General features: G+C 34.3%; 1 protein-coding gene and 2 long non-coding RNA genes across 4 annotated transcripts; 1 reads left to right on the top strand and 2 right to left on the bottom strand.

The window, feature by feature from the left end:
* Positions 1-26,889: 26,889 nt before the first annotated feature.
* On the bottom strand, positions 26,890-30,612 carry LOC127848039 (uncharacterized). Its single transcript, XM_052380324.1, has 5 exons — positions 30,384-30,612; positions 29,995-30,087; positions 29,302-29,382; positions 28,610-28,672; positions 26,890-26,969 (listed from the first exon to the last, which is right to left on the bottom strand). Exons 1-5 carry the CDS (start codon positions 30,541-30,543, stop codon positions 26,890-26,892), a joined length of 477 nt encoding a protein of 158 aa, XP_052236284.1. The 5' UTR covers positions 30,544-30,612.
* A 3,298-nt stretch (positions 30,613-33,910) lies between these two features.
* Positions 33,911-41,410, top strand: LOC127848142 (uncharacterized). Of its 2 annotated transcripts, none has more exons than XR_008034380.1 (4): positions 33,911-34,286; positions 38,162-38,249; positions 38,668-38,801; positions 39,367-41,410. It is a non-coding gene; the product is annotated as an uncharacterized LOC127848142 (long non-coding RNA). The 2 variants fall into 2 exon arrangements; XR_008034379.1 differs by lacking the exon at positions 33,911-34,286 and adding an exon at positions 34,434-34,503.
* Positions 41,409-42,581, bottom strand: LOC127848144 (uncharacterized). The gene is made up of 2 exons (XR_008034381.1): positions 42,483-42,581; positions 41,409-41,727 (listed from the first exon to the last, which is right to left on the bottom strand). It is a non-coding gene; the product is annotated as an uncharacterized LOC127848144 (long non-coding RNA).
* Between the last annotated feature and the right edge of the window lie 18,584 nt (positions 42,582-61,165).

Raw genomic sequence — 61,165 nt, 5'->3', positions numbered from 1 at the left:
CCTTAAGTAATCTCGTTACTAAATGGATGTATTAATAGTTTTGCCAAAGCGTCCGTGCCATCAATCTTTGCCCACTTTCTTTGTTTTTTTCGCTATGTCCTTCCCAATATGTAACGTATAATAAGGACAAAATGACCTAATATTTAACGAATAAGAGCATTATGATTAATGGACATTACATGTATGTATGTATTTCTTTTGGCATTGAAGTCAAGGATAACCCATGAAAGTGAAAGCACTTATTTCAATGGTGTTCTTTGTTTTTTTGCTGAAGAGACAGCAAGAAGAAGAGACAGTTTTAGGATACAAGGAATCCGGGTGCGATACCCTTACTCTTTAATAATAGATCCCTTGGTTCTTTTACGTGCTCAGTGTATAGCACCGATACACGCGATAATTACCTGGGTTTCATACCAGTACATCTCTAGCTTGTAATTTATAATAAGGAAAAAATTATATTATTGAATCGAGGCTTTTCATAGTTTATGTGAAAGGTCACTGATCAATATTCACTCTTTTTTTCAGACATTTGCACTCCTTAAGTACTGGTGATAGTGCCATTGACAATATTAAGTGCACAATTTCTAAAGATATGAATTATTATTGTAAATAATGTAAGTATTTTGGGTGAACTAAAGACCTATATACGTTACAGGCGCTTGATCCGAAACAAGTTCATGAAATTATAAGCGGTTATTTAATGAAGACTACATTTCAGTTATTAAAATTAGCCAACAAAAAACAACGTTTTCAAAAACGCAATTTGACTTTTTGTTACGACGCCATTAATTTTAGTTATTTGCTAACATTACCAGACGTGCAGACAGGGAGCTTTGGAATACCGTGATAGTAACACTTTGATTGTAACATCGTAGTAGTTACACCATGATAGAGACACCATGATGGTAACACCGTGATAGTAACACCGTGATAATAACACCGTGATAGTAACACAGTGACAATAACACCGTGATAGTAACACCGTGATAGTAACACCGTGATAGTAACACCACGGTAATCGATCCTGATGAAAATCTACAAATGTGGTTCAAAGGATCCTTTTTTGTGAAGAACTCCGGTAACCATGGTATCGGAACATGTTTTCTTCTCTGTATATATAGACAATGAAAATGGTACAAAATCAAACAAGGCTTATAAAAAATATAACAAGAATAACAGGCTCAAGTGCTATCAGGCAAAAGCGTTCACTTCCTGTTTATGAAATAGCATGCAGTACGAAAGCAACAAGTGTAAATGTACAAATAAACAGAAAGTCTTCCGAGTTATACAGAGTATTGTCAGTGCAATGAGGTGTCAATGAAGATAACAACGCGTCGTGTTCCATGATTGAACTTTCCCTCCGAAGTTCATTATGAGGAATATGATTGGGAACGCGGAAGTTGAGAGGAGTTGATGTAAGTGATTGTCTGTATGTCCGATATATGGAAGGGAAAGAGCGACAATATTATGTATCACCAAAAATGCTGCACGTGTTGAATATTCAGCTGATATCTTCCATGTTGCAATTATAGATTTTACATACATGTCAAATAATATCCGTTTAAATAAACAAGGTTTGATATTTTATGTTGCAAATTTCAACAATGTTAATTTTTAAGGAGGCGACATCTACAATTTTCATTTTGTGCATTGTCCAATTAAAACTGTTCAATGAATATAAAAATAACAGTTCAAAATATCAAATATACATTTACTTGAATTTTTAAATCGCATACACCACACACAAAACTTTGTCAGAACTCTCATGCGTCTTTACAAAGGTGAATGCTAAAGTATAAAAATTGCAACAGTAACTTTAACGAACTGCCAATTTTCACTGTGAGCATGTAAACACGTCTAGATTGGTCAACGCGTATCTTTACATCTTGCAATGTTACAAGTTTACATTTAAACATTTGTAAAGTCTGTAATCTATACGCGGTGGAAGCGACACAGTTATTATTTGTTTTAGCCAGAAACACTTTAGCTACACTTATATGCCGGAAACCATTGTGACATTATGACGTTACGCGAAATTTTAATCCCGGTTAAAATTTAGTAACAAAATGATGACTACCGGTTAAATGTTAACATTGGTTCTTCTGGTGCAATCACGAAAATAGTCATTTTCGATGAATAAATTATGTATCAAAAATGTTTTTTGTATCGAACACTGTGGGAAATTTTACCGAAATTATATTAAATTCGGTGTGTATGCACTCAAGAAATTGTCTTTCTATGTTTTTTTTTAACTGATTTTGACTTAATTGGTGGGTGGGGTGTAAAAACACATTTCCATGTAGCAGATTTCCTTTTTTTTTTCTTCAGGACAACACGTGACACATAAATGTTATGTTTCAGATTCCATGATGGTATCCTTCAAATATGCCTAACTGTCGTGGCAGATTAGCATGATGATGATGGTCCTGTTCGTCAAGACTTTGTGTGTATGAAAGTGATAAATGTCCAAGGCAAGTGTATACTAAAATAACATCCAGCAATTAACCTGAACAAATTATTATTAGTTTCTAGAACATAATTATATTTTAGTCTGGACTGATAATATATAAAATGAACCAATTTTTATGCCCCCGGATCGAAAGATCGGGGGTATATTGTTTTTGGCCTGTCTGTCTGTCTGTCTGTCTGTCTATCATTGTGTCAGTCATTGTATGTGTGTGTCACAAAACTTTAACCTTGGTTAAACTTTTATAACTTGTGTTGCAATATTGAAGATAGCAACTTGATATTTGGCATGCATGTGCATCTCATAGAGCTGCACCTTTTGAGTGGCTGAAGGACAAGGTCAAGGTCGTTGTTCAAGGTCAAAGGTCAAATGTATGGCTTCAAAGCGGCGCAATAGGGGACATTGTGTTTCTGACAAACACATCTCCTTGTTACATGATGGAATACTGAATTAATTGTGTATTGTTTAAACTGATTTATTTTACACTGAACATATTAAACACACCACACGGTTGAAGTTTTATCTATTATCTTCTTTATCAAACATGTTTTGTTAAAATATAAGATTTTCTTTCTATTTTTTTTTTACTTTTTTTCTTAAAATCCTTAAATCATGATTCATATGTTTGCTTAATTATTTGTTCACACATTTTGTATAACTAAAAGACAAAGAAAGTAAACGCACTTTAGTTAAAATGCGTTATTCTTCTGTTCTTTTTCAAACTTGAAAAGGATTCGTCGAAAGATTTGTACAAGTTTTAAAGTGCGAAGCTGTGTAAGACGTACAGGAACAACATCGAACTACACAGAAGGTGTTGTTATGCAGCAAGTTCAATATTTCAACTGCAGTGATAAACAGGGACTATGGAAAGCTGTTATTTTTAAAAAAATATATAAACACACCATTTTATATTATATAATCAATATAAAGTGTATGTATTAATAGAGGTACATATTTATGTTATTTGTTTCTTTGTTATTATTGATAAATATATATTGTGTTTTCTTCTATTATTTACACTATATACAAGCGTCCATAATGAAATCTTCTTTGAAAGTAAGCACGTGTCATACACTATTGTGCAAAGATGCATTAGGACCACTCTGGTTTTCAAGTGATAATATGTAGAATACTTGTTTGTGAGGCTAATCAGGGACGACACTTTTATGTTATTTTTAGTTTCAAGGAAGTCCCTCCTTACCGAAAATCAAGTTAAGGCGGAAAGTGTCGTTTTTCTCAGAACAAGGCTCAAATGTGATTCCAAAAGCTCGCAACGTATGAAGTATGCACTATTGAGATAAAATGCACAAATTAAACAAAATATCAATTAATAAATATGTTTTACGACGGAAACTAGATACACGTATATGTAAACAATGTGCTATGAAGTTTGTCGGACATTATTTAAGAAATAGCAAACCTCACTGAAGGCCCTATGGCAGAATAGTGACCAGCCAGGCAGCCCCAAACCGAAGCCGAAGGCTGGTCACTATTCTGCAATTGGGCCTGAAGTGAGGTTTTCTATTTCTAATATTATACCGAACATGTTTGTGCAGATATATGACGCAATATACATTCCATAAATATTTATCAGTTACTATTAATAATATGTACCGTATTATTGCTGTGAGCGATTTGTCTCCCTGCGAAAGTTTAACACGGAAAAATGCGCTTCTTCATACAAAATTCATTTATATTGTTAAGCATTTCACATATTGAAATACATTTTATAAAGATATAACTGCGTATATAACAGACAATAAGCTGCAAAACATTGATCCCAAATAAAGCATTTAATTTTTGTATTTTTTTAAGTTGTAATTTATTATAAAAAACACACACTCGTGACCTGCCAAACGAATCGAATACGATTAATAATTATTGCATAAACTCTATCTATAATGCCATCTGGCGGGGTGCAGAAACTTGGCAAAAACAGGAGAAATCGTGTATTGACAAGGCGATTCACGCGCCGTTCAAGCCCTGTTATGTGTTTGTCATATCCATAATCTGGTCCACGCGCAGTTACTTCCCTTCTACAGCCTTCGACGACTTTCCAAGCTTAAACAGGGAACTGAATAAGCACCAGTTTCCTCATGCATGCAGGGATAATGGCAATGACTATTTCAATCCACTTTTCAAATTATACCATCTGCACTCTCTTGACAACAGCTTTATTTTATTGGCAACGTCAATGAAGGTAAGGTTATTTCCCTTAACAACTACGCTCCCGATAGGGAAGAACAACAAAAATACAACATATTTTTTGGTAAGTCATTGGTATGACCGACTGACTGATACCGTGTATTACTATTTCATAGTCCTCAAACATACATCAAACATGAATACACACAAAAGCTTTGTTACAACAGACAACATAGTTTACAACAACGCCAGGCATACTGTACGCCGGCACGAGTCCCTCCTCGTAAGCAACTTATAAGGCAGCCACGCCTATCAACATACTACTACGACACTAGGCATACTGTATGCCTACTCGAGTCCCTCCTCGTAAGCAACTATAAAAGCAGCCACGCCTATCAACGTAGACTGCTACTTCACCAGGAATAATGTATGCCTACACGAGTCCCTCCTCGTAAGCAACTATAAAGGCAGCCACGCCTATCGTCTCTTCCGGAGACCGAATCCCCTAGTGGGATAAATAATAATTATTATTATTATACTGGTATACATGTATAAAATGAATAAATTAAATGCGTACGCAATGTGGATAAACGCATGACCTGTTGTAAAAAACACAATCCTAGATTTAAAAAATTAGCTCGTACCAGGGTAAAAAACATGTAGATTACACATTTAAACAATAACGTTTGTAATGTTACTCTTACTGTTATTCAAAACAAATTAAAAAATTTACACATGTATCGATCACAGGGATCTTTAAAAAAAATAAAATAATTATATACCATATATATATATATATATATATATATATATATATATATATATATATATATATATATATATATATATATATATATATATATATATATATATATATATATATATATATATATATATATATATACAAGGGATGCAACTGTCAAAAATCTCATTTATCACCCTTGTCTGAATAAAGGTCCATTTCTCTCAAACGAATGCAATCAACGACATATGCACACAGAATATCGATAGTCAACACATTTATTCTCTTAAAAAACATCACAATCAATGGATTTGACATGATTTAGGTATAAGACCATATAAAAGTTTAAAGTAAATCAACGTAAAAAGGCAAGTTGGACACAGGTCTGCACATAAGATTATCCATAAATTTGTATTTTTTACCCTTTTAATTTCGTTTAATCACAGAGTTACCTGTTTTTTCACGTAAATAAAGTTCAAAGCATTATATCATACGCCGATCGTCTTATATTTGTAGCCTTTTTTGTTTAAAAAAACAATAATAACAACTTACTTCACGTTTGTGAAGTTTTGCCGGCAGCCATATGCAGAGAACAGAAAATTGTTACGCGAAATTTGATTGGCTGTGCGATCTTGTGCCCGATTATATTATATAGTACGGTAAGTGTCGCAATTTGCGTGGAACCAGTCACATAATGTAAACAAAAACAGCTGTTCGTGTCTCATTCGCTGTCAATCTATCTGTCGCTGTACATCTATTAACAGACGTTAAATATATCAAGCGTTTTCATAAGCTGTCATAAACAACTTATAATGCTTGTTAATTGGTAAATAATCTTGTGTATTATTATAACTCCAACTAATAACACCAAACTCATTATTTAATTAAAGATAATACTATTCAATGAAAGCAAATGTGAGTTCTTAATAAAATTTCCATCGGGTCCTGTAAGAAGAATACCCTATATTTACACAATAAACATATACATTTTTGCCAAAGGACCCTGTATTTTATTTGTATTGCATAACTAATGCTAACTATTTGTGCTTCTTTGAGTTATGTTATTGTTATTTCGTTTATATACTGTTCTTTAATAATTGCATGTGTATATATATTTACACAACAAATAATTTATTGCAATATAATATATATGGTTTGCATGAATTTATGTTCCTATGCTTCATTTTATATAACTGCTGACATATATGAAGGTCGCACATACTCCCTTCATTACAATTGCTTTCATTATATTATGAATATTAATTAAATACTTATATATTATAATGTATAATTACTGGTATATATATTATTTTGATACAATGCAATTCATTTGACTTCAGATTGCAATTGTAAGATAAACACATTGGATGCACTTTATCAAATGTATTAAATGACTAGCATTTTTTTTATTGTAATCATGCACAAGCACATGTTATTGTTTAATTTATAACCAAACTCATATGTTATATAGTACTCTATATGTATTTGTATGTGTGATAGGTATAAATAAAGTTGCAAACAAAATTCCAATTAAATTATTTATTGCACTTCAACAAGCTTGCATGTACAAATACTTATATACAATGTAGCAATAAATATCGAGCTTTCAATTACACATAAACATGAAAATCTTTATCAATATATGATAAGTATTACATGTATAACATTTCAATGTACGTTGAAATTACATAAATACATTATCACATTGTTAATAAAATATATCACAAGTTGATAATTTGACTACGATCACACATAATTGGATATTTGAATGCAAAATATAATTTCATTCATACATGCATATATATATATATATATATATATATATATATATATATATATATATATATATATATATATATATATATATATATATATACATATACATATACATGCTTTGTAAAGAGAGAATTTCACAATTACAAACATACACATTCATTTGCACTCTATATATAACCATGAAGCATTTTGTTTTGAGAATTTAGACCACCATTTTGCAGTTCTTATTCCGGAGCATTTTCTGTAAAACCATTTATTACAAGAGTCACATTGTATCCACTGATCATCCTTACTTGTAAAACAGTTTTGACATAGATCATTGTCAGCAATTTCCGAATCAATTTCATGACCAACGTCCATAGTAACCTCAGTTGAAGGTCCAGGCTGAGACTCACACTGCACAACCAGATTTAAATCTGTTTCTTTTGTTTTAGACATTTCATTATTATTACATTCAATTTGCATATTTTTATTATTATTAACTTTTTTATTTTTTAGTCCAGTTTCACTTTGATTTGCTTTCTATGGGCCATTGTTATTTCAAACTTGTAATGTGATTTTACATCTCTTCTGAACTGTCCCAACAACACCATCAAATACTTTTTTACTAAATGATTGTAAATGTCAAAAATATTGGTTGTCAAACAAAGCAAAGTGGACATTGATTCATTAACAGAAAAATCTTCTTCTGGACCACTTGTTTGCATGTTTGTTCCATTAAATTTTTTGGAAACAATGCTAACAAATTTTTCAAACATATTGATATCATTACAAAGTATGTTGTAACATTCTTCATGCATATTTTTTCCATATTTCATTAAATTTTTATTTGTTACAGTTGAAATACACGCACCAGTTAAATCAAAGAAAAATGTAAAAATTTTATCTGTAACATTTGTAAGACCACCAGCATAATTTTATTTTCTTTCAATGTCCAGCAAAGAATCTGGATGTGTTGTTACTTCTTTAATATACAAATCACTTTCTTTTAAAACATCTAATAATTGTAAAGCATTTTTTGAGTTGTGGTAAATTGAATTGGATGATTGTGAGGTTTTAAACTGGTGTGTCTTCAGTGACTTTACATAATTATGTTTTAAGTTTGATACACAATAGCCTGCAACATAACGGACTCGTGCTTTGTCTGTATCTGTAACAATTCTCTTAAGCATTCGGTTGTTTGAAAGACGCAACATACCCACCTTTTTTCAAGAAATACAATACGATTTTTTCCACTATTTCATGGCAAACGGCCATGTGTTGGTTTGCAAAATATTTTTTCAGTGTTAAATAGCATTAAACAGTCCATTTTATATGATGTTCCGGTTAAAAAATGTGCAACTGTTTGTAAAATTGCACCAAACATTTCTCTAATATGGACTTCATGTCATCAGCAATGTAAAATCCATTTCAATATCAGTCAGTTTTAAATAAATTTTCTTAACAAACTTTATCAAATTTGAATCATCAATTTTGTCAACAATACCATTAATTTGCACTTGTGTGTTGGTTACTGGACGTTTAAATTTTAAATTTTCTTTAAAATCCTAAATGTTAAAGTCATTTAGTTCATATGTCTGTGCTTGTTCTTTACTTTTTACTAAAGCACTAATATTTTCATTGAAATCATCATCAAGCTGATCATCTTCCTCTTCATCATCATCCGGAGCGGTATAACTGGTAATTGTTGTTTTTCCGTGTTCATTGTCATTATCTCTGAAATATATACATAAATAAATTGATTTCATGTCTAAATCATGATGCAATAAAAATACTGACCCTCAATTATGACCTTGACCTGACATTACTGATTAATGTTGTTAAAGTGACCAGTATATATTATGAGTCATCATGGAAATAAAAAATACAAATTGACCTTGAAGCACATTATTGACCTTCATCAATCATTCTGCATATTTTTATTTGAGGAAAAATGCATGGCAATATGTCAAATGGTATAGGAAATTTGGAGCATACAAAAAAATGCTAAGAACAGACAGACGGACAAAAGTAGAACATTCATGTAATTATATTTCAGTGGGATTTTAACAAAGTGCACATACAAAACAATACCATTGACATTACATTTATGTATTAATCTTGAAAACATGTCTCTTATACATAGTGTTGTATTTGGAATAATAACAATAATTGGCTTGGTTTAAACACTATTTATTTAGTTCATTGAAAGTACATATAAGCAATACAATACAAACATACGTATTATATTTGAGCAATATGCTAGGCAGGTAGAATTGCAGTATTGCTTTACATAAAGGCTGTAAAATACAATTGGACAGAATTGAGAAGGAAGCTCGAGGCTGATACTATGTCTCTCTTCTGTCCGTTAGAAGCGCTGCTGTAATGGTGTAAACAACCAAACGTATAACAACTATTTAAAAACATGTCAAAATTACGAACAATATATTACAGTGATAGATAATTGCATACTGGTTAGAAATGTAAAAATAATATATCTTATAATACAAAAAGTTTAACAGAGTAATGTAGAAAGCATAAGAGCTGATAAGTGGAGAAGGAAAGGGATAGCAGTGGAAGAGTAGAGTTTCAGAATAAGAGAAGTTGCGGTAATAAAGGAAGCAGTTGCGGGGCATCGTTAGCAGAATATGGTTTGTTCCTGAGATAGAAATGGGTTAAAATCTATGACTATCTCGGATGAAAGACTGAACATGTTTGAATATTAATGAATTTACTTCATATGAGCCGTCTTTAACACCGAAAAGAAGAAGTTGCAAAGTTATGGGTAAGAATCTAGACAGATTGTTAAAAAGGATAACTCTTTTTTCTGTATAAATGGGACAATTGAAGAAAAAGTGATATGTGTCTTCAATCGCACCGCATTGACAATATGGACTTTGTACACTGTTTTTTGAGTACAAATGTTCATTTAAACTGCTACAATGCATTCGTAAACGCGCATGTAGAATATTAGATGTCCGCTCCCCATCGTAGAAATGCTGGGGAATTATTTTCTTATCTTTGCTAAGATTTGCTTTGAAAGCAGAGAGAGAAGGAGCCGTTCTCACCGATTCCGGTAAATTGTTCCATAAGTTTATAGTTGATGGTAGGAAAGATCGTGTAAAAAGTTGTGATTTGCATTGGATACTTCGAATGTTTTTAGAGTTACGAAGTGGATAAGCAGATCTTTCTCCAACGCTAGAGGGGATAAGTGTGCACAAGTATGGGGGTGCTAGTGAATTATACATTTTATAGAATTGGGTAAGTTAATGTCTTGTTCTCCTATTTTTAATGGTTCGAGAGCAGTTTCATTGTAAAGGTTTTTCAAGGATGCCAAACGTGTTCCCCCGCTGATTATCCTTGCTGCTTCCTGTTGAATCTTCTTAAGTTCTATTTCATATTGTGTATTAATGTTATCCCAGACTATATCAGCGTATTCAAGAATTGGTCTAATAAATGTTGTGTAAATCGATAGAAGGGACTTTCTATCGAGCGTAAATTTGAACGTTCGCATTACATTGAGTCTTTGCCATGCTTTCTTCTTGACTGATTCAATATGGTCATGCCAGGAACATGTATAAGAAGAAGTTAAGCCTAGATGCTTGTGAGACGAAACATCAGTGATTTGGCAGTCGTTGAAAAAGAGAGGGGGAGGGATTGGGCGGTTGATTTTTCTAGATATAACTAAGGATTCGGTTTTGGATGGATTGAAGGTTACCAACCACTTGTCAGCCCAGGAATTAATTTTTGCAAGATCAGTGTTAAGATGATTAGCCGCATCAACAGGGTTGTGGACGATGATATATAGCGTGGTGTCGTCTGCAAATAGTCGAGTTGGACAGTGTATATCTCGTACAATGTCATTTATATAAATGAGAAAGAGGAGGGGCCCTAATAAAGACCCTTGCGGGACACCAGCGTTTATGGGTAATGGGTCAGATTGGCAGCCAGAGATAACAACACACTGGGTTCTCTCATGTAGGTAGTCTTTTAACCAAGATAGAAGATTGCCCGGGATACCACTAAGTCGGAGCTTGTGGATAAGTCCTTCATGCCATACTCTGTCGAAGGCCATAGAAATGTCGCAAAAAACGGCTCGAACCTCTTTACCTTCGTCAAGGGCTTTACAAAAGGAGTGATACACAGAAACTAATTGGTTGACAGTGGAATCTTTTGGAATGAATCCTGATTGAGATGGCTTCAATTAACTTAATACATAAAAAATGCATGTTACTTTAATGAATATTATTTGACTCTATGCAAGGAAAATAGTTTGTAAATGTATACAAGTCTTATAGTGTTTATTTATTTTTTAGGGGTTAATTGACATACTTGAATATGAAGAAGAGAGTAGCGTGGAAATCAACAAACTCTTTGAGACTTTTAAATTTGAACAGATTGAAAGTGGGCATTTCAATCCATCAGTAAAATGTCAACTTTTTGTTGAACATATGTTGAATTTATGTCCAAACATAAAAAGATGCAGAAAAAGAATCAATGGAAAATTTCTGGTTATCTATAACGGAATTTCAATAAAGCAACTTCCAGAATTAAATGAAAGAACTTTACAATTCAAGACAACTGCGGATTTTTTCCCAGAGTTTAAACGTTCATTGGTAGATGAAAATGAAATTGTATATAACATTGAAAGTGGATTTTATTCCAATGGACATGCTGTTTTTAAAAAAGTGACACTTGGTTCATGTGCAATATTCAAGGTTTCCATAGGTGGAAAAGACATTGATTTAAATTCTATACATGAACAAAGCATAAAAATGTTATGCATATTGTGAAAAAAATTAATTTATGCAACGGAATAAAATATGAAAAAACAATGACTGTTGGAAAATGCAGTGTCTTAGAGCAATGGAAATACCATGAACAAATTGCATGCTCAAGACAAATAAGATCATTGAATTGTTGTAAAATTGTACAGATGAACACTGTTATTAAAGCATGTCGAATTGGCCAAAAAATGAGGGTTAAGGTCATTAGAGAAAAGGAAAATATTAATCCTAATGAATGTGAGGTTTCATGTCAATCCATTAACCCTCATGAATGTGGAGTTTCATCTGGATCTTTAAATCCTAATGAATGTGGAGTTTCATCTAGATCTATTAACCCTAATGAATGTGGAGTTTTATCAGGATATGTCTCTATTGAAGACATAAAGAAAATATCTCCGCAATCACCAAATGAAATGTTACTAATGCTTGTAGAACAGTCAAAAAATATAAGTAGACATCCAAATGGCAGACGCTGGTCAAAAGATTTCATTTCTACAGGTCTGCAATTATTCAATAGAAGCCCTAAGGCATATGGACTCCTTGAACAAAGTAAAATACTGCTGTTACCATCCAAATCAGTACTTATTTTGTACAAGAATGCCATTAAACAAGATGCTGGATTTGATGATGCATGTTTTGAATGGATGCATGAAGAAGCCTTGAAAAATGGAATGGATGAAGAACATTGTGTAGGGGGGATAATGTTCGATGAAATGAGCATACAGACAGACATTCATTTTGAAAATAACGGGAGACTACTTGAAGTGACTGGATTTACGGACATAGGACAGGAAGGTGACATTTGCAATAAACTTAGAAATGGAAACTGTGACAAATTAATGGGAACACATATATTGCAATTATTATTTTTGGGTTTAAATGTCTTTATATTCCCATTTGCTCACTTTGTTACATAAGGAATTCAGGCTTCAGAATTATATGGTTTGTTCTGGAAAGCCATAAGATTGTTGTATACATATGGTTTTAAAGTATTGTACACATGCATGGATGGAGCCCAGTGTAATAGAACATTTTTACATGTATGTTTAGGTGACAATCCGACAAGTTTTCTTTCATCAAATCCATGCTACAATTTTCCTGTAGTTTTCATTATGGATATTTCACATGTATTAAAAAAAATTACAAATAACATACTAAAAAGTGGAATTTCCAATGGCAGTACAAGACTTATAACCCTTCCAGATAAACGTGAAATCCACTGGCAAATGTTTACTGACTATTATGCTTGGGATCAACAAAATGCATTGCAGTTATATAGAAAACTTACATCAGAACATTTTCATATGGATAATCAATTAAAAATGAGAAAGTCTGGCTGAAGATCTTTTATCATCCGAAATGTGCCATTGTTTTACTTTGTATAAAAATGCTTAAGGTGAAAAGGAAAAATACTCAATGGTGTTATTGAACTACTCCAACAGACTTCAAAAATGGTGGAAATTTTCAGAGACAAAATGCCTATTTCAGATAAAAGTGATAAACGTTTATTAAAAATTAAAGAAGTAGATCGTTGGTTTGTGCAATGGGAAAACGGTATATTAAATGACACTGACATTGTCAAATATAAAAAAATGAAATGCTTGATGTCTAAGAAATGTATGGAAGACATTCATTTCTGTTCACAAGGATTTCTTGAATTAACTGATAATGTTTTTGCTTTGAAAACAAACTTTCCAATAACACCAGCCCGGATCAATTCAGATGTGATTGAAAATGTATTTTGCCAACAACGTGCAACTTACAATGGTGCAAATGCCAATCCATCTGCGTACCAATACAAAAAATCAATTAATAGCATTTTATTGGGTGAACAAAAAATTTCCAAAAAGGCCAATGCTGCTATGAATGCTGAACCAGCAACACCACTATTCAACATAAGCATGCCTAGTAATAATAAGAAAAGGCGAACAAGTTGTCCAAAAAAATCATCTTAAGAGGCTGATGAATCTACGCATTAACAAAGGTAATATTAATTATAATTTGTGGGTTTGTGAAGCTCATATCAACCATCAAATTAAAAAATATTAATTACCTTTCAGTATAAGTTGGTACATTTGGTGGTTGATGATATGCATCCATTGGTGTATGTTGCTCACCACACGCCATACTGAAAGTTATGTCGAATATATAAGCTTAAATGCAAATAATGTATTAAAAAATTACAATATTAATGTGTGTTTAAAATAAAACGTTATATTATTCCATATATATTAAGCATTTGTGCCTAATTTCAACACATTACATGCTGTTGAATAGTTTGAAATTAAGGAACCATGTAAAGTGTTTTATTTTTTGTTTCTTTATTGTATATAAATATACGCGACTACTCAGCAACAAAGATAAGTTTTACAACATTTATTATAAAGAAGTATTGAAATGACATGCACGAAATAAAGTCAATGAAACGTTTAAGCTGTGAATGTGCAATGAGCACATCCCGACACAAGAGCCCGATTGAATTAGAGACACTCCCTGGGTGCCAACAAATATACAGTACTATGAATTTTACAATTTTATATGTTAACATTGCTTTACAATAATAAGATGTATGAATACATCTGATTATTTTAAAGCAATGTTAACGTATCAAATTGTAAAATTCATAGAGTACATGTATTTATAAATTTTGGTTATTGTATGACCTTTTATATTACCTGAATGTTTGCGTCTTTCTACAGCACGACAGGTCTTCTTGTGGTTCGAACCCTGCACCATTCATGATGTCTGTTACTTCTTTTGTAGGCTTAAGCAAGTAACGCGGATGGAAGTTGACAACACGCAAGCCTTCTACACTTCTCACTCTAGAAATTGCCACGCCTTACTGCCCAGGTTGAAATATGGAGCGACAGTCGATTTCAACACATTTCTACACATATAACATTAAAATTGAACAGTTTTCACAAACTAATGAAATTTATAATGTGTTTACATAGTTTCACATTATTGTTAAAATCATTGTGTGCAATATAATCCAATGTTAAAACAATGTTAATTATTGTTAATTTTTGTTTAAATCCTAAACAATAATATATACAATGCAGAAAAACAAATTTCATTTAAATGTTTTATAGTATTGAAATAAATATTTATTTTGTTATGTTTATTTTTTTTTCATGTAAAAAATAATTATACACGGTATAAACATAATTATGTTAAATTCAAATTATTATTGAAATTTATTTATTTATTTAATGTTCATATACATATATAATTATGAATTGCATACTTCTCCAATGTCATTCCCTGTGACTTGTAAATTGTCAGAGCAAATGCAGGTTTCAATGGGAATTGCTCTCGTTCGGCAGTAACTCTCTTATCCTTTGGATTGAACACTGAAATAACAGTACATTTATGTGGAATGTTTGATGGCATGGAATAGGAATAAAACAAATAATATATATTTTCAGTTATTATTTATAATTATTCATACAACATGATATAGCACACCGTATAGGGTTAGTAAAAAGCTTTACTTTTTATGTAATTTAAATTCATATTTTATTATGACTTAAAAAGCTGTTTACTGACCCTGCACGGTGTGGTATATGGTGTGTATTTTAATATTGGCTGAGAGGGTAGCTCAAACACTACATTAATTGGTTAAATTTCAAACATAGTGGGGTTTCATTAGGTACATGTGAAAAATATTTTATTACTAAGAAAAATATGTTCACCAAGATCACCTAATAACAGTTAGCTTAAATAAATTTAATAAGGTGACATTGTGTATATCCATGTCATAATTTCATTTTTATGATCTGTGTGAAAATATAATGACTCATATGGATTCATACAGTAAGAAAATGTGACATTAATAGCAAAATGGCATATGATTGTTAAAAAGATACGTAAATAATGATTACCTGTGAATGAAATTTTAGGAATTTCTCTGGTGATGTTAACAGAGGGAAACTCTACAACAACCTTTTCAGAGTTAGTGCTTGCACTATGCCTGTTACACCATATACAAGTTTTTCACTCAATCTGTGGATTAACTGCACAGGACATCCGTTTTTCATCAACAGCATTTTGGGTGCACCTATTCTATCAAAGTGTTTTGCATGTCCCTGATCTTTTGCAAAAAACTCAAATAAATCACCTGGATGTTTCATCATCGCAGTTCGGTTATAGTCATCGACTAATGCATTGGTGGCGAAAAGCTTTGTGCTTCGTGCTGATCTTCTTTAAGACAGAGGCCTTGATAACGAGTTCAAAAATGCACTAACTTCGTCACTACAATTTCTTTCAAACACACTCTGAACTGTAGAAGTTAGAAATATCTCGCCTGATTTTGTTCGCATATTCTGATCAAGAACTATCCTGTGTCTGAACACATAATCAAAGAAATTGCAATGGAAACAGTATTCACCAGTGACATTGTATTTAAAATTGACCACTGGTGGAAGTTGATATAATTCACCACATAAAACAGTTTGAATGCCACCAAATGGTAATTTTTTTATTTTATTTTACACACATCGTGTATGGTATCCAAAGTCTTCCTGCTGATCATTGAACACTCGTCTATTATTACACAGTCTATTTTTGTCAAGTTTTCAAATACTGTTTGATATTTCAAATTAAAACGTACAATGTTTTCAATTTCTTAAGGCTCATGTCGCCCGTCTAACAGACCGAAGAACTTGTGAACCGTGTTTATACCATAGGGCCTTCCACTTTCTGAAAATATATATAAACACACATAATTACACAATGACAAATGGGAAATGCTATGTTAGTCATACCTTATATGTATATATATATTCCCATATTTCACAACAACGTCATTTCTTATTTCTGGGATCTATTAACAGATACTCGTTCACAGTCGATAATTTATATATAGGGAGAAAGGTGTGTGAACAACCAGATACACATACATACATACATATTCCCATTTGAGACTTCGGCGTGTGCGCCAAGCTACGGTGCAGAACGAGACATACATACTATGAAATCGCCATCCCCCAAAAAAGATGGTTCATTCACAGTAATATATCTCGCACTTACACCGCAACACATCTCGACTTGGGAACAATTTTTACATACACAGAATGGACACTGTTACATACATAGACACTCATTTACAAACATGAAACCATAGTTGTATTAGGGCAAGATCCGATAAGGATTCTAAACTACCCTCACACTATGTTAGAGACACCGCGGAAATCCGTTGGATCAGAAAGATACAATGAAATAATTTAATATATTTGTGTATTAACAGGGAGATAATTATATTTCACAACAACGTCGTTTCCTATTTCTGGGGTCTATTAACAGATACTCGTTCACAGTCGATAATTTATATATATATATATATATATATATCGTTTAAGTCCATTGAAATAAGGGCTCAATTTATTCAAGTTCATATAACATCTATTTAAAAAAAATTTATTTACAGGATACATTTCATAAGAATTATCTACATTTAGACTTGATGAAGAAGTTTTACAATCCGTTATGATTGTACAAGCATTTCATTTAATGCGACAGTATGCATCACAGTACACATATGGTACAATAATTTACAAAGCAGCTTATTAAATAATCAAAATATTTCCGTATAATTCACAGGCAATCCCGGTGGAACATGCCACCTGAACACAGGAGCCTTTGCTGTGTAAAAGGTTTGCGAGTTCGGACACAACATACGATTTTCCGGTGCCACCGGATCCCAACATTAACAAACTGTGACCTTTCGAAGCCAAATTTAGTGCTTTTAAGTGTTTGGATTTCATTTCCAATATCCCAAATATGTACCGTTGCACTCACATTTAAGAAATAAATTAATATTGCCGATATTTGATTGCTTTCGTTCTTTAAATTTTCATACCGCAAATGTTTGTTGACGATTTGTGGGCGTGTGCGTATACTTAAACCAGGCTCGCGTCATAACTTATCGTAGCGTATCAATAAACCGGGAACCATGAAGCGATTTTCATCTGACCAATCAAATTTTGTTTTACAAACGGTAACGAACCATTATCAGAAGCATGCCGAATCGTTATGGATGTGAAAAATCAACACTACCATTAATGAAAAAAACTACTTTCAACATTAATTGTTGTAATCAAGAGCCCTTTGTGTAACTGTTTTGTTATGTATCATTATAAAAAGTGTCATTAAAACGGGTGCTCATAAATAACATACTTTGTTTGCCAACAAAGCCAAGAATTTGTGAAAAACGTCTTCATCGCTGTGTGCAGACCTGTGTCGCAGTAAGAACATTCGTCAATTTTTTTTAATGAAAACTGCTTTCTTTTATGTTCTTACACTGATGTCATGTGAATAACGGTGATGTTTTTAATGAGATAAATGTGTTGACAATCGATATTCTGTGTGCATATTTCGTTGATTGCATTCGTTTGAGAGAAATGGACCTTTATTCAGACAAGGGTGTTAAATGAGATTTTTGACAGTTGCATCCCTTGTATATATATATGGTATATAATTATTTTTTTTAAAGATCCCTGTGGTATCGATCAGTCAATCCCAATGCTGAATGACTGAACAGAGTTACTCGGCCACGAGTAAAACGCTCTCTTACAGAGCCTCCTATCGGAATCTACATTGACAAGGGAAAGTAGTTTTTGTCTAAATCGCACGTGCTCAAACGACGAAAACAATATTTTCCTTTACAACTACGCTCCCGATAGGGAAAAACAACAAAAATACAACATATTTTTGGTAAGTCATTGGTATGACTGACTGAATTAAAAGAACGGGCTTGTTAGTAAAGTAATATTAATAATTGGCTTATTATAAAATGCATTGATGGTTATAATCCAAGTGACATTGAAACCCTTAACCTCTCATCAACGGAGCTTTTAACATAGCCGTCCTTAGCTGTTTCACTCAGCCATCTACCATGACGTTTAAATAACCTGTCAGGAATGCCATTATTAGCCGCAGCAGTTGCGCCACCAGCTCTCAAAGAATGAAGGCAATATTTTCTTATGTCATGAACATGCGGTTTAAACGCAATCAAAAACAATTCTCTAAATTTACTATATGACAAATGCTTGTTTTCCTGTCTGAGCCACATTTCGTTGAACTTAACGGACGAAACAAGTTACATTCAGATTCCGAAGAAAAATCTGTTCAAGTAAGGTATTTCTGTAAATTGACTCCTGGACACAACTGTGTGCAACACTGTGTGCCTGTCCTAGCAATAAGCACCATGTCATTGGTTCTTTCTTATTCACACGTTTCGCTAAACGCCGTTTTGCAGCTTCTAACATATTAATAACACGTCTTGAATCAGTAGGTGATACATAATCAAATAAATCATGATAATTGTTAATACTGAAAAACGCATTTATAATCGCACTACTAGCTGTTTGTATAATTGACGCTAAATAAAGCGCAACTTGAAAAGCCTTGGCAGGCAAGGCAGCCCCACTTTAAAGCCCATTAGCATACCGCCAACGACGCCATCGATTGAAGCCCCTTTTGTAACTGAGGTGCGTGTTTTCCGCTTTGGTGACTTTAAGCAACTCGCAAGGATACCTTTTCCGCCAAGACCTCTGGCAAGCCATCAATTTCACTTCCGTATCTCTGAAAAAATTAATGTGTAACAGCACTAAAGTTGACACAGTTTGTAACTTAACACATTATATTTACAAACAGTAAGCAACAATATCAATGTTCATGATTCACAAATGATATCAAAAATGCTAATATGCGAAATTTAAGATTTTCAACACCAAACAACCCAGAACCATTCTTACAAGGTATGTAATAACTTATTGCCGTAGGTAAAACCATACAGTCTATTACAAACGACTTAAAATGTTCATCACTTGTCCAAATCATAGGCCAAAAATTAGCCGACTTCCATTCTGGGACAATCATAACACCTTTTGCCCCACAAGATTGCATTTTAGTAATACCCTTGGTATTAATATTATAGCTGGTACAAATAAGCCAAAACTATGCGTCCATGGGTAAGTAAAAGCATCAACTCCTTCAGACTCTTTACACCAAAATCTAGAATACAATCGCTGTAATTTGGCGTTATGTTTAGAGGCAAAGAAATCGACCTCTAAATTTCCCCATGAAGACTGAATTATTGACAAAATGTAAGGGGAAATACCCCCAGTCGTCTTTTTCTACTATTTTGGACAAGTAGTCTGCAACATAATTCTCTTCCCTTTGTATTCGTTCAACCTTCAAATGAATAGAATTAACTAAAGAATAAACCACTTAACTCTTTGATTTACCAATACATGCTCAAGCGACAACAGTACTCTATAAACAGCACACAATTCTCTCCGACGGCGACCACGTGTCGTGCACTACACCGCTTTGCATTTCGACCTCATACCTTGCTTAACCAGTGCTGCTAGCGTCACTATAAACTATTCTAGTACAGCCATGACTGATTGCCAATGTTCTAACATTTATAATTTGTAAATGTTCATTCCAAAACGAAAGTTGAACCTTACTTCCTTCAGACAACTTAATATAAGAGTTCCAAGTTTTTTGCTTTAAGTATGTCAATGCGTAAACACTTAGTCATAATTTGAGAAACAGTTCCCAATACTATACCCATAGATATAATTTGTCACACAAAACTAGCAACTCTTCGCACACAAACATAATCCGAAATTTGTTAAAATCTAAGTATCTAAAGAACTTTATGGATTCTACACCCCGATATACGCACGGTGAAATTAGCTGTATTTAACCGCGATCCTAGCCATTGTAATTCTTGCACTGGCTCCCAGCATGATTTATCAACTTTAGGCACCAAGCCGGATAACAACAAATCTGATTTAATTTCCCGTGACATAATAACTGTGTTATCGTATGTCTCTGCGGTGCCAAAAACCATCATCTAAAAACATGATGATCTTTTTACCTTCGCCACTCCATTTTGCAATTAATGGTCTCATTAATTTTATATAGATATAACCAGCAGATGACAAACCAAAAGGAAGAACCAAAAATTTGTAATAGACCAGAATACCTGAATAATCTTCCCAGGCAAAACCTAAATAATCTGTGTTGCAGAAAAATATCCACAAAATGATATGCTGACGTTATATCAAACTTAATCATCCAACAATCTTTTTTGATATGCATCAATGCTAAACGCAAGTCTTCATACTTTACTGATTGCTTCTTCCATTAACCTTTCGTAAATCTAAAATAAGCCGTTTTTCCCATTATTATTACAAGAAACTGTCAGCGGATTAACAACGTGTGGAGCATTCGTACATTTCACAATAAGACCGCGGTCTAACCAACTTTTATATAGCTTCAGTCACAAAATTATTTTCATATAAAGCTGAACGATTGCTTCGACAATGTACATGGAATTTTATAACCATTTTAAATAGTGTCTAAAATGAATTGGTTAGCTCCAATATCTTTCCAAAATTGCACATGATTTTTCAGTCTACTTTTAACCAGTATTTCTTTCTGGCCTTGTTTGTACTCATAATAGTCGTTAGTAAATATTTCCTGACTGTTAGAAAAGTTATCAGTAAACGATAAATACTCATCTTTTAAATCTACGTCTGGTATAACCGGGTTCTGCGGTCTGTGACAACTGTTTGGTAGGGACGACAAGCTGCGGGAACCGCCAGGTCTAGGGGCAGTGGCGTCTGAGGTGGGTGGTTTCTCAAGCGAAACAGGGACCAACTTTGCCTCTTGCATTGCCCTTGAAGTAATGGGGACGAAAAGTATGCAGTTGCTGCATGGGTTTTGGGCGCTGCTGTTGCACCGGAAACGAAAACTTGTTTCCGCCACGTGGCAAGCTTCCTGAAGTGACGGTAGCGGAAGGCTTAAAACTTTTCGTTGACTTCGCCTTCTTCTTCTTTGCTGCTCTTGCCTCCGCTCTGTTGATCCTAGATTCATCACGCGAGTCGCTAGCCACGGGGCATTGCCTCATATTGGCGAAACGTCTCACATCCGCCCTCAGACGTGTCTGCTCTACGGATAAGCTTGTTTCGTCGCTCAAACTGTTCACAAGCGTCATTAACTAGCTCGCGAGCCTACTCTTGTTTGCTGTTTTCAAGTTCCAAAAGCACCTGGCTAATGTTCTCGTGCAATTCCGAATTGAAATCGTGCTGAATTTTGTTTTCGTATCGCCATTTCAGTTCATGTTCCGTCTTCAATTTGTCTAACTTCAGAACGCACGGAAAGCGAATTCCCTCGAACTTCTTCTTTTAGAGAACCTATTTCTCTTTTTTGTTCGCGCATTTGTACTAAAAGTTCCCTTATTGAACTATTTAAGCCCATACTTTCCTGAGAAGCACACTCTTCGCCAGATCGCGTGGTCATTTTCATATGCAAGTTTACCCCGTGCAAATAGCCCATTTCACAGGAGCTTCGGAAATTATCGGAAATTTTCGTCAAGTCATATAACATGGAGAATTATCAGCTGATCGGCTTGACCAATCAAATGCTGGTTCCAAAATGTTAACATTATTCAAAGACTTTCTGAAAATGTCGGCGGCATCAACATCAGACGAGCGTTCCTTTATTGATTTAAAAAATGCATATTCTTCTGGAAAACTTCCACAACTGTTAAAAAAACAAAACATTTCTACAGTTATTACATATTTCCTCCAGACACATTCCGATTTTCGTTCTATTAGAGAAGTTTCCTACGAGCTGTACACCAATGGGCACGTCAGAGTAAGTAAACAAAACATGTAATGGTAGAATCTAGGTCAAGTTCCGAGAAAAAGGAAAACTTTTTTTTATTGTAGCGCTTTACCTGTTCAGACTTTCGACATATATTTTCATTCCTATTATGAGTAAGAACACTGATTTATAATATAAAATAAAGCTTTTCCTCGACATTTTCTTAATTGCAAAAGGCATGCGTAGCGTTTCCTTAACCTTCTAATTCGTACTCAAAATGATTCATACCAAACCGTTTCGGCACGTTTATTTATTAGTTTTTTAAGCCGGTCTAGGCTTGGACTATAATTTTATTTTTTAATTTATTTTGAGGCTGGTTATAACCACAACGATGATTTCTACGAAAATACAGTGTCAGTGTGCTCAGTTTATATGAATGCAACCAGTAGATCTATATTTTGCTATTATTTGCATTATTACAGGACATATGTACCAGAGAAGACGTCACTGCTGAAAAGGTTCTGGTTAAAGCTCGATGCCTCGCACACATGCGACAGAAAACGTACGAGATTTTGGTTATATTGACAGGAGTGGCGATATCATTCATGCCCACTGCAGATGTGAGGATGGGCATGGACCAGAAGCGACATGCAAACATGCAGCCCTTTGCTATGCCCGAGAGGACTTCGTGAAGGTGTTTATTCTGCCAGAAGATGCCCAGTCATGCACAGGTGAGAAAAACTTATTTTTAACATGTGTAATCAAAGACCTTGAAAATAAATTCTATTATCGAACGACAATAAATATGTTTTGATTTGAAATATTATAAATGAAGGTCCTTTTTTCAGGGGACAATAATGCCTGGTACTTTCGGGTAAATACATTGCACTCTATACAAGCCGCATCATGGAAAAAGAGACCTTAGCCTAAAAGCGATTTTGACCAGTTTGCAATCATTCACTTTATATCTGTTTTAATTGACTGAATATAGTGAACAGTTTGCATCCTGATCATACTGCGCTTTCAAGCGCAGGCTTATCAGAATCAAAACTGGTCACAGTTCCCTTAAGGCCCTTTTTCCAGTGAAGCGGCTCAAACATAACAGAAAAGGTTTTAGAGTTAAAGCTTCATATACTTATGAAATCGCAGTATAGTCGGGATCCAAACTGTTCGCTATTAAGGCAAGGCTTATAAAAAAAATTAGCAAACAGTTTTCGCAAATTTGTCGATAAAAATGTTATACCGTTAGTCACAGTATAAATATCCACTTTATATTGAAAAGATATACCTGCTATTTACATCTGCCGGGGTGGCTCAGTTGGCTAAGGCTCTATCCCATGTTTTACTAGTATGACGGGCGCGGGTTCGATTCACACAAGAAGCTGTTTTTTTTTAGGGGGCCATAATATAAGCAGATTCTCGTCATTTTATTGTCAATTTGGGGATAGTCTTCAAAACTGGACAAATGCATTTTTTACATTAATCTGGGGTATAGCCCCTGTAAAAAAGTTAACAATATTTTCTATTTCCTTATTCTAGATAAACTAGAAGCTTGGAACAAACCAAGTGACGTAAAACTTCCAGCTGCACCTCTCTATGAAGTGGACTTTACAAGGAAAAAGTTTGGGAAACAGCGAAAGCAGAAACGAGAGCAGAAAAGGGGTGCGGCCAGAATGGTACCAGCTTCACGAAGTGTGTGCTAGCGACAGGACTGCGGTCACAGAATTCCTGTCTGATCTAAAGGGATGGTCAGCAGAGAGTGGAAAGATGTTGCTGCTCAGCACTGTAGTGGATCCAGAGGAACCCGTTGAAACAATATCAACTGTGAATCATCTGTACAATTACATGTCGCAGTTCTTACAGAATGTAGAGCGCATTTGCTCGCAAGACAATATTCCTCTTCAGGAACTTAGAGATGCTTTGAAAGTCTCTGAAGAGGAACAAGTCATGATTGAACAGAATACTCTTCTACAAAGTAGAATTTCAGACTGGTTTACCTTAAGGCAGTATCGCATTACAGGTTCTGTCGTGCATCGAGTTTGCAATTTCTACGTCTACAAACGATCGGACCCAGGAAACATTGTAAAATCAATCATGCAGCCCTCTTCATTCACAAGTGCTGCAATGAGACTTGGCTTGGAACTTGAACCCAAAGTCCTAGAGCGTTATGAGGCTACTAAGAAGGCGGACAATGATGAGGTTTCTCTGAAGAAGATAGGGCTACTTATTGACACTGAGTATGGTTTTTTGGCAGCCTCACCAGATTCTGGTGTTATTCAAAATGGTAACCTAGTAGGTTTGGTAGAAGTCAAGACAAAGATTGGTGACAAGTGGAGCAAGAAGTCAATTGCTGACAGTGTTAAAGACTCTGTCTACCCTTTAAAATGTGTTGCCAGCAATGACGGAACCACGCATTTCATGCTGAAAGAATCAAATCCCTGGTATCACCAAATACAACTGCAGCTATTTGTGTGCAGGTCATTTGCTAAGTTTTGTGACCTTGTAATATACCATGTTGAATGTGGCGATTTTATTTGCTTAAGGATAAACATTGATAATGATTGGGTCAGGAAACATGTAGGAAAACTGGAGCAATTTTTTGATACACATATGGCTCCAAAAATAATTGAAAAACATGAATCAGTAGTTTAATTTGTGAGATATAGACAAGTCATTTAAATAAATGACAAAAAACTGTACATATGTTGGTTCTAATAACATTAATGTACATAATATCAGCACTTAAAGAATAATGTAAATACTTGTAAAATGAGCCACGTCAATGGGAAAGAGACCATTAGGCGAGTGCGACCATTTAGGATCCAGATCAGCCTGCGATTAAAAGCGCAGGCTGATCTTGATCCAAACTGGTAGCAATTGCCCCAACGGTCCCTTTCCCATGACACGGCTCAAATATGACTGTACAAATGTATATAAATATAACATGGTGTGGCACCTTATGCGTATCCTACGTCACGGCGCCAAAAATGATTATGTAAACTTTTAGATATCCTGTGTCACGGCGTCTAAAATGATAATCTATTGTTTCCCAAAGTTCGTTTTAAGTCGCGTTGTGTAATTTTTTGATTTGACTAAAATGTCCCAGATTCGTAGATTATTCATCAGTTTGCAAAATAAGGCAACAAGTCTTTTTGTAGCCTATAACAACTTTTATTCTTGATTAAATATTGTATTGTAAATGTATTTTATTCTTAGTATATTTGTATTGTAATTCTTCTTTAAGAAATTGAGACAAGAAATAATCAGTAAAGAAATAAACAAGATACTCCAACACAAAATATAATCCGTCCAGAAAAACAAATGTCCACATGTCCGTCTCTCTTGCACTATCCCGTGAAGCCAGAAATTGGGATATTCACTTGTGCTAGTTCAAAACCGCTTGGCTTAAATGGCTCGAATAGAAGTTTCAACACGGTCCGTTTTATACAAAAATGGTGACCTTGGTGCTGACCTACTTGTTTTAGGGAGTAAACAGCGTTATCCATCACTTTGACACAAACTCATAACCATAAAAAATATAACTATAAACGGGATATAACAATGTCCATCACTTTTTGGTCGTTAAATTATTTCTTACTATAAAGGCTTATTTAACCTGTTTATATAAGATGTTTATATAAGCAGTTCGTGTATAATTAATATTTTATTGACCGCAAGATATGGTCGAATGTGCGTCATTTCTATCTTAAATGTATTTCGCTCGTGACAATGCATCTCATGTTACTAAAATACTAAAATGATGACTATACAGAAATAGTGTTACAATGGCACAGAGTGTGACATAGAAAGGGACATAGATCTTGTAAACCCGAGAAACAAGATGTCGCACAAGTAGAAGCAGACTGTGACATTTTGCTTTCAACATTTAACATAGATCCATATCACACACACTCTACCATTAACATTGATGTTATTATACTGACCACATTGTGGCATTTGTTTCAGTATCAAAATTTCTTAATCACACAATATATATGAAATGGAATTTTAATGTTTTAACACAATTGGCTTTCATATATTTGAGTCACCTATTTATGCCACCCATCGAAGAAGTGGGGGTATATTGTTTTTGCACATGTTGTAATATTAGTTTTCTTGTTAAAATAATGTTTATTGTAACTGTAAATAAATCTTCGGAAATGTTACTTGTATTTTTATTTTTGCTTCAAATTGGCTGCAAATCAGAAAGCTTGAATCAACAATTTCTACAAGTCTATATCACATAATATTTCTTGACAGTTTCTATGTGATCACTAATAACTAACTGGTCAGGCTTATCTGGAAAACCTAATAAAAGTACAGACTAGGCCTTAAACATTAATCAGAGTTGTACTTCTTTGAGGTTTTTCTTACAACATGTCCTCATCCTCAATTTGCTCGTCTAATGTCTCTGTACTTTGTGTGTTTCTGACCAGGGGACCAAGGTTGGCTAAAAATCCACACACAAAACTTATTTCATTCATAATTGGCAAATGCAATACTGGAATTTTCTTTTGCTTCAGAAATGTAAAATAGCTCAAACGAGCATTGAAATTTTCTACAACAATTCTTGATCTAGCAATTAGCCTTCCAGATTCACGATCAGTAGTGTCAAATTGTTTCATCTTCTCTGTAAGAAATGGAGGTCTATATAATTTTATGTCTTTACCTTGAATGCAATCTTTTATCAAAAAGCCTTTATCAACCATAAGTCCATCATGTGGCTTCAACCTAGTGGACAAATCACTTTGAGCAAATATTTCCTTATCCGAACTATTGCCTCCATAGGCATCTGAACAGTGAATAAGTGCACCATTTGGAGCTGTGCTGTACATAACCTTAACAATGTGACAGTTCTTATAATTACTGAAGAGTTGCTTTCCTGGCAACGGTGCTCTTGGAACTTGAGTACTAAACTCCACACAATCAGATATTGCAACTAAATCTGGAAAGTGTTGCTTTGTAGCAGTTGGCATGTGTTTGTGTACATTTTCATGAGACGGCCAAATCTTAATTATTTTGAACTTCCTGTACATTCTCTTTATCCAAAATTTAAAAATCTCTGAGATACACCCAGTTGAAATATGAAACTCAGAAGACAAAACAGAATCTACAGGGTTTCTTTTCAGTTTGTACAGAACAAGCAATAACTGACTTTCAGTAGAAATATGAGAAAACAGTTTTGAAGGATCATCGATATGAGTTTGAATAGTGCATAAGCTGTCTGAACATTTTGAAATTAAGTATTTGTGAAGAATTTCAAAAAGTTTATTATTTTCAATGCCAGTGAATTTCTTCAATTCTGCATCACTTGATTTCAATAATTCAATTTTCTCTAAACATGCCTGAACCCTTTTGTTTTCAGTTTCAATAACTGTCTGTGTAAAGGTTGATTTTTTAACAACAAAATTTTGAGACGGTATAAGTGTCTGTACATCTTTAGACAGTGTGAGATCTGTGTTGGAAAATGTTGACCGTCTAGACTTTGGAGTCATTTCTGTATGTCTTGAAGTTGGAGGAGTTTTCTGAAGAGCCATATTTCGCATTTTCTTAGGATCCTTCGAAGTAACCTGAGACTCCATTTCTCTGAAAAGTTTCTTTTTGGCCGTACAGATGACGCAGTACTTGCAACTTCCTCTGGAGCTAAGGAAACAATCGAAAGATAATACACTTAATAAAAACAATTATGGGTACAGAAGTATAAAATTCATTTGGCTGTATAATGTTTCGATTTGCCATACTGGGTTACACAATATGCAGTTACAAGCCCTTACAGGGAGAGAGGTTTACTGACCACCAACTTGAAAAAGCTTATAGGCTGCGTGAACATCTCCCCGAATAACTAAATTCGAACTGTGAAATAATTATGTACTAGCCCGCTGTTTTGAATTTCTTTATTGGACAGAGAATTTATGCTCAAAATGTCACGGGGTGAATAGGTCAAAGCCTGACCGTGGGATCCACACCGAGCAGGTGCAAGCTAACCTGCCGACTCCTTGAATTACTAAAATCTTTTAATACAGACATTTTAAAAAGAATTCTAAATTTATTGTTAAATATGTTTTATGAACAGTAAATTTAAGTACAGACCTGTGATGAAACAATCTGGTAGATTCATCTCATAATCATTTTTCATCTGCGAGGTTGACTGACCTAAAATATTATTGATGCTTTGTTTTAAATATCTACATAATTAGTTTGTAATAAAATCTCAAAGCCTGGATAATTTTCAAGCTAAAATTGCAACCAAGAAATATATTTACATAATCACTTAGACCAGGCATGTTAATGAGTGGAAATTAAAAGCACAACACCACTCCCTGGCATCAATCAGATTGCAGTATTTCAAACATATAGTAGCACATAAACTTTGATGAATCAGCTATTAACAAATTTAATACCTCCATAAATCGGCTGTTTTAAAAAGGCAAAAGGTAAAGGCATTTGTATATAAAATTTGAAATTATATCATGTTCTACCGACGTGTACATTTACCTCCCGATCATTGTGTCACAGAACGGCCATTTAAATTGTGCTTGTCACAGGTAAATAATTTTAAACGCCGAAGTTGGTTACAGCTTATTAGTGGTCATTTGCAAAAATAAATTGGTCAAGCAGTATGAGTTAATGACCACACAAGGTTTTTAATAATTTATAAGGATATAAATATATTGTAATTGTAATAAATACACTCAGAGAATTCTTTATTGTCATATTTCACTGACAAGTCACTTTTGCACGGGAAATCAGTTCTTTTGAATTATTTAGTTAAAAATACAAACCGGTATTGCTACTTTGTGTTGAATAAATTTGGTCACTCTCCTGGGAACCCGAGTATGAAGTTGGGCCAGCTTGTGAAGACTCTAAAATATTCAAAAAGTTTATAAATAAAATATTTAAATAAATGATAAACGAGTATGGGTAGACGCTGAATAAATCTTAACGCATATGATAAATAAGTGTTTAAAATTATTGAGTGGCTAATCAGATCGCAGTATTTAAAACAAGCAGTAACCAATTAATTTTATTACATCAGGTCAGTAAACTGTTCAATCTATTAACAGTTTTCTTATTAGTTTAACAAATTGAATACCTCAGTCAGTGGTTAATTGACTGTTTTACACGGTACATGTGCTGGTCACGGATGAATAATTTTAAACACCAAGTCGGTTAAAGCTTATAGGTGAGCATTTACAATAAAAAATGGTCCAGCTACTGTTGACCAATTTATTTTTGTAAACACTCACTAATTAACTTTAAATGTAAGCGGCTTGAGTGAAAATTGAATCCTTTACAAGCACTGAGTGCAACCAGGAAACAACAATCTAATATTATTATATATAGCCGACCCAGTCTGATTGGGTCTGTTTGTGAGTGATAATGGAAAGTGCGACACCACTCATGCCCCTAGCACCCGTTTATATGCCAGAATCTAATTTTAAATATAATCAAATGTTAAATTAGAAGTGACTTACCGGTACTAGTTCCACTTGTTGTTGTACATGTTGAAGCAGTCGCAACATTATTCATGTTCAGAAGGATTTCAGCTGCTAATCTTCTCTCGTAAACTAAAATGTATAAGATTGTAATTAAATAATTATGTTTTCATAACATGGCAATCATTACCTCCAGTACTCAAAGCAGACGCTCAATCAATCTGGCATTGAGTTCATAGGCAATCAATTCATTTCTGACGACTGACCATGCGGAAATATAGAAAAAAATAAAATAGCTACTTACGAGTGTGATACGAAAAAATTTGGGTACGAAATACACAAAAACATTTGACGCAGGTACAACACAAATAATTAACAAATCTGCGAACACCTGCGTGTTGTTCATCATACAAACTGTAATTACAAACCTGGAATGCCTATTGTTGGCACAAATGGCTCGCCAGGCCGACGTGCAGACGGGAAATGTGCTGAGCAAATTCGCAAGTTTTTCATTCGCAAAAATGTCACTTCCGAGATCTTTGCCTGCGTCATTCCTGCTCGTAACAGCCATTCCCTGCAGTTTTTCATATCCTTGATTGATAATAGGTGAAATTTAACATATTTTACATAACCAAATGCGTTTTTGCATCCTTTCACTAAGCACGAGGTCGGCATTTTCTTGGCGACTTCACCTATCACGATCAAGTATCCGCCATATTCCGTCGCAGTGTTGTGGTTTTTGTTACTATTAATAGTATATGAGTACATTATTTTGTACATGTATCTACCAGCATTTGATTGGTCAGTCGATATTTGTTCGGAACCTTGATCGCGGCTTACCGAGGAATTCCGTTGGAATTCGGTATGAAATGGGCTATTAACCCATGGATCGATCAGTCAATCCCAACGCTGAATGACTAAACAGAGTTACTCGGCCACGAGTAAAACACTCTCTTACAGAGCCACCTATCGGAAACTACATTGACAAGGGAAAGTAGTTTTCGTCTAATTCGCACGTGCTCAAACGCCGAAAACAATATTTACTCAACACTTTCAAAGACTATGCTGTAAAGGTAAGTGTTTATGTACCTTCAACGATCCTGTTTTAAATTCCAAAATAATTCCTCATTTATTACTTTGCGCGGCTGCATTTCAACTTTGCATTAATCCACTGTTTAGCACATTTTAAATCGAAAACTGCCTATCCGAAGGTAAAGCCTCGTCATTTCGGATGATGACCTAGGGAGGCATATGTAAAACACAGCCTTGAACTGTATTGAAATAATCGAAATATTTTGTCGATGTCGAATGAACAAGATATATTGTTTTCAATGTTATTTTAATTTACTTTGGTATATGTGATCAGTTGATACAATAATAGCGAAAATACACATTTTCTCGGACATGATCATCTGCGGGCGCTCGAAAAATCCGTTCCTGCCCTCGAAAACGTGTATTATCCCTATATAAGTGCGGTATTATTGTTGTGCGCGAGTTGACTCCCTGCAAAAGTTGGACACGAAAAAAAAATCGCTTCTTTATACAAAATTCATTTTAATTGTTAAGAATTTCACATATTTAGATACATTGTATATAAAAAAAACCTGCTTTCATTACAGACAATATGTTGCAAAACAGTTATCTCAAATATAGCATTTAATTTTTGTGTTTTTTAAGATATGATTAATAGTAAAAAAACGCACACTTGTGACCTGCCAAACACATCGTGTGTTAACACTAAGTTTATATAGCAAAAAGATAAGTGTTCGAAAACATGCACACATGTTACAAATAACCATTCTAGAGGGCACTATTACATGCGCGCGCATCCCTATCGGGCAATATTCAAAATAACGGACCTGTGTAGTTTATATACGCAAAGAAGAAACAAATTTATGTGAGGTATACGGTGGCACTAAGGTGACATCACCGCTCAAAAAAAGTCGGGAAAACACAAGTTATCTTTTCCCGTCGCCAAAAAAAAATTAACTCGGGGAAACACAAAATAATTCTGTTTTCACGAGTTATTTTTTTTGGCGACGGGAAAACAAAAGTTGTGTTTTCCCGACTTTTTTTCTTGAGCAGAAAACACAAGTTCTGTTTTCACGTATTTTTTTTTGAGCGGAAAACACAAGTTCTGTTTTCCCGTCTCCTTTTTTGAGACTTGAAAAAACAATCGCTATATTGTGCGCACAAGATAATCGGCCAATCACAGACGCGGATTATATAAAGGGAACAAGATACGTTCTTGTTCCCTCAAATTAATCGGCTAATCAGAATCCTTGCATTAAATCATTCATTAAATTCACTGTTGTTGAAAATTTCGTAAACATGACGATCGAGATCAACTCATACGGGGCTATTTCAATGAAGGTCTTCGATATAATGAAATACGTACGCTGTTGAGTGAGTTACATGAGATTGATATCAGTTTACGCCAGCTGCACCGTGTTCTAAGATGCTTAGATATACGCCGGAGAAGGTACAGCTCTATGCCAGCCATTCTCGACTTCATTTACTCCGAGGTCCAAGCATCTGGGCGATCACATGGCTATCGGATAATGAGGCAGAGATTTATTGCCAATGGTCTACACGTGAGGACACAGGACGTTTCCACCATCCTTCGTGTGTATGACCCTGGTGGTAAGGTGCTTGTGTGAAATGACCTTGGGCCTATGATAATCGTGATGTTACGTGATAATCAAATTTACTTATATATTCCTTTCATATTAAAGGGGCCTTTTCACAGATTTTGGAATATTTTGAAGTTTGTCATTAAATGCTATATATTGATAAATGTAAACATTGGATCTTAAAGGCTCCAGTAAAAAATCAAGAATAAAATTAAAAAAAGGGAAAAAAGTAGCCGGTATCAGAGCTCGAACCAGTGACCCCCGGAGTCCCGGAGTAAGTCTGAAGTAGAAACGCATTAGCCCTCTCGGCTATTCCGCCGAGTATACACAGTTTAAGTATATTATACGTTATATAAGCAATATTCTTAGTTTCGTAAATTTAAACGACAACAACAATACTCTCCAAATTATTCAATCGTTTCGCGTTGCAACGCTCTATAATTTTTAGGTTTTCAAATCGTCGAGAGATACATATAATGGTTATATTGAACTATGGTTAATGTCAAGTTATACTGTTTCCTCACAAATATCATAACTAAAACGAAAATTTGCGAATCTGAAACAACTTTTTTCAGTTTTGTCAATTTACCAAACCGTGAAAAGATCCCTTTAATAATGATCATATTTTTTTAAATCTTTATATGCTGTTATGTTACAGAAATTTCGCAGCGAGTTAATTCGATATAGTTATATTCTTACTATGAAATAAACGCCAGTAACTTTCTTGCTGATATGATTGGAAAGTGAGCGGTATTAAAAAATTATACAAGCAATAAAGAGTATTAAACGGCGAAAAAACCTGCCTCGGCATGGACGTCGCCATATTGAAAATCACGTGATTACTCCCTCTTATTGACTCGACAAGACAAAATTGCCATCGCAGGCTTGGTTTGTTTACACGCTACCTACGAACAAATATATATATTCTGGTCTGACCGAAAACCGTTTTACTTTTTAAGAGAATCATTATTACCCCATTTGGCCTAGATTATAGAAAAGCGTGTAAGCTTACTATAGACACTTTTCAGCAAATGCCAACGCCTGACTTCATTTATTGAGCAGAAAATGTGTACATATCATAAGCAAAAGTGACCACCCATGGCTCTATATCAAATCCCGGCCGTTATTACCAACCACGTATTTATAGCCAAGCCACGTGAAAAAATAACTTTCTGGTTGCTATTTTTACTTTTATTTTAATTAAGGTAATTCATATTTTTTATAATGAGCTTAAACATAAACACTATTAAAAAAGAAAATAAATTGATACAACTGTTCATGGTATAATCCTTTAACAAAACAATATCTTTCCAGATCTGGGAGCCGTTTCATCAACGATTTACGACTAGTTGTAAATTACGATTTACATAAATTACGATGTTTCAATGAAATCGCGTTTCATCAAGCAAATCGCAAATTAAAATTACATAAATTTCATACATAAATATACGACTTGGTAAGGGCACCCGTAAATTAACGTAATGGCGGTCGTTTTTGTCATCCACGATGACAGGAGACGAAAAATTACCAATGCCAAGGCTTTTTAGGGAGAGAATTGTTCTCGAAAACCTAAGAGATGAGAACATTGCTTCGATATATCGTCTAAGTAAGGGCGGAATAGAGCGATTGTTGGTTTTGATCGGGGAAGACATAGCACCAACTTGCCGGCGAGCTCATCCCTTTCATTCCGTCGCTTAGGTATTTAAATAAGGCGACGAAATCATTGATTTAAACAAGTATAATTATAAAATTGTATTTATTTTCAAATAGCAAATAAGTAGCATTTAACCCAAAAACTTTAGAGTAGTTGCCCTTTGTTTACTAAGCATTTGACAACTCGGATTTTGAAAAATGGTTGAAGAATGAATAAGTAATTGGTGTATCTTTTCTTAATAAAAGCATTCGATGATTACCGGTATTAGTTTAAGCATTTATTGTTGTGTTTCTTTACAAATGACTTTATGTTAAACTCATTCTATTTTGTGTCGACGTGTACTTATCGATGACTTTAAGTGCAGACTGATTTACCCCACCCGCTAAAGTTGAACTTGTAGTTGTTCTACTTCTAAATGTTCTGATTGAACAATACTTTACCTCGAAATTGTTGATTATAACATCGTGATCATGAAAATGAATATGACATCATGATATTGTTTGTGTTTGCTATTTTTAAACAAGTTTATTGTATTGGTGAGTTAAGTATATGCTGAGTAATGGTACCTTATGTATTTAAATAATTGTAGAAAAATCACCATAATTGTTTCTATATTGTTCTCATTTGATTACAATGTTGTTCGGTTGGTCATTGTCAGCTCGGATACTACTTACCTGTACCCCGGGTACTCTTTAGGTATACTTACATGTAGAGCTAACCCCATACATGCCATAATTTTTCAGACCAATTCCGGGACATTGAGTTAAATTGTACGGGACTTTTGCCGATTTTCCGGGACATGTATAAAATGTAGCGATATTAATAGACATTTTTGGTACGTTTTTTTTTTGTTTCGCATCGTTAATTGCAAAAGTTCGAAAGCCTATCCGAAATACACTTGATCTATTAACATCAAATTAAACATTACTACTTCCGTTACTAGATACAAGCCACGTGTTTTTAGTGTAAGCGTTCTAAACATAGATGGTGACATCACTGCGTTATTGTTATTAAGATCGGTGTGTGACGCGTAGTTGTTGACATGGCGAACGCAATTCAAATTCACCTATTATTTTTAACGTTATGTTTACTGGGGGTTTAGAACAAGACAATAATAAACCTAGTGAGGATGACGTTTTTAAATGCTTACTTTTTTACTCAACTTCTTTGTCGGTTAAACGTGCGAACATAAACTGCTTTTAATTTTTTACTCAGCGATGTTGGACTTCAGATGTGTGAAAAACTATCCTTTGCCCTTACGCAGCGGGAAATAATGACGTAATAAATTAACGTCAATTAACAACCACATTAAACAATGCCGCCTTTTCGGTTTGACCGCGAACGTGAGACAATGGATATGATAACAGGACCCCTGTTAATTGATCGATTTTGACACGTAGCGTAGTCTGCCTATTCGGGTAGGCATTGTCATGGAGACGCTGCAGATATACACAGATTCGAGATGCAGTTAAGCCTAAGAAAAGGTACATGTATTTATGGATTTTGTAAATTCCGGGACATTTGACAGATTTCCGGAACAGCGGGACAAGTTCTTCATTTCCGGGACTGTCCCGGACAATCCGGGACGTATGGCATGTATGGCTAACCCTGTTACAGTTAATATACTTTAACATAGCCGGAAATTTAATGCTAAATGGGTTGTTGTAGGTTTAATTTTTTTTAAATTATGTTCACATTAATGTCATTTTTTTCTCAAATAGTCTTTATATCATCGAAATTTATACTCAAAAAGCATATTGATGCAGTTTTTTCAAAAGGTAAGTTTAATTGAGATAAACAACATGGCTTTACATTTATCTGTAGTGCACTGTACCACATCGACTTTTGGGCAGGAATACAACTCGGGTACAGCCTAATAAGGACCGGGTACGTTTAAGTATATTAACCTTACCCGAGGTACATGCAAGTATGCTTAATGATACCAGGGGTACATGTAGGTAGTACCCAAGCTGTTAATAACCAATCGAGCGTGAGTAAAGTAGATTGTACCTTATGTATTTAATAATTGCAGAACAATTACCTTACTTATTAGCTCATCTATTTTTTGAAAAAAAATTATGAGCTATTGTCATCACCTTGGCGTCGGCGTCGGCGTCGGCGTCGGCGTCGGCGTTGGCGTTGGCGTCGGCGTCCGGTTAAGTTTTGCGTTTAGGTCCACTTTTCTCAGAAAGTATCAATGCTATTGCATTCAAACTTGGTACACTTACTTACTATCATGAGGGGACTAGGCAGGCAAAGTTAGATAACTCTGGCGTGCATTTTGACAGAATTATGTGCCCTTTTTATACTTAAAAAATTGAAAATTTTGGTTAAGTTTTGCGTTTAGTTCCACTTTTCTCAGTAAGTATCAATGCTATTGCATTCAAACTTGGTACACTTACTTACTATCATGAGGGGACTGGGCAGGCAAAGTTAGATAACTCTGGCATGCATTTTGACAGAATTATGTGCCCTTTTTATACTTAGAAAATTGACAATTTTGGTTAAGTTTTGTGTTTAGGTCCATTTTATTCCTTAAGCATCAAAGCTATTGCTTTCATACTTGCAACACTTACTAACTATCATAAGGGGACTGTGCAGGCAAAGTAATGTAACTCTGACTGGCATTTTGACAGAATTATGTGCCCTTTTTATACTTAGAAAATTGAAAATTTGATTAAGTTTTGTGTTTAGGTCCACTTTATTCCTACAGTATCAAAGCTATTGCTTTCATACTTGCAAGATTTATGAACTATCATAAGGGGACGGTGCAGGCAAAGTTATGTAACTCTGACTGGCATTTGGACGGAATTATGGGCCCTTTATACTTAGAAAATTGAAAATTTGGTTAAGATTTATGTTTTGGTCACTTTACCCCTAAAGTATCATAGATATTGCTTTCATACTTGGAACACTCACAAACTATCATAAGGGTACAGTAAAAGGACAAGTTGCATAACTCTGGTTGTCATTGTTACGGAATTATGGCCCTTTTTTGACTTAGTAACTTTTAATATATGGTTAAATTTTGTGTTTCGATCCACTCGAAGTATCAAGGCTATTGCTTTCAAACTTCAAATACTTACATGCTATCATGAGGTTACTGTACCTGGCAACTTGAATTTTACTTTGACCTTTGAATGACCTTGACTCTCAAGGTCAAATTATTAAATTTTGCTAAAATTGCCATAACTTCTTTATTTATGATTAGATTTGATTGATACTTTGATGAAACTACTCTTACCTGACATACCACAATAGACTTCACCCAAACCATCCCCCGTGCCCTCCCCCCCCCTCCCCCCTCCCCCCCCCCCCCTAATTTTTTTTTTTTTTTTTTTTTTTTTATAAGATCATCTCACAAATGACCACCACACCCTCACACTATACCCCCACCCCACCCCCCCCACCCCCCCCCCAAATTTTTTTTTTGATTTTTTTTTTTTTTTTTTTTTTTTTTTTTTTTAAGATCATCTCACAAATTATCACCACACCCTCACACTATACCCCCCCCCCCGATTTTTTATTATTATTTTTTTTTTTCGCTTTTTTGGAAGATAATGTAATAAATGTCCACAACCCCACACTATACACCCCTCTTCACTCCACTCCTCCCTCCTTTGTGATTGAAAATGAGAGTCCCTTCACCTTTAAAAAGAAAATAGATGAGCGGTCTGCACCCGCAAGGCGGTGCTCTTGTTTTTATATTGTTTTCATTTGATTACAATTTATTTATTTGTCAAATTCAATTCTGCAGTGCTATAAATATGCACCCCATCCAAAAAATGTAATTCGTGCACATTGATGGGGCTTTTTTATTTATTTACTCCTTTTCTGCATTCCCCCCTTTTGTGTTGGTAATGTGAACATGAAATGATGAGCACTTTCATGTTAATGAATAACTTTTATTTTTTTATAGATTTTGGCATATTGCATATTGCCAAGGGAGATGTTTACTGAGGATTCCACGCCATTAATGTGCAGGCTGTTGCTGACGCCAGCATGAGGTAAATGTAAATACAGTATTATGATTCATTACCTTATCATTAAATTTGGTATAAAAGCAGATAAATACCATAAAAGGTTGAAATAAGCGTAATGCTTATCATCTTTGACATCTAATAATAATTAGTTACGTACATGCGCAAAAATCATTAACTACCACAATAAGCACCATTTGCACTGTGTGATCAAGCTTTTGTTCTTTTATGTGTTAACCAATGCAGCTATCAGTATTATCTTTAAATATTGTCTTAAGTTACATTATTTCATCTAGGTAACTAAAATATAGTGATTTGATAATACTTAAGCTAGTTTTGTGAAACTTATTGAGATGCTTTCCTACCTTAATCTAACAATATTAACTGTGTACTGCTGTTTTATCAAAGACAAAGCAACTGCCCACTAAAATATTTCAATTTACAGCAATATCTGAGCACCAATGATGAGGGTCATTTGCTGGGAGATAGTGGGTATCCGTTAAGGACTAACCTGATGACCCCTTAAACTCATCCCTCCCATGCTGTGGAACAGGCCTACAATGACCATCTATGTAGAGGGTGGGTAGTAGAAAGGGCATTTGGAGTGTTGAAATCACGAGATTGGTAACATATTATATAGGTTGTGAAATATAAGTCTTACTAGTGCGAGATCAACCTACCACACAGTTTTTAAATGAAGTATTAGTGTCAATCTCTTTCTTGTGCCTCACAGTGTCTTAAAACAAACGTAACTGCTAAAGCTTGATAACGTACAACTTTAATAATCAAATTTTAGAATTTATATGTAAATTGACTTTGATAATAACTGAGGGTTGTTTGCATGTGTGAATATGATGTTTCATAAAAAAATGTCCGTTTAAATAAACTGATGATTTATTCATTTTATTTTAAATTTTAAAAATTCATTTTGCTTATCCTCAGACTCTATTTATGAAATATTGTTTACTAGTGCATTTAAATGATATTGTGCATTAATAGTGAATACAGGCACAAATAAAGTGTTTTGTAGGCTATATATTATATATAATTTATATTGAAATTAAATTAATGTCAATGGTATCAGGACAATTTAGTCACTTAGACAAATGTCTATGTTAAAGAAATACTTTTGATATTTGTTTAGATATCTGCATGCCACTGGTGGATGTTGGCCTTTCAAGTCCAATAAGTGCTGTGAAATATCAACCGTGTACATGCCCCTGCATAACCTGTGTCTGGATTCAAACGTTCCACTGATAGAGGAATTGGTTGGAAACGTGATGGAACCGGAAGTAATGAACAACACACCAGTACATCGAGCAGCATGTGATAAGAGGCAGCAGCTGATCAAACTGTTTCATAAAATATGTTAAAAATTTATAGTTATAAATGTTATAAAGTGATAGATGGCTTGAGTCTTCTCTGAATATGCAGAGCTACACTACTCAGCCAAATGGGGTAAAGTTGTGTCATAGCTGATTTGGAAGGATTGGTATTCCTTGTCGTCTAGACACAATAGTTACAACAGCTGATGTTTGCATGTTTTATAATTGTGTATGCATCATTTGTCTAATATTTACTTCAAGGTTATAGGTTTGTGAAAGAAAGAAATGCCAATGTTCTGAGGACCAATAAAAAAAGTTATGTGTTAGGTATTACCAAGTGCTTGATTTAATATTTATTTAAAGGGAACTTTTCCTAAATTTTGGCAGATATTTAAGTTTTTCATTAAAAGCTTTTATATTGATACATGTAAACACTGGATCGAAAAAGCTCCAGTAAAAAAAGAATACAATTAAAGAAAGATAAAAAGTAACTACTACAGGGATCAAACCACTGACCCCTGAAGTAAAAGCCTCACACTAAAACCACTTGTCCGTCCATGTTGATACAATGAGTGATGTATTTAACACTTTATATAAGCAATCCTCATAGTGTCACAAAATATAACGACAACAACAGAACTCTACAAATTATTTAATCGTCGAGTGTTGCAGCAGATAGTTGCAACGCTTTAAAATTTTCAAGTTTTTAAATCGTCAAAAGATGCATATAATGGATATTTTAGAGCATGGTAAATGTTCAGTATTACTGTTTCCTCATAAATATCATAACTACAACACAAGTTTGCGAATCTTAAACTTATTTTTTTTTAATTTAGTCAATTTACCAAAACTGGAAAAGGTCCCTTGAATATTGAACAGTTATATGAGCTCCAGAAAAGATCATATACTCAAAGTACTTTTCCCCATTAACAATTATTCAAGTGATATTTTACCCACTGACTTTCGCTCTACAAGGTGTTCTCTGTAATGAACATTCTCAAACCACATTAAAACAAGAGCTGTTAGTAAAACATGCATGCCCCCTATTTGGGCTGTCAGTTGTAGTGGCAGTCATTGTGTGAATACGTTTTTTGTCACTGTGAACTTGACCTTTGACCTAGTGACTTGAAAATCAATAGGAGTCATCTAACAGACATGATAAATGTACCTATGAAGTTTCATAACCCTAGCTGTTAGCATTCTTGAGTTACCATCCGGAAACCATTTTACTATTTTGAGTCACCGTGACCTTGACATTTGACCTAGTGACCTGAAAATCAATAGGGGTCATCTGCAAGTCATGATCAATGTACCTATGAAGTTTCATGATCCTAGGCGTAAGCATTCTTAATTCATCAGCTGGAAATCATTTTACTGTTTCGACTCACTGTGACCTTTGACCTAGTGACCTGCCAATCAATAGGGGTCATCTGCCACTCATGATTAATCTACCTATGAAGTTTCATGATCCTAGGCCTAAGCTTTCTTGAGTTATCTATCATCCGGAAACCATCTGGTGGACAGACCGACCAAGCAAAACAATATATACCCCCTCTTCTTTGAAGGGGGGCATAAAAAGTGGGCTTGTAAATGTATCGGTACTTTATGTGCTGTCTATACATATGGATATTATTGTCATAAAAAAATAGAAGTTTTCCAGTATATTAGATTGTTTCCGAATGTATTTACTAAACTTTACCCCTTTATGATTCTCTGTTCAATTATTTAGTCATCTACCGTTAAAATATGTTGTTTACCTGTGAATTTTTTTGTATTTTTATTGAAATGTTTATGATAATAATGTTTATGGTATTTGATAACAGTTGCTATGACAGTAGTTTTCAATGAATAAAACACAAAGAACATTCACAAATATTTATTATTAATCAGGAAGTACAATATATTAACTGGGCATGGTATTATAATTCATATGACAATTTATATCTTACATGATAGTATGTGTAATAATAAGTTTCATAGACTCACTGAACACCATCACATGTAAAATCAATTAAAAATTCCAGAAACAATTGAGCAATTTAGAATTTCATTTTTTTTAAAGAGAAACCAGTTCCTCATGATTATTGCTTATGTCCCTCTGAATGGCATATCTTTCCCTTGACGCCATCAACATCTCCTCCCGAGTTTTATTACGCTGTTGCTTCATTCTTCACATGTTGCTGCAAGCAGATAAATTTACCAGTTTATACATTTAACAGAACTAAATATTAAATACACAACATATGACACTATGGTCATAATAAGTTAGCATGCCTACATGACCTGGTTTTGTTTCTGAAAGTTGGTTTTTGTATTGCATTATTAACCTAGCTTTCTGAACTTAAACTCAACATTTGTGTGTGACACTAATTCTCTACATTCCAATTTCTTTTTTAAGTACATTGATGTCGAAAGAATTAAATAAAAAATACCTTGACACACAAGTTCATACCCTGGTAAATAGGTTGCCGGTAATAAAGTTAAATGAAAAAATGCAGCAATACTTTATCCCCATAAAACAGAGTACAATGAAAAACAAGAGCACCGCATAACAGGTGTGAACGCTCGGCTTCGGGTGCATTTTTTTTAACGAATAAAAGCTTTTCAGAATTATTTTAAGGTCACGGTGACCTTCACCTTTGACCTAGTGACCCAAATATGGGTGAGGCGTGTAGAACTCGTCAAGGTGGAGCTACATATGAAGTTTCAAAGTTATAGGTGAAAGCACTTTGATTTTATGGCCAAAGTTCAATACATTGACAAAATGTTAAGGTTTGAGCATGACGCGGACGACACGACACGCTGGCTATGACAATACCTTGGGTTTTCTCCGAAAACAGCCCAGCTTTAAATTGAAAACATAAATTGTTACATTTTCATTGTAGAAAATAATTAGCAGTCAGCTTTACTATAATCTATAGAAAAAAAAAATTACTATTTGTTGCTTCTGCCTTCAGTTTTATGTTTTAATGTAGCTGAGTGACACAACTTCTGTTCGAGTTTTGACAACAGTGTTCTCTGTCCATTCAATTTTGGTCCTTCAGCCAGAAGTAACATTTTGTTTTCTGGAAAAGCAAAGAAATGAAAACTGCTTTTGTGATCTTTACATGTGATACAGTTTTGCAGAGAAAGTAATATAAACCAATGTTGATTATTTACATCTTGTGAATCAACACTATAATAAATTATTGTGGACAATGATATTTATTTAATGCTTTCCGGTGGTTTATAGACTAAATATCGGTGGATTAAAACGGATAATTTCACTGTTTCAAACAATGAAAATTATCAGTGAGAAATATCGATAATTTTCATTGTTTACTGTGATATGACGTCATTTATTTGACAAAATGACAACATAATCCCAACGACATTCTTAAGTAAAACTCTTTAACAATGTATATAAACTGCGAAAAAAGCATAAAATAAAAGAAAATTTGTTGGATTCGGAGGAATATTGATTAATTCACTAGTGATCATAGAAAATATGGAATGAGTGATGTATTGGACGTCATCATTGATGACGTTCAATCGAACGAATGATAAAGGGGGCTAAGTTTCGTTAAGTTGAGGCATATAGCCGCGATTTGAGGCGCTTGAAAACTGGCCGAACACGTTTGCTGAAATTTGACATGTATATGGACCAGAATGCGATCTACCTGTTGGCGTAGGGGTTATACCTGGCAAAAATCAAGTTTAGGAGTATTTTGTGTTTAAACTTTTTTTGTGGGAACGGGCACGCGCTCAAATAAACATTGTGACGTCACTTCACAAACAGCGTTAGACATCCGCCATCTTGTAACGCGACAAAGAAACTCAGTGTCATTAATTCAATAAACACAGAAAAATATGATTGTGTTTAATAATCATTAATACAAATGTCTATATTTTGTGCAGCGGATGTTTATTCAGACAGATACGGCAGAATTATGTAAGTATCTTTGTGTACTTTACAGTAGATTTGATAGTGGTAAACAACTGCGTACCGGTAAAGTTCAATCTAGCCGATTTTACTACGCAAGAAATTTAAGTTTCTCACTGGCAAAATGAGCTTGACACATAAACAACAACCGGATCCGATTTACATCCACATAATATTGTGGGAATCCGATGCAATGCAAATTACTCATGTTTGATAACGTTTGATGAATTCGTTATATCAATATGCCAATTTTTGCATTAACATTCAAGGGGAATAATTTTTAATTGAAATGTGCGATTCAATGACAGTGTTATATTGGGATAATAAGTCGTTTAGCCGTTATCATGATAAGTATATTGTTTGTTGTGTTTCATTTTCATAAAAAACATACTTTTACTGTTTTTTCCTTAAAGTAAAACAGTTCAGTAGTCATTATATCTTGAATTTTAAATATTGAAATAGATGTCGGATATTTCATATTTTCGGACGTTGCTACGTAAGCTAGTTGTCAACATAATTATTAATATACTGATTTACCTTTTACGCATACAGTTGTGCAACTGTTGTCTACGTAATGATACGCTGTTTAATGTCTATAATGTCTTCCTGCCCCTGATGATAATAAGTATTTATCTCAACAAACCCCAGCAATGTCAATGGTCTGTCAACATAAGAAAAATATTAGCTAAAGAAACTTCAGTGTACAATTTATATAGCAGTGTCCGACAAATCCATTGCCCGGAGCCCGGGGGCTACAGAATTTTTTCATCGGGCTACTGAAATGTTTCAGCTGACGCCCGCCGGGCTACTATAAATCTATAAGAGCGGTAGCCCGTTTTATTGACAGACATACGTAGAATAAACACGCTGACCATGTGTTTCTACACCGTGTCTTGTTTATAATCCGATAACAAAGTGCAATCAATTATCTTATCAATCACCGATCACTTGCGGTAATGTCGTAAACAGTAAGAGTGCATTTTAATCATTCAATCAGAATCAACATTTGTCGTCTGCTAATAATATAATGAGAGCCGGTTGGATAGTTGGCGCACATGATGCAACATCATTTCGCAGTTTGGAATTCTTTGTTAACCGCAACAATGAGTAAGAGCGACTACGTTTTTGATGTCGTTAAATATCCAAGGATGCCGAACATTAAATAAATCAAAACAATAGCGGATTCTTCAAAACGGTAACGAAACCGAAAATGAATATTAATAACAACGCAGTTAACACCTGCTAATTAGTTTGCATTGTCAATTAATAATTGGATTGATCGACTGTTAATCAATAATCCCATATATGCCCAATTTAATTTTTTTTAAACCAAATTATGGGAGGGTAATATAGACGATGAGAGTCATAAACACAAACGTTTGAAATTTTCTAAAGTGTCAATTGAATTTCGGCATATGATTCTATTTAAAGATATGATGAAATAAGCTCCCAATCAGGACCGTTCAATTGCAACTTGCGTAAATCACCTGCGACGGTTTGCACACGTTGTGTACAGCTATTTTAGGTTACAAAATTCTACATTTAATAAATGAATTTCTTTGTCCAGACAGGGACCTATACAAACGTATAGGCCCCTGGTCCAGATAAAAAGCGCGCACAAATTGGCATGGGTGTATTTATTTGTAAATAAAAATTTCGTAGCGGGTACATCATTGAGATCATTTAGTTTCCATTAAAAGTTTCGTTGTGAATTTCAACTAAAGTACCGGGGTATCTCGCGAATTATTTGGCATTGACATTTCCTCTTAATAAAATATAATGTAAACACGCTGTATCGTTACCGTTACACTGTATCAGTTCCTTCATTATTGAAACAATTATTGTATTGTATACTGACTGCACACTAGTGTCGTAACATACGGATGCAATACGTAAATTCGGACAGAACTTAAAGTCGGACACAAGTAAATAAATGATTTAATACTCTTGATTTCTTGAAACTCGGTATTTGTTGTTAAAAAGAGCAATTGCATTGATTAACACCATACGAGTCAGTCGTATTGATCATCTAAACGCTTTATTTACGTTTCCAACTTAACGTGCTGTCCGAATTTAAGTACACATACATGTGCACATACATGTAATATCTATAACATGCAATAAGAAATTTGTCGGACACTGATATAGTATTGACATACCTGTATGATGAAGCCAACCCCGTATCAAAAGTCAACCAGAGTCGTAACATATTTATGTCATGCTATAAATCAAAGAATACTCATTTTCTTGGATACATTTCTACATATATTGGTGAATGAATATAAATTACTGCACCGAGGAATATTTTAAGGTTCAAATGTTTCAAATGCATCTAACAATAGATGAAAATAACTCTCATCAGTCTGAAATTCACAATTTTGACGCCATTGTCGCTTTGTCCAAGACTAGTTTTAATTTGGATACTTTCGAACGACCTTGACATTTTTTGCTGAAATTGTAAACATTACTTTCGTTTTCTGAAATCTATTATTTGTGATTAACAACAAGTCTGGTGGATTATAAAAATGATTTCAGTGTGAATCGGGTAGTTTTAAATATTTACTTTGAGTTTGTATTTACACTACAATTTGTTCACAAAACAAGCCAGAATATTCTAAAATACCGAGAAATGTCATTCTGAATTTGAAAACACTTGAGCACATGGTATGTTACTAAAAGTAGAAATACCATCATATGACCGTGAAATCTCGGGAGATTCGCATTTCAAGAAAGTCTGTCACATCGCTGTTTTTCTCGATATGTAAGAGCAGAATAGATAAATTTTAAATGTTTAAGATAGTATTTTGTGAAATAATGTATCAGTTAAATGTGAAAAATGTCAATCTTTACAATCAAGTGATTGATATGGGCCAATAACTGCATTTAAAAGCTGTTTTGGACCGGTCTTTTTTAACTGTCGACTTTTCGGCATTTTCTGGTTGACTTTCCTAATGGGGTTGGTCCATAACTATAAAGTCGCGCCAGTCAAAAATCATAAAAAGCGACATTTAAAGTTATGGTAGCCAGAATTAGAAAAATATGTACAACTGAGCAATCAATCATGACAGACTGATGTCTCAGGTTAGTGCAGTGATTTTTCCACCAGATTCTCACCAAGGTGATCCCGGTTGATTTCACCACAATTGAATATATGTCAGTACACAAATAAATTATACAGCAGGTAATGACAATCGATAAATGTCTTAGTTTTAATTTAATTGTTTGCACAAATTTGGACACTCTTTGTGTCTGAGATATGTTGGGTTAAATGACCTTTACAACAAAACATACATCTCTGAATCTGCGATACATTACAGTTAAAGTTTAACACGTAAAATACCAGTATTCAGATCTGAAAATATCCTAAAAAACTCGTATGGTATGAAGTACATATATCTTGTGACGTATTTTCATTTTAAATCTTGAATTTAATGACGACTTGAATTTAATGACGACAAGTCGGACATGCAGTTAAATATTTTTATACGTATATCGTGTGACATAATTTCATTTAAACTCTAGATTTTAACGACATTAGTCTGACGCGTGCGGCGTTATTTTATTTAACAGTAAAACAAAAATTAAGTAGACTATCAAAAAAATACAAAAAGTGTACTTGTAAATAAAAACTCCTTCATTCCGTATAAAGATTGTACGTTACAGCAGAGCTCCAGATAACTTTTCTGAGTAATTGGGTAAATACCCACTACTTTTGAGTTCAATTGGGTATTTTCATATTCAATTGGGTACAAAAAAGTCGGTACCCACAACGGGTACTTTAATTGACAATTGGGTACCTTTGTTTTAAAATTGGGTATGTTCATTGTCTTAAATTCTCACCTGCTTATCTGAATAAGCTGGTTGTAGTTCCACTCTTAATTGATTAGTTTCATAGATTTTGTGTAATTATGTAGATGTATCCATAATATACAGTCTTGATTCAAAAAAAAAGTTCAACGATTTTTTCCACCAGTTTTCTTACAATGTAAGCACTGACAGCAATTGCCTCCGACATAATATCGTCAAGAATTAGTTTCACTATATTTTCCGCTTCTGATTTTGTGTTGCCTGCGGTTAAATATCTTAAAATTGAGTTTCTTTGTGCCTAGGATACGATGTTTCCATTTTTAAGGCCTCACGATTTCGACATTTTCACAACAATAACACGTAGTCACAAAGACACTTTTTTCCGTACATATTATTGTACTGAAGGTTATACTGAAAGCGCTTGAACAAAGCGGAAAGAATCCGGGTATTTCGGACCAGGGTATTTCCGGGACAAATTTACTCGTTATGCAAAGGAAAAATATGATATGCGTAATCGGCAATTTCAATGGGGTTTCGGAACGCATGGTTTTATTTTTCTATGCGTAATCGGCAATTTTACATTGGGTATTTGCACAAATGCCCACCTTATCTGTAGCTCTGTTACAGTAATCTGTGAAACAACGTCATTAATAAAACAAAAATATATGTTTGACAACAACGGTGGCTAATAATGTTTACGAAAAAATACAAACAATATAGATTTATCTATTACATAACATGTTAGAATTTTATCATGCATTTATAATCACTCATAAAGAGATTTCAATATACAGTTACATGCATAGACAGTTTTTTTAAGCCAGTGCCTTTTGAATTCAGAAAATAATCAAGATAAACCATAAAATTGGGAAAAAAAGATAGTAAACCATAAACTTGAGAAAAATGAGGCATTATTTAATTAATATGATTATAAATAACAGAATTACAATAATTTTGTTTGGAAGTGCATGATTGAGTGCATTTTAAAATTTATATTATAAAATGCTGCTTGAATTTCTTTTTACCTTTCATATGTAAAAAAAGAAATATCATCTGCTAGTGCAAAATATGACTGGGAAAGCTGGTTTATGGTCATTTCGTAGCAAAAGAGAAGAAAATAAGTGCATTAAATAAATGAATTCATATTTTTGTATCTGGAATAGTTGTATTTTAAATAGATCCTCCACCCTATAATGGCCGAATAAGGGCTAAATTGCTTTCCGACTTGAAATGAAAAGGCATATTGGTTGATCGTGTAGCGTTTATGTGCAAAATTTGAGGGCCAATTGATAAAGCTTGTTGATGCCAAAACAGGTAATAATAATAATTTATTATCAGGTACATGTACACAAGCAAATAAGTATATTTAACCCTTTCAGTGCGGGAACCGAATTTTAAAGGCCTTTGAAAACAGTTTGGATCCAGATGAGACGCCACAGAACGTGGCGTCTCATCAGGATCCAAACTGTTTGCTATTCTGATAGTATTCTTTGAAAAAATTTTGAAGAAAATGCTTATTTTAGAAATTCAGCAGACGACATTTTAGCAGACGACAAATTTCCCAGCATGCAAAGGGTTATTAAGATGCTTAAGGTGTGGAAGACTCATAATCAGGTTTGGTGTCCCTCAAACCCTAAGCGTCTTGTAATTCCTTATGCAGTTTGTATAGATAGTGCCGCATCCTGACACGTAATGCTTGTGCTTTGTTGGCAGCGTTAGTTGGCTGTTAACAGGTTCATTGTGGTTATCTCCACCATCAGTCTGTCCGTCTGTCCTAGCCACTATCTCCTACACCATTAGCACTAGAACCTTGAAACTTAAACACATGGTAGCTATGAGCATTATGTGCGACCCTGCACTATATGGAATTTTGATCTGACCCCTGGGTCAAAAGTTAAAGGGGATGGGGTGGAGACAGGTCAGAGATTTTCACTCATTTTTAGCTTGACTAATATATATGAAATATATATAATGGAGCTATCCTGATCACGTCGGCGTTACCGTTAGCGTGCACATGTTAAAGTTTGTGTACTACCCCATATATTTTCTTTGTCCTTTTACAAATTACTTTTATACTTTGCATACATGTACTTCTTTACCAACATGACCCTTATCTATAAACAAGAGCAGACAACTGTATCAAGCATTTTGACAGAATTATTGCCCCTTTTATACTTAGAATATGCATATTATTGATAAATCTATGTTAAAGTTTGCATACCACCTTAAATATTTTCTATGTCCTTTGACTTATTGTTTTCATATTTTGCATACTTCATTACCAACATGATCCCAATCTATAAACAAGAGCAGACAACTGAATCAAGCATTTTGACAGAATTATTAACCTTTTATACTTAGAATATGCATATTATTGATAAATCTATGTTAAAGTTTGCATACCACCTCAAATATTTTCTATGTCCTTTGCCATATTGCTTTCATATTTTGCATACTTCTTTACCAACATGATCCCAATCTATAAACAAGAGCAGAAAACTGTATCAAGCATTTGACAGAATTATTGCCCCTTTTATACTTAGATAATTGAACATTTTGCTTAAATTGCCATAACTTCTTTATTTATGATCACATTTGATTCATACTTTGACAAAACAACACTTACCTGACATACCACAATGCACTGCACCCAAACTATCCCCCATGCCCCACCCCAGAATCCCCCCCCCCCCAATTTTATTTTTATAATTATTTTTGAAACTTCATCTTTTAAATTACCACCAACCCACATAAACCACCCGTCTCCATGATGGCTTACATTAACCTGTCAAGCACTCGAAATCTCTTAAGACAATAGTTACGGTCAATCTCAACCATGCATGGCCGCATTACCAACCCTGGGGCGCCCCCTGGGTCAAACATGCGGCATGGGAATACGCGTCGGCCTCTGCCGCACCATTTTTCACCAATTGACTTCAAATTAATACTTAAGATTTCTTATGACAACACAGTGTCTCGACCATCCATGTTCACATTACCCACCCCAGGGCCCCGCCCACTTTGGTGGTAAAGATCCCAAGCTATTTCAGCATAATTAAAATCCAAGCCATTTTTGTGGTCAAGCACCGAGCTTTCTCACCATAATTAAAATCCAAGCCAGTTTGGTGGCAGAGACCCCGAGCTATTTCAGCATAATTAAAATCCAAGTCAGGTTAGTGGTCAAGATCCTGAACTTTTTCGGTATAATTAAAATCTAAGCCAGTTTGGTGGTCAATTTTTGTGGTAAAGACCCCGAGCTTTCTAACCATAATTAAAATCCAAGCCAGTTTTGTTGCGGAGACCCCGAGCTATTTCAGCATAATAAAAATCCAAGTCAGTTTAGTGGTCAAGATCCTGAACTATTTCGGTATAAATTATAATTAAAATCCAGGCCAGTTTGGTGATCAAGACCCCAAGCTTTTTCAGCATAATTAAAATCCTAGCCAGTTTTGTGGGGGAGACCCTGAGGTATTTCAGCATATTTAAAATCCAAGTCAGTTTAGTGGTCAAGATCCTGAACTATTTCGGTATTATTAAAATCAAGGCCAGTTTGGTGGTCAAGAACCCGAGCTTTTTTAGCATAATTAAAATCCTAGCCAGTTTCATGGCCGAGACCTCGAGCTATTTCCGCATATTTAAAATCCAAGCCAGTTTGGTGGTGAAGATCCTGAACTATTTCGGCATAATTAAAATCAAAGCCAGTTTGATGGTCAAGATCCTGAGCTATTTCAGCATAATTAAAATGCAAGCCAGTTTGGTGGTCAAGAACCCGAACTATGAGCATAATTCAAATCCAAGCCAGTTTGGTGGTAAAGATCCCAAGCTTTTTCAGCATAATAAAAATCCAAGCCAGGTTGGTGGTCAAGATCCTGAGCTATTTCAGCATAATTTAATTCTAAGCCAGTTTGGTGGTCATGACCCCGAGTTATTTCAGCATAATTAAAATCCAAGCCGTTTTGGTGGTCAAGACCCCAAGCTATTGTAGCATATATTGTTTTGGGCATAAATTTTTCTTACCCAATTGTTTTCGTACACACATTTTTTTCGTACCCATTTTTTCTGTTTTTTGACAGAATAATGCCCCCTTTTATAGTTAGAAAATTGAAAATTTGGGTAAATTTTGTGTTCAGGTCTACTCTTATCCTATATGTGTTAAGGTCTACTCTTATCCTAAAGTATCAAAGCTATATCGTCTACTTAATGTTATAAGTCATGTAAATGACATTTTTATACATTTTATTTCTTTCCCATTTTTGTGTTTTTATTAAGGTGACATACATCAACTGTTTAATAATATTAAGTCTACCTTTTTGGTAATAATAATGTTTTTACCAAATTTTCAAAATTGACATTACGGACACATGTCATTTGCTGAATGTAAAAAGTAGCATAACTGACATTTAGTTAAATTTTCAGGAGAAGGAAAAAACTGCTTTATTGAAATAAAATAGGGATACTTACAGAGTAAAACAAACACATGGGATATTTTCAGATTTGAATACTGGTATTTTACGCATCTTTAGGCAGTTCTGTGTACCAAGGATAAATACAATACTTTAACATTCATGTACAATGCACAATACTAAAAACCTGAATTGTAACTGTAATGTATTTCAGATTCAGAGATGTCTGTTTTATTTCTAAGGTCATGTGAAAAATTAAGTTTATATGTTTATAGGTTTAAAATTGCAAATTGTCCTCTTACTTGCCCTTGTATTTCAAGATAGAATACTTTCCTTCCCAGAGGAAAGAGATCTGGGTTTGAATCCCAGTGGGGGCTTCAGAGGATGATTCACTTTAAGAAAAATGAATATATTTGCTTTACTTTGTCTCTAACTTAACCAATTAACTCTGACAATGCCTTTACAAGTATGCAGTTTTTAACCAGGTTTTCCGAAGGAAAAAACTGGTTATTAGATTGGCGAATGCGGGCGGGCTGGCTGGCTGGCTGGCTGGCTGGCTGGCTGGCGGGCTGGCTGGCTGGCTGGCGGGCTGGCGGAATAAGCTTGTCCGGGCCATAACTATGTCGTTCATTGTCAGATTTTAAAATCATTTGGCACATTTGTTCACCATCATTGGACGGTGTGTCGCGCGAAATAATTACGTCGATATCTCCAAGGTCAACGTCACACTTTGAGTTCAAAGGTCAAAAATGGCCATAAATGAGCTTGTCCGAGCCATAACTATGTCGTTCATCGTCAGATTTTAAAATCATATGGCACATTTGTTCACCATCATTGGACGGTGTGTCGCGCGAAATAATTACGTCGATATTTCCAAGGTCAAGGTCACACTTTGAGTTCAAAGGTCAAAAATGGCCATAAATGAGCTTGTCCTGGCCATAACTATGTCATTCATTGTGAGATTTTAAAATCATTTGGCACATTTGTTCACCATCATGGGACGGTGTGTCCCACGAAAGAATCACGTCAATATCTCCAATGTCAAGGTCGCCACGACTAAAAATAGATTTAAAAAAAAAAAATTACGAAGGGGGTTAATTTTTTTTGGTCATTTCAAAAGTTCAGTTTGAGTTTTCTCCCTTTATCAGATTTTTTTTTCACAATGAAAACCTGGTTTTGTGACAATTTTGTCCCTTGTTGATAATTCAATTATGCAAAAAAACATGTATAATTTTAGGGTAGACTAAGACAGCAAACTAAGAATGGGCATCCATTTTAGTTTTTTAAGTCAATACAACAATAAATGCATATAGGAACACATATGTATTTAAATTAAAAATGCAACAATCAGAGGACATAATCAATTAAATAGTAAATGACTACTTAAAATATTTTTTAGCACTGTTTGTTTTCCAGAGATTTGTGAATATGCCGTTTTATGTTCTTCTCCTTGAACAAATGCAATATGTGCTTTGGAACTGGAATCATATAGTGTTGGAAAGCTGGTGTTTCACGTCCAGAGGGTCCTTGCGTCCGGAAGCTGAAAATTGTATATGATCTCACCACTCATTCCATCCCGCGAAACCCTTAAGGTGTCGCAAGTCTAGTATGGAATGAGTGATGTATTGGACGTCATCATTGATGACGTTCATTCGAACGAATGATAAAGGGGGCTAAGTTTCATTAAGTTGGTGCATATAGTCGCGATTTGGGAGTCTTGAAAACTGGTCGGTTAATTTTGCTGAAATTTGACATGTATATGGACAAGAATGCGATCTACCTGTTGGCGTAGGCGTTATACCTCGGAAAAATCAAGTTGTTTGATTAAATCACGAAAAAGTTTCGCAAGTTTGACAAAACCGGAATTACAAAATGCGGTATGTGGATATACCGAATTCCCTACCGAAATCCCCGAAATCAAACTTTGATAAAAACAATGTTTCATTAGCGATTTCAGTGTATTTCGCAACAATCTATATTAAAATACGCAGTTTTTCGATAAATAATCAATATTATTGGGGATTTCGTGGGATCTCGGGGATTCCTGGGGATTTTGGTAATTGCGGGAACGTCGGTATTTTTTCACACCCGTCAAAATGGCCGACTTCGACAGAAAGAACGCTTAAAAAGTATTTACAAAATAACATCATCACAAACGATGTATAGTGAACGCTACTTATTTGTGTTGTAGATAAGTATACGATCCATTGGAAAACACTAACATTTGACATAAAAAAACGCCAGTGGATATGGAAATTTTCAGCATTCGAAATAGCAGACGGCGTCGACCAAAGGCTGCCAATACAGGTTCGAAAAGAACGCGAGAAAGTATTAACAAAATAACATAATTAAAAATGATGTAAAGTGAACGCTAATTCGCTGTTTTGTAGATAAGTATACGATCTATTGAAACCCTAACATTTGACATAAAAACACCAGTGGATATGGAAATCTGCGTAACGAAATAGCAGACATCACACGGCGTCTCATCTGACTGAGTCTACGCTGTTTGCCAAGGCCGATAGTATAATGAATGGAAATGCACAAACTCAGTAACTGGCAAGCATATATGCATAAGTAGGTTGTTTCGTGATTATTTAGAAACGACTACATAATTCTTTTGGTTCAGCCAGTGCAACTTAACAGAAATAAGTATAAAAAGTTTCTACACCTGACAACAATGTGCCAACTTAATACAAGGTAAGTTGTTTACATTATTTAAAATATTGCAAGCTTACAGTATACAACAATAAACAGCTGGTACAATGTAATGTCATCGTTTTAATTTTAATAAGCCCGTGGTTAATTACCCTTTTTAATCTTATGGATCAATGCATCTCTAACACCTTCAATTGACTTGTTCATGAAAAATATACACCCTCAGTGCATGTTATCCCATACATCACTCACTTACTTAGGCTCGATTGATCATTCTCGGCTCAGGTACTACTTACCGGTACATGTACCCCGGGTACTCGTAACTTTACTTACATGTACCCCGGGTACGGTAAATAAACTTAAACATACCCGCAAATATTAGATTGTATCCCAGTTGTATATCTGCCAAAAATCCGATGTCATTAAACATGCTACCGATTAAAGTAAAACAATATTGTTTACCTTAAACAAACTTCTCTTTTAAAAAATCTGCATCAACATGCTTTTTAGTATGAGTGTTGAGAGGACGCCGTAGGAATAAGCAAGTAATCAAGAATACATCTCTGTTTCTGCTTTTATTTCCTTCATGTATAATGACGATAAGGATTGACGACTAACATTGACGACAATGATCACAAGCATTTACGACTAACACTGACAACAAGCATTGGCGACTAGATGTAAAATTGACGATTCTCTACAATAAATGAAATTATCAATAAAAAAATCAATAATAAGATTATAGTACAACAGATAAGCTTTTTAAAGTATAATATAATAGCATACACTCATTAGAATAAGAGGTTTCATAAATAACAATTTGAAGCATTTTCAATCAATATCGAAATATCTTAAACAATATTTATTACACAGCATGAATTAATTGTTAAAACATAATATAAATACCGAATATGGTGTTCACAATTTAACGGACCTCGCAAACCAAATAATGTTTCTTTAAAAAAATCTATGGCGGTAAAAAGTGAATGTGCAACGTCGCGGAAAATATTATACTTGACGACGTCATACAATGATGCGACTTTTAACAATTTAAGATTTAAAATTAAATCACATTAATGATTTAACAATGAGTTTTGATAATATAAATGCCATTGAACAGAAAATTGACATAAATGTGACCATATATTAATATTTGTACAAAATAGCCGACAACAACGGATTTAGTGTTAAAATTCCCGGGTACATTTAAGTATATTTACCGTACCCAGGGTACGAGCCTTACTAACTGTATTATTATTATATCTCACCGACTACAAGGTACCTTTACCTTGTTGTGTTTATCAACCTGGAATTTATGTAAAATCCGGCTTTCTTTACTTTTATTTTTCATTCATTTGATTAAGCAATTGTTGACGTATCTCATGGAAAATTATTTGAATCTTTGGATTTTAATGGCGACAAGCTGGAAGTGTCAATTTATTTTAAAAACAAATCTAAGATTTTAAGTTTTGTGTGTTTGTCATGCATAATTCAGTGTTTTCCAAAAAAATTTGAGTAGCCAGTTATATGGCCAGCAACAATGCAGTAAAACTAAAGCATTTGTGACATTTTACTTGATATACTTGGGGAAAGTAGTTGGCGTCTAAAGTAAATGTAACCGGTGAAATGGCCCGCTGCCGGTCTTACAGAGAACACTGATAATGGTAAACTAAATAAAAAAAACTCGCTGCGCCTGGATTACGGGTTTGTAAAATTGTTTCTTGGGTCATAATATGGTTAGCATTCAATACAAATGTTATTATAAAGTATTGTGGTTTAAAATTCATTTTCAGAATAGGATGGAAGAACAGAAAATGAAAGGGGATACAGGGATGAAAATTAGTGGTTTCCCGTGAGCCCAGGACAAGTAGTTTTGGCCTGGGCAACTCAATTTCCAAAGTTGATAGTCCGGCCGGGCAACTTGTTTTTTTTAAAGCTTAAAACAATTCAGTGCAATAAAAATTGAATAACAATTGACCACCATGGATCAATACTAGTTAAATAACATTCATTATTTAGGAATAGGAAATAATTAAATTCAGGCTCATAATAAAACATCAAACATTGAGTAGTGCAATGTCAGCAAATTTATTTAATTATCTATTATTTTATTAAAAGAAAGTATAATATACACATGTACATATTTCTGGGCTCATTATTCTTTATCTGGGCAACCAAAATACTAAAGATGGTTGCCAGTGCGGGCAACCAATAGTAATAAGTTAGTTTTAATCAATGAAATATCATTGTAACTTTATTGTTATAAGCATTGTATTAAAGTTGTGATTGAGGTAAGCTTGTTGTTAATAATATAGTATATTTACTTTTTAGCTCGACTATTATATATGAAATATATAAAGTGGAGCTATCCTACTCACCCCGGCATTGGCGTTAGCGTGCAAATGTTATAGTTTGCGTACCACCCCAAATATTTCCTATGTCCCTTGACATATTGCTTCCATATTTTGCATATTTCTTAACCAACATGACCCCAACCTAAATACAAGAGCAGACAACTGTATCACTTGCATTTTATAAGAATTATGACACTTTTTCCATGTAGAATATGCATATTATTGATAACTCTACAATGTTCGAAATTCGCACTAGCCCGGGGCTAGTTGATCTTGTTTCGGGCTACTGAATTTTAATGGGTACTAGCCCGATTGGGCTATTGATTTTTCGAACTTTTGAAATTAAAAATGCTCAAAAATATTATTTTCATCCATCGTTTGAACCATACCTTAGAGGGTTTATTTAGCTTCGTATCGTGTTTCCTCACCCTTCCGATTATGTTGACATGACGAGAGTTTGAATGAAAATTTTTTTTTGATTCCGTGCAAATAAAATGCCGATCTACCCAGGTTGTTCAATTTGCTGTACTTTCAGAAAACCATACAAGTCTACAAATGTTTTAAATGTCCGCCATCTTGGATTTGTAATGATCTATTGACGAATAAACGCATTGCAATATCATATTTTAATAGAATATGTCAACCAAATTATATATTGATAGCATAGTTGCTTGGTTACTTTTTACTGGTTTTCAGTTTTGGCAGTCAAACCTTATGCATATTTTATTTCACGTGCAAAGACTTACATTGATTGTTTTTGGACAGTTGTTTCCGGATACGGTATTATCTGTCGATTTTAATTTATTTTCGACATTCTTGATAAAAAAATATCTAGAATGATGAATACACATGCGATGTTACGGATGGTCTGGTTGATAATTTTTCACATTGTACTCACCAGAATTGGACCTAGAAAGACTATAAAAAAAAACAGTAAGCTAGGGGGAGGAGACACTGCCCTCTATTCGCTTTATCATACGGCCTCAGACTTTCGGCTAAATGTTTCGGATTTCAAATTTGGGACAATTGACATCTAAAATTATTTACAGACTGGATATAAACCTTTGCATCTTGACTGCATGTAAGGTATTGATTTACGAATATCGTCATACATAAATATTATAATCGTATTGTGTCATTGAAATATTATAATAACATTTCCAGTTAATTGGGATCAACTGTTAGTTGCAATCCTCATCAATTACACCCTACCTGCAATAAAATCTACCCAGAACCGCAAAAATATAAACTTATTTTAAAAACTTGTGATAAACAGTTCGGGCTAGTAAGCTTTGGTTCGGGCTAGTGAAAAATTCCATCTGGTAGCCCGAACGGGCTAGTGGTTTCAAAAGTGAAATTCGCACACCGACTCTTTGTTAAAGTGTGCGTACCACCCCAAATATTTCCTATATCCCTTGATATATTGCTTTCATATCTTGAATAATGTTAACGTGCATATTTTGTATTAACGTCTTGTTATTGTAGTGTACATATTTTTCGGATTTCGGACAGCCCATTCATTGAGTATTATTGTTGTGGTTTTGTAAGTACTCTTCATGTAAAATACTGCTGTTTAGATGTTCATTTTTAGTCGTATATATATCAGGATTCAATACCTATACCTTAGTGAAAATGGCATCGGAAGAACATTTGTTCATTGTACTAGATAAAAGTAAACATTATATCTATCCATCTTATTGTTTATTGCAGTTTCAGTAATATTCTGTCTAAAAATGATTTCAACATGATATAATTATAAATCATGGCTAGGAAATGTGTATATATGAAGCAAAAATTAAAAATAGATGGTTCATTTTTTCCCCATTTACATGTATGTATATTTATCTATGTATACATCTTTTGTTGTAAATAGTTATGCGACATGTCGGGAAACGCCCAGGACAAATATATTGACGTAATGATTTTTTCACTTATGTGGGTGTATGTTGGCTCCACTTCACACGATACAGTCATTGTAGTTTAATTGAAAAATGCATCTTACAATGTGAGATGAGTTCTGGGTTCAAGCCCCAGCAGTGGCCTATCAAGTGTGAAATACGGAGCCTTTATGATAAAATATACACAGTTATCTTTTTAAACAATACAATTAAATATAAGGAATAATGTTAAAGGGGAATTGCTGCTTAGCTATTTTTGACATTGAATAACAGGGTTTATATACACCCCAAAGATAAATGCTTCTAAATTTGTAAAAAAACCCAAACAAGTCGAAGTGTGCAGAATATTAAACATTTGCAACTTTCTGATGTCTAAAAGTCATCAAATGCCACTTAAAGTTTACTTTTTTTTTTGTACAAAATAACCCATTTTGTGCTGTCCATTATCGGTTAATGTTTTACGCTGTCAGGTCCAGAAGCGCTCATTCTGTAGCATGTTTGGACCATAATCTATAATGACTAAGTTTCAGCAGATTCGGTCCAGTGGTTCTGATTTTATACGCTGTGCCTAGCTTTTATTGAGTATAAGTACTATAACTCACTGATTTATGCACATGAGCTCGGCTGTTTTCGAACAAAACCTGAGGTTTTGTCATAGCAAGCTCATTGTGTCATGAAGTGTCTTTTCGCCATCCGGCGTCCGCCATGCTAAAACCTTAACATGAACCCATTGTACCCACACATTTTTTTCGTACCTATTTTTTTCGTACCCAAATATTTTTCGTAATCAAATGTTTTTCGTACCCAAATTTTTTTTGTACCCAAATTTTTTTTGTACCCATTTTTTTCCTACCAAATTTTGTTTGTACCCAATTTTTTTTTTCGTACCCATTTTTTTCGTACCCAAATTTTTTCGTACCCAATTTTTTTTTCGTACCCATTTATTTCGTACCCAAATTTTTTTCGTACCCAATTTTTTTTCGTACCCACATGTTTTCGTACCCAAATTTTTTTTCGTACCCTTTTTTTTTGTACCCAAACTTTTTCGTACCCACTCTTTTTCGTACCCACTCTTTTTTTTTACCCAAAATTTTTCGTACCCAATTTTTTTTCGTACCCAAATTTTTTTCGTTCCCATTTTTTTTACTACCCAAATTTTTCGTACCCAAATTTTTTCATACCCAATTATTTTTTGGTTCCCATTTTTTTCGTACCCAATTTTTTTTCGTATCCAAACGTTTTCGTACCCACATTTTTATATTCTTACCCTTTTATTTTTTTCGTAGCTACCCAAATGTTTTTCGTACCCAATTTTTTGGTCGAAATAATCGGTTTTCAATTTGATTTGATCTCCCCACTCATTCCATCCCGCGAAACCCTTAAGGTGTCGCAACTCTGGTATATATTGTTATTATAAATTAATATGGAATGAGTGCTGTATTGGACGTCATCATTGATGACGTTCAATCGAACGAATGATAAAGGGGGCTAAAATTCGTTAAGCTCCAGCGTATAGCAGCGATTTGGGAGTCTTGAAAACTGGTCTGTAACTTTTGCTGAAATTTGACATGTATATGGACCAGAACTCGATCTACACGATGGCGTATTCGTCATATCTGGGAAAAGTCCAGTTTTTGATAAAATTACGAAAAAGTGGTGTTTTTTATTGCGCAATCGCTATAAAATGAGTTCTCGCCGGAAGCGTTAATAGCGTTAATAGCAACCCAAACACAATTCAACCCAAGGAGGCAATTCACGCGATAGACACTTCAAATTTGATTTTAATTAATACATATTGCGATTTTATTCCCAAATTAATTAATAAGTTCATATTGTGTTTAACATACATAGCTGAACCCGTTTAGAAAATATTAACAAAACAAACAAAAACAAACAACAGTTAAATTTCATTGATGTAAATATGGTAACCTGATTACATATCCACTAGCGTACACATGAAAAATAGTTCGCAAGTAAACAACAAACAATCAAATTTAAACGCAAATAAGCGAACAAAATATATAAAATAAATCCGAGAAATCGATACTTAAAACTACAATTTCTGCACTTAAAACATTTTTGAGAGTCATTAAAACACATAATTTCGGAAGTATACAACCAACATTCAAAATGGCTGCCAATGCGTTCGAAAAGAACGCGAGAAAGTATTTACAAAATAACATCATCAAAATAATTAAAGTGAACGCTACTTCGCCGTTTTTTAGATAAGTATACGATCTATTGAAAAACACTAGCATTTGACATAAACACACCCGTGGATATGGAAATAGACATCACGCGGCTCCCGCATTTTGCGCTGTGTACGGTTGTTCAGAAAACTTGGTAAGTGTCATTGTGTTCTTGAATTTGTCCGATGAGTTGAATTTTATATACCATTACCATACAAGAAAGTTTTCAAACACATTTATTTCTTACGAAACTTAACTTGAAAAATAAACAACACAAATATAAGTGGCACGAACTGATAGTGGAACGAAACGGCAATCAACCGTTAAAGTTCAAGGGCATAATTTGAATGGAAATACATGTGTTGAATATTGGATAAATTAATTGTT

The sequence above is a fragment of the Dreissena polymorpha genome, chromosome 10 (genome assembly GCF_020536995.1).
Source record: "Dreissena polymorpha isolate Duluth1 chromosome 10, UMN_Dpol_1.0, whole genome shotgun sequence".
Classification (NCBI taxonomy): Eukaryota; Metazoa; Mollusca; class Bivalvia; order Myida; family Dreissenidae; genus Dreissena; species Dreissena polymorpha.
Note: the sequence above shows the minus strand (reverse complement) of the source record. Positions and strands in the feature narration are given on the sequence as shown.

Coding starts and splice junctions, on each gene's coding strand:
- LOC127848039 (XM_052380324.1), bottom strand. CDS start 30,543: ATGAAAAACTGCAGGGAATGGCTGTTACGAGCAGGAATGACGCAGGCA. Junction 30,088..30,383: donor GCCAACAATAGGCATTCCAG/GTTTGTAATTAC, acceptor TATACATTTTAG/TTTACGAGAGAAGATTAGCA. Junction 28,673..29,301: donor AACACAAAGTAGCAATACCG/GTTTGTATTTTT, acceptor ATAATATTTTAG/GTCAGTCAACCTCGCAGATG.